We start from the raw sequence: 72,089 nt of genomic DNA, 5'->3' as shown, positions 1-72,089 counted from the left end.
CACAGTACCACCAAAGAGGGAGAAAGAGCCAAAATAAAGACATAATTCACAGAATTAAAACAGCCAGCCAAGAGTACAGATGGGAATTAACTCATATTGTTATTCATGAGAATCACGCTGTCTTCCATCCATCTGTTTATAACAGCCTGTGGTGGGGGGGTTAACCAGAGGAACGCTGATGCTCTTTACTGCAGGCATCTGCAGACATGTCTGCATCTCCTTCATGAATGAGACTTTAATGTACTTCCTCCCACCCAGATCACCGAGTGGTACAACGAGCAAAAGTACAAAACAGGACACAACCTCATGTCTTTAACCCTGGAAGAGTGGAGGTACACCCCCATCAGAAACAGGAGCTGCAGTTGGGTGAAGTCTGTTATTGTGTACTTGGTACTGCTCCACCTCCAGTCCCTAAATGCCCGTTTTTATGACTTGAGTTCAACCCACTAAAAGCTCTGTTCCCACTGCCCTCTGGACACCAGACCGTGTTGCTCGTGGGCAGTGTGCAGCTCCACGTTGCTGAGCTGAGCCCGATGGATACAAACCCATCCATCTGGTTCCATTTCCTGAGATCCTGAATGTGGTAGAAGCCCCGATTTGCTGATCCAGTCTCTGTGAATGTTTGAGAGAGTAGATCTGCCCATTCATAAAAGTCTGCAGTCACTGAGCTGAGACGCTGCTGATGCTACAATTAATCCAACTGAATAATGAACAAATGAAAGCTTCCATCACTTTTTGTGCATAGCTGCTCCCACTATAGCACATCTATATATGCTTTTTTATTCATTTTTAAACTGACAGATTTTCACCATGCAACATGATTTTAAACCAAACCATTAAAATGTGAGTGAAATGCAGACTTTCAGCTTTAATTGAAGGAGCTTTAGAAAAATGTGCATCACCCGATGAGGAATTAATTTATATATGAAGCTCCCGTTTCAGAGGCTCAAATCTAACTGGACAAACTAAGATAATTTTTTTAAATATAAGGTTGGTGTTTCCTCCATGAACCACGCCACAGTCTGAATCCACTGTAACTGTCGTGCTTTCAGACGGACTACAGGAAAAAAATCAAACCTACAAATGCTTTACAGTCACCTTTCAAATCTTTTGGGAGGTTTGAAAGGTGGGAGATTTTTGGGAGAAGTATCACTTCAATGTGCTGATACACATGAAAGGATGTGAAAGTATTGGCAAACACAGAGCAGGTAGAGAGGGGTGAGATGACTCCTACAACTTGTGAAGTCTATCAATAAAAAATATTTTCAGTCTTCACAAAAAAAAATTGATTGATGGAGATGATACCACAACATGACACAACTATGCCCAGTAGCTCACTGGAAGAGAGAGTGAAGGAGTGGAGAGGTGGAGAGATGAGAGGCGCAGAAACAGAGAGACTCTGTGAAGGCACGGTGAGGCTGCATGCTGTAGGACTGCAGCTGCATTGGTTTGGTGTGCACGCTATGTGGAGGTGGAGATGGTGGTGGTGGGGTTGATCTGGGGCCAATCAATAACGGCAGGCTCTCTTACGACCCCCGAGTTCCTCCTGGCTTGGCTGGCAGGCTGGAAATCAATGGGCTGGGCCAATAACTCAGGATGCTGTGTGGATTAGTGAACTGTCAACTAATCAGAGAGTTACTGAATCTGACACCGCAGCTATTAACCTATCGATATGACACTTGGCACTGACACACACTCACATGCATGGAGATATATATATGTATTGATGAACACGTATGTGAGCGCCTGAAGGCGGCTCACACGTGTCTGCATGCCTGCACATACGTGGAGCACACATGCATACGCAGTCCCTCACACATTTACAGTAAACAACATGGACGGCACGTGTGCGCTCATGCACCGATCCACCACTGGAAGCATGCAGCTGTTCTTACAGGTTAACTCGCTGCACAAATAAACATAAAAAAAACAAGAAAATCTGGAAAAATATGAGTTTAAGAGCAGCCATCAATAACCTCCAACTAGCTGATAGAAACACACTAACCTTTGCCTCTAGCACCCCTTATAAGCTTTACATCAACATGCAATAAATATTTTACAACACCAGTGTTGCTGTACCACATATAAATGCTTATCAATAACCTCCTGTAAATAACTCTTCCAGCAGGCGTCTGTAGGGAGATGTATAATGAGTAAATAAAGGACAGTATAATAACAGCACTTTCCCCTGAAATAAGAAGATCTGTTCTCCTGCACACTTTATAACTGCTGATAAATGTTTATTAAGGTGAGCCTGTTATGCCTTCATTATTTTCTACCACATATATACAGAGTCAGAGCTGTAGATGTTCACATTAAACACGACCAAAGCTTCAGATACTGAAGTTTAACTCCTGTTAGCTGAACGCTCAGGTTCTAAACACTCAGCTTCAGACTGTTTTTTTCTACTCTCGGCTCTGCCTGATGCCAACGAGAGCGCATATCCTTAATGTAACACCTGAGGAACACAACTGTGGGCACAGCAGCCCCACTACATCCTGTTCTACCCTCGTGTTTGCGAGGGGCAGCCAATCAGAAGGAAGTTAGCTTAAAGAGAAGGGAGCAACAACTCCTTGTTTCAGACGGAAGATGAACTGAGGTGTTTCACCAAAGCTGAGGCCTGTAGGCCCACTTTAAACATCTAAAGATGAGGCGGATCGATTTAATTGTGCTAAATGAACATTTACGTTACATTATATTTTTATTTGTGAACTTGGAAGATTTAAAACTCTTTATCCTGCCTGTCCAGCTTCCAGAAGGTGCCTTTTACATGTTTGCATGTTTAGACCGAGTCCTGTCTTTAACATGAAAGTCTAACAGCGCCAACAACCACTGAACAACACCTACAAAACACTGACAAACCACTGACCACACAGCATTAACTTCACAACAATATACATCCATTGGCCACTCTGTTCGGTACATCTTACTAATACCAAGTTGGACCTTCACGGCAGATTTAATGAGGTGCTGCAAACACTCCTCAGAGGTTTTGGTCCATGTTGACATGACATCATCACAGCTGCTGCAGGTTTGTCAGCTGCATCCAGGATGTGTTCCACCACATCCCAGAGGTGTCCTATTGGACTGAGATCTGGTGGCTGTGGAAGTCACCGTGATGTTCAAGAAACAGGTTTGAGGAGATCTGAGCTTTGAGACATGGTGTGTAAGCAGCCATCAGAAGATGGGCACACTGTGGTCACAAAGGGGTGGACGCGGTCAGCAACAACACTCAGGTAAGCTGTGGTGTTTGAGAGATACTCAGTGGGTACTGAGGGGCTCAAAGCATGCCAGGAAAATACCTCCTGCACCATCAGACCACCAGCAGCCTGAACTGTTGGTCCAGGCAGCACGGATCCATTCTGACTCTCCCATCCAAATGCTGTAACAGACATCGAGACTCAGCAGACCAGGCAACATTTTCCAATCTTCTGTTGTGAGTCTGTGTGAACTGTAGCCTCGGTTTCCTGTTCTGAGCAGACAGAAGTGGCACCCAGTGCGGTCTTCTGCTGCTGCAGCCCGTCTGCTTCAAGGTTCAATGTGCTATACAGAGATGCTCTTCTCTGCACCTCAGCTGTAACAAGATGATATTTGAGTTATTGCTGCCTTCCTATCAGCTCAAATCAGCCCGGTCTCCTTCTCCTCTGACATCTTTCACCCAGAGAACTGATGCTGATATTTTTTTTCTTTCTCAGCCTGTAAACCCTGCAGCTGGCTGTGTGGGAAGATCCCAGCAGAGCAGCAGGTTCTCAAACACTCAGACCAACAACCCTGCCACATTCACAGTCACTAAACCTCCTTTCTTCTCCATCCTGATGCTCAGTTTGAACTTCAGCAGGTCATCTCGACCCCGCCTACACGCCTAAATGCAGTGAGCTGTTGTCACGTGATTGGCTGATTAGGTATTTATGGAAACGAGCAGCTGATCAGGTGTACCTAACAAAGTGGACGCGATAAACTGTCCCCTTTACACTGATGGTATTTATACAAAAACATTTATGTTATCACATTGAAACCCTGTACATGTCAGCACGTCTTAAAGAGGAGAAGAACAAACTAAAAACTAAAATAAAACTTTTTTATTCATAAAAATAAAATTAAGCTGTTTCTCATAAACTACCTTTTAAAAAGCTTCATTCAGGATACACATATTATTACAGCCATGGTTAATTTAAAGGTAATTTCAACCAGCCATCATTTAGTTTTATGACATGTGTCGAGTGTGGGAGGGGGGGGGGGTGAGGCTTTGACCCTTGACCTCCGGGGAACAGATGCCTATGAATGCTGGTGAACCAGAAATTTCACACATACTGCGTCGTTACATGCTCTGCACCGCAAAGGCGTGACTCAGCTTTCTGCATACTAAACATTTTATTAAAATCCAGTTCCTAATAAAAAAAAAAAAAAAATGTTATTTTCATAAATGCCCCCATGAGCCTTTAAAAGAGCCTTTCTAACCAGCAGCAGCCCCCAGGTTTAAATCCTGAACTCTTGTGTCAGCATGTAAAGGTGAGCAGGCTCCATTATTCCCAGGAAAAACAGGGTAAGCTGGCTTTAGCTGCAACAACCTGCTTTTATCCACAATTTTTATCCAGATTCCTCCGTGCTTTTTGTAATATGTACACTCCGGCCTTTTCATATTCTCATGTTCCTCTCGTGTGGAAGTACAGGCTTATTCTGTGTCAAGGGTGCTGGTTCATTTTACATTATTCTCCTCTTTTCTTCCGCCCTTTTCTCTTTTTTTGGGGGGGGTTGAAAGCAAAAGGAGATTATTTTGGGGGGTAATTCCATTGAAACCGCTCTGAAATAACTTGACTTGGCATGTGCCTATACAAGGCTCCACAAAAGGCTCCGGGAATACTATTCAGTAATGGGCTAAAGCAAGAGAAGAATCAGGACAAAAGCCTGTGTGTGTGTGTGTGTGTGTGTGTGTGTGTGTGTGTGTGTGTGTGTGTGTGTGTGTGTGTGTGTGTGTGTTTGTGTGTTACAAGAGCAGCTGAAATGAGGGAGAACAAAATCACCTGAAAAAAATCAGACAGCTAGCAAGAGGAAAAAGTGCTGAGGAGAGAAGAAGAAGAGGCAATAATAATAATTTAACATCCTCTAAAATTATTTGGTGAGTAAATAAATTGGCATGTGCCTATACAAGGCATAATTACAGTTCAAACCTGTGCAGGTGAAGATGAGCACGCATCAGATTAATTGTGTTAGGGTTGTGGTGTAATTTAAGGGTTGTGGTTTCTGCCTAAAGTAAAAAAAAAAAAAAAAATCAGTTAAACCGTATATTGAGTAATTTTTCATGTTTAACCATGGCACATGTATTTCCCAGGAGAACCGGCTAAAAAACTAAACAACACAGACTCAATAACCATGCAAGTAATGAGGAGCAAAAGCAAGAAATGAACAAAAAAAACAACCAGAAAAAAGCAGCAGGATAAAAAAAAAAAAAAAAAAAAAAAAGGGTTGAAGGGCTCCAAAATCAGAGGACTGGTTGAGGGAGTGGGGGGGGGGGGGGGGGGGGGGGGGGGGGGGGGCTGGAGCCACGCTGCTGTCTAACGATAAGAGCTGCAGAAAGAAAGAGAGAGCAAGTCCGGGGCTAAAAGAAAGAGGAATGGAGGCAGGTTACAGCATTACAGCCACCAAGAGAAAGGCAAGGGCGGAGGTGGGTGAGGAGGGGGCACGCGGAGGGGTGAGGGTGGGCCTCCCACACACTCCGGATTAGGAAACATATGCAGTGGAGTAGCGAGGGATTAAAGGGTGAATGAGAGCTGGAAGAAGGGAAAGAATGCTTTTTGGGCAGGAGAGGAGGGGTGAAGGGGAGGGATGGAAACACAAGTGCTCGGCCAGGCGTATTTCCACCCTGCTTTTATCCTACATCCCCTCATCTAACACCACCCCCCCTCCTCCTCCTCCTCCCACCTACTCACCTTCATCTTTGAACCTCTGGGATGACGAGATTGGTGTGCAAAGACTTGGAGGGAGACATGGGAGGAGGCAGCTTACGGCACCCTCCTTTCGGTGGAGTTATTCGCTGCAAACACTACGAGCATTTTGGGAAAAATAGGTGTCACTAATTTATAAAAACCTTAAACTTTATTCCTTTCATTTACCTTAAAATATGATCACCGAGTCACCAGATTATTTACTCAAATTAAGGTCTGAATACTCCACTGAGAGATCCACCCTCCCGTCTACAGCTATGTTTTTAATTTCCCAGTTTGGGGAATTTCAGCTGCAGAGAGACGCAGGCCTGCTGCTGATAATGATGGACCCACGAACCGGGTTACTGAAAAAAACTCTTATCGTGAACAGTTTCATGTTTCATGCTGAACTACAGGAAGCGTGCAGACAGGCACCATCACAGCTGTGCTCGGGGGGGTGCAACACATGTTTAGATGCCGTCACAGCGTTGGGAACACGAGCTACTCGTGGCGCGTGTTCACACTTCCTCCTGTGCAGTGACACAGTGAGCAGGTGCACAGGAAAACTGCCCCAAAGGGTGTTGGATTACTTTGAGTCACCAGTTCCTGATTTCAGGAAGGAGACGTGAAGCTCCACCTCCCTGAAGAGCTCCAAACCAGGGGGACTCAAACCTGACCCATCCACAGGAACACCTCCACAGCACTAACGTGTTATTTTGGAGTGAATCTTCCTCCACTGATATTTTTTTAGATCATTTCCAATCTTTTATTTTGCAGGAAAATAGCACATTTTTAAATTTTAAGTATCAGACTGAAGCTAAAAACGAATAAATTATTAAAATGATTTTTACTATAGAGACATATTTAAACTGCTCATACATTTATTAGAAGAAGCATGTTGTAAAATGGACAGAGCTCATTTCTAGAAGAAAAATACATTTTAAATGACTGTTTTCAGAGATTAAAAAAATAGAAACGGCCTGTAAATTTGACTCAACTACATGCAACTTGCTGCAAGTGCAGCATCTCAAAGCCTGTGTGTATCTGTGTGTGTGTGTGTGTGTGTGTGTGTGTGTGTGTGTGTGTGTGTGTGTGTGTATGTGTGTGTGTGTGCGTGTGTGTGTGTGTGTGTGCGTTCATTTGCGGTTCCACAGGGGGTCACATGAGTCAAGGTCAGGTGACAATTTGCCAGAAAGCTGCAGTGAGATGAAGGGATGGAGGGACGGAGCTGCAGCTCTCCATCCTCTCCCTGCTCTCCTGAAACCGTTTCCTCTGCTCGTCCCTTCATCTGTTCTTATTTCATCTCCGTCTCGTCTCCGTTTCACGCCTCTCGGCTTTGAAGGAGGAAATCCAAGTTTAGGATGTGGGTGTGATTTCATACTCAGACACAAACCAACACCAAATCATATTTTTTCTTATCTTCGAATCATAAATATCTGAAAAAAATTGCTGACCTCTCTTCCTTGATTCATCCACTCCGCTCTAACTCAACCAAACACACACTTCAATTCTTATGTTCACAAATTGGCAATAATTCACGTTTCTCTCGTTATCGTCCACCCTCCCCACACCACACACACACACACACACACACACACACACACACACACACACACACACACACACACTCCTGATCCAGGGAGGTCAACCTTTGGTGGATGAGGTCAGGTGTCTGGGATGAAGTTGACCTTTGACCTGCAGGGTGCAATCGCCTGCTTCAACCCTAACCAGCTGGACAAAGAGCCAGCCATATAATTCTGTTATATGTGTGTGTGTGTGTGTGTGTGTGTGTGTGTGTGTGTGTGTGTGTGTGTGTGTGTGTGTGTGTGTTTTTCTCTGTGCTTTAATGTTTCTCATGTTTCTGAGAAATCGGACCTACCTCAGTTTCAGAGGGATCGGCGTCTCGCTGCTTGTTACCGTCGCCGAATAACAAAACAATATTGATCAGGCCAGGGTTACCCATTGACGACTCCTGTCTTTAGTGTTTTCCACAAACACTCATCGCTTCCCGTCCTCGTCCTCATTTGGGGTTAATATCTCATTAACGGCCATTATCTCCACGCCAGTCACCAAGGAAACAGGCGTCAGGACAGGAGCTGACAATTCCCGGTAGCCTGCATCCTGCGGATCACACAAGCAGTGACCAGATTATTGGAAATCAATGGGAGGGAGTTACTGTTTCCCTGACCTCCCATGCTTCAGCTGCAGTATTTACTGAGGAACACTGATCAAATGACGACTATTACGAGGTTCACACAGATGTCAATAAACATAGTGATGAGAGTCAATATGCAATGACTGTGATGATAGCTGAGGTTCATAAATCAGACAGCGCCCAGAACATTATGTGACATCAGGAGAAAGCAGCGTGTTAGATTTATTTTTACCTACGAGGATAACTGCTGATTTTATTGCAACATTTTAAAGAATCTCTGAGACAGTCATAGAAATACATGTATTTATTGATTCTATCAGTCAATATGAAATTCATTGTAAACTTCAGAGTTTCACAGAGATGACAGTGAAATCAGAGGGTGGAAGTGTGTGTGTGTGTGTGTGTGTGTGGGGGGGGTCCTATATGTGAGGGGCTTTTCTTTCTTATCAGTCGCTGCGCAGTCCTGATCCTTATTTTTCACGGAGAAATGAGGAAATATTATTTAGCAGCGTGCAGTTCCAGCTCAGCCACGCTTCACTTCACGGACACCAGATTCGGATAATTATGCAAATATTTCATCCGCATTTAGTCATCAACAGGCCAACATTAGCTACGGTTTACTTACAATACGAAATCCCTCATAAGGACCTCAGATAAATTATTATTATTTTTTTTAGCTTGCCTTCATAATAACTTTTCATTACCAGTTCTTTTATCAATTACAACTACAGGTTACCTGCAGAAACCTGCCATATGGTAGGTGATGCTGCAGCCTGGAGTCACTGTGCGGCAGAATCAACATATAAGTTTAAAAAAAATATATAAACACAATTTAGCTGTGGCTCAAAATTTCCTCGTGAAACCTTAACTTGTGAGTATTAGATATAATAATATTGGGACTGTTTCCGGCGATGTTACGGAAGCCTTTAGCCTGATTGTGCCCGCTGGTCTCCTCACACGGAGGGTTAGCTACAGAGAGACTCACACGTTAAGATTTCAGGGTGCGTTATTTTAATTTATCAGATAACGCTGAGAGGTGGAAGTTTTTAAATATTAATGCGCTGGAAAACTCACCTGTGCGTCACCTGTGAGCCAGGTGCGTCCTTTGGCCGCCACAGTGCCTACGGGCGGAAGGATACTTTCTACTAACTCCACGTCTTCCGGTTTGTTTCTGCGCTTCTTCGTCGTTTAAAGTATTTATTTTAAAGAGGGAAACAGTCACTATACCCCCCCCCAAACGGCACTCCTCCATATTTAAAACCGAGCCGGGTCCTCTGGTGCTGGCGGTGCCTGATGAGCTACAGTAATGGTGGAGTGACCAGCTGACCTTTGACCCGGGGGTCAGGGCGGCCGTGGCTCTGGGGGGCGTAGTGACAGAAGCTCCCTGCAAATTGATGAAAAAGCCAAAAGCTTTCATAATAAAACCACCGTCACATAATCACATCACGGCTCCGTCACTGACGGCTCACAGGTTTCCTCCGAGCGGGAGTTCAGTGAGTATCTGCCCGCAGAATATCTGCAGGCAGCTGTTTGGGATTCACGTACAGTGATTCCTCCCCTAAGAATAAAAGCTAGGCTAATAAATAATATTATTTTTCATTCATTTATTGCCACCGACCGAAGCCTTTACTTACTTTCCTGATCAGGAATCAGTCAATCAGATGTCAAGTTTAAATATTTATTTCTATGCTATTCTTTATAAAATAATAGTAAATGTTTATAAGTTGAGCTTAGAATTACAAAGAGCCAGGGGGACATGTGGCCCCCCCCAGATATAAAATTGTTATTATTCATCAATTTAAATGAAAGTGTCCCGGTTTGGATGGAAAATCGATCGATGACAAATGGACATTTAAAGGTCCACAAAAAGGATAAAAGCCAAAGAAAAATCCGTCTGTTTGTCTTTAACTCTGTTTACAAAGCGATGTCTGCATGTAGGCTTAATGCATATTATTTAAATAGGTCTTAAATTATGCAAAAATAATAATAAAACACCTGTGAAATAAAAAAGAGCCTTCCTGACTGTTTTGGGTTTTTTTAAATAAATAATTTATTCTAGATATAAATTTCGTTTTCTTATACTTATCCGTTTTTAACAAATATTTTTTTATTCTTTATATTTTTCTCTTTGATTTTGAACATTTTTTTCAATGAGAAATAATTCAGCTCGCTCGCGCTTTTCCGGTGAGCCGGACAGGCCATTTACATCCATGCATACAGCAAACACTCGCAGAATATAAGCACTTATGTGCAGAGTGAACAGATACTCCATGCAGTATTAATATTCGAGATTTATCAATACGGATTATGGCCTCTTTAGCTTTTTTATCTGAGCGGGGCTGATTTGCATATAAGCAAATAATTCGCAGTTTAGCGCAAAAAAAACCCCAAAACCCGGAACTTCTTTATTTTCGTTTAAATTAGACAAAGTAGCGCGCGCACAACCCGAAACAAAATTAATAATAATTTAAAATTTGCATTTTTAGGTACATTTTAATAATAAAAAAGGCCTTTTTAAGAAAATCAAACAGCTGAACATCATTTTCTGATTTATCATAAGACAGAGAAGCACGTGCGTGATAAATACACTAAAAGTGCAGTTTCTGATTTTCATTCATTCACACATTTATTCTTAAAAAGAGACTCCTGCAGATAATCAGCTGTCTCCACGGTGACGTCATGTTAAAAACTGTTATAATGTGATATTACTGATATCTACATTTTAATTTTATTTTATTTTTGGGGGGGTTGTTATATTTGCTTCTTATTCAAAATATCCCTTAACTGACGCATGTGTGGGTGAAATGCGGGTGAGTTAAAAAGAGCAATAAAAGGCCAGATTAAAAAGTCTCATCATGAAATATTTGAGGGAAGGGAAAAAATTCGGACGTTGCTGATTTAGACAATAATAATTATAATAATAACAATAACAATAATAATAATAATAATCACAATTTTGAGGCTCAGTTTAAAGAGAAGTTAGAAAAAGCAGGTGTCTGTAGAAGCGTGCGTGGCAATGAAACGATTACAGCCCGATGTGACAGATCGGGGTATCCGGTTGCAGGTGTATCAGCGGCACCGGTGCTGCCTGCAGCGCGCGTCCTCGTGCAGGGGTTTAAATGGACAGCAGATTTTTTGTAATTTTTTTGGTGTGTGTGTGTGTGTGTGTAGGGGGGGTTACCCTCCGTCTCCAAATCAGGATGAAAACCTCACTGACCTGTGTGTGTGGCGTGGACGTGCGCGTGCCTGTGTTTCACGCCCCTGACCGGCAGGATTTCCATTCATTTACCTGCAGCCTCAGAGTTCTCAGAGGGAAGCCGAACGCGTGTCAGTGAGTCTGCAGGATGAGCCAGAGAAGGAGGAGAAAATGGGCTTTTGATTGGTGTCAATTGCTGCCACGTGTTGGCACGTGTGCGTGGGTGTGTTTGAAAGAGACAGAGAAAGAAATGCGTGGATCATAAAACACGCTGATATGGGAGCTCATAGCCTATAGAAAATACTTCATAAAGCTCTTCCTCTGATTCCAGTGCAGAAAGAAAGAGCAGACAAAGAAAGGGGGGGGGCATCCCTTTCCTCTTCCCGTGACCCTTCACTCTGCCCGGTGGGGTGTTTGCTCTCAGAGCTCCCGCTCCCTCTTTTTAATTGATTTACCGTAATTAACTCAGTGTGTTCATCGATTTCCTGAACACCGCCCCGAGATCGCCAACCTCATTATTTCCACGTTAACCCCGAATAAATACTCAGCGGATTCAATAACAATTAGTCTCAGGCAGCACTAAATAATCCGGCTACCTTTGAGTGACCCGTTTACCTTTCAGGCCGGATGCTGAGACGAGCTGGAAGTTGGTAAAAAAAAAAAAAAAAAACCGGGAAATTTCAACTAAGGGTCATATCGACATCTCAGAGTTTGGTTTTGTACTTGAAGGAGCACCGATGAAAAGATTTAGAGAGACAAACAGCAGGAAATGCGTCCTGACATCACCTGAAGCCTCCAGGTGACCCACACATGCTTATACCGCAGTGTCCTTCTCCTCCACCATTTGACCAATTAACCAGATTTAATCCCGCTTCACAGCAGCTCAGCCAATTAAAAGGCACGCGGTACACATCAGTCACTTTGACTCTGGGCAGTGTGTGAAATGTCGAGCTGTAACATCCTTCTGTCAGGTTCAGTGGCTTTGTAAGAGAGGAGGAGGAGGAGGTCAAACTAGCCTGCAGGCAGCAGTTCAACCGGCACTCAGCATCGACTTCTGCCTCCCGCCACCTCCTTAATGTTTCATCCTATAAGCAGTAGATATATATTTTATGGATAATGTTCAAGGCTTCACCATCATGTCATCATGCAAGATGATTTTCTTTATATATTGCAAGTATTAAGTTGGACATCTGAGAGTGACTTAATATGAACATGCGCTGTTTCATGCATCTTTGCAGGATCTGCTCTTTTAACCTGCAGACATTAAAAACAAAGCAACCTCAACAATCATGTCTTAGATGACCTACAGATTTATACTTATATGTGTCTCATATAAAATTAAAAAAAACAGCAATTACTGGGATTTGCTCTTGTGGTTCAATCCAACACACATACATCATATTTGTAGTAATTAGCACGTGTTGCTTCACATCCAGTTCATTCATTACCAGCTCTGATTAGAAGCTGCTGCTTATTTCATACATTTGTTGCCCAGCGTAGTCCATAAAAAAAATTAATTTGATGAACAAAAATCATTTTAATTTATGAATAGCACAGTCTAAATCGGAGGCACATGCACAGAGGAGAGCGTAACTGAAGAGGAGATGATAGAGTAGAATAGAAGGGGCTGGGGAGGACAGGAAACAGAAAGAGAGCTGGGGAGGGCAAAGAGGGAGGTGGGTGATGGTGCCGGTCACGGGGGGTTTAAAGAAGGAGGCGTCTAAAGCTTGTGAATTAAACGCTGTGAGGCCCTGTGTCCTCGGCACGTGCGCCAGGCCTCGAGAATAAAAGGAGCTCCGGCCCATCTGGCTTTTCTGAGAGGGGAAGAAAGGGGACCGAGGGAGAGGCCGAGGAAGAGCAGGTGAGAGCGCGAGGCAGAGAAAAGGGTCCTGTGCTGCTCAATGGACACACAAGGTGTTAATAGTTGTAATTCACTAATGGTAGAAATGTAAAATGTAATGAAACGTGAGGTGAAAGGGTTGGTGTCGGTGCCAGAGGGCATCAAGGAGACCACAAATGTTTACGGAAAAATAAATATAGTCAGAAAAAAGTAGAAGATTTCTATTTGTGGAAACCATTCAGAAATCTTCTTAGCATGGTGTCAAATTACGTGTGTGTGTGTCAATAAAACATACTCACCTTTAATCCATACCTGTCCTTCAGAGGGTTTTTCTATAACTTCACAGTATCTCTCTCACACACACACATACACACACACACACACACACACACACCTCTCCTTCACTCAGCATCTTAGCTGTTTCCATGGCGACTGGAGTTGAGACTGCAACCAGAAAAGGGTGGGGTGGGGGTGGGGGGACGTGTGTTTTTGTGTGTGTGTGTGTGTGTGTGTGTGTGTGTGTGTGTGTGGACCGCTGCAGCAGCAGGTGATGAGGCTCAGCTCATGGCAGACGGTGCTTCAGCATCTGGGAAAGTGATTTCTCTCCCATCTAATAAAAGTTATATTAAGGTCATAGACAAAGAAAAAAGAAACAGTGGAAGCATCATTAAAGCTGGAAAAAAGAAATGACCTGGACAGGTGGGAGGAGCAAAGTCAGCAAAGGTGAAACAACAAGATACTTTTTTTTCCTGTACTGATATTCTATATTTGTTTATTTTTACTGTTTAATGTGAGAAATTAAAATGTGCCGTTCATGCTGAGCTACGACTCAAAGACATCATCAAAGAAATCATCTAAAGGCCTCTGACAAAGTTGTTGATTTTTGGGCGTCATAACTCACACTGACTCGAGTAGATGATCATAAACAGGCAAACAGCACGTAGAATATCTCAGGTCAGCCCCCCCCCCCCCCCCCCCCCCCCCCCAAAAAAAAAGAAAAACAAAAGTCAGTAAGAAGCAGCACCATGCTGAGATGCTGAGGAATCTCACTGCAGTGAGTCTCTACTGCTAATTAATGCAATCTCATCACTGACGTGTACAGCAAACCACTGCGTGGCAGGATGTTTCCTAATTTAAATTTAAATAATTTTAATGATTTTTTAATTAATAATATGTTCACTGTAACCATGTTGTGAGTCTGTGTGGGCCTTTATGTCTCTTGGGCCCTGTTCCCTCCTGTGCAGAGCATAGATGAAGCACCCCGAGTCACAGCGTGTCGATTTCTCTGTGGCAGAATTATTTTTGAGAGATCTTTGTTATCCTCAGTGGCTATTATGATTTTCTTAATTAATCCTAAGTGGCTTTAATGCCATCAAGGCACAGAGAGGCACTGAGAGGTGAAGTGAGAGGAGCGACGTGCAGCGCAGGGCCACAGCTGGAGCTGTACGTTGCAGCCTTGACCCCTCAGCCATCAGGGTTCACCCGACGCTGAAAAGGCCTTTATCCCAGCAGACGTTTAACCCGACAGCAAGAAAAGCAGAGATGTTACTAACAGCATTAAGAGCATCCTTTAGATTTCTAACAGTGCAATAAGGAATTCAAGCACCACTAATTTATTCTTAACAGCAGCACTTACTGTGTTACTTGTAATGTGGTTGTTATAATAGGCCCATGCTTAACACACAATAAACCTGGTCTGAGGTATGAAAGTAATGCAGCCTGAGCCGAGCAGCGTTTCCATTGCTAATGTGTAACGATGTGTGAATGCAGTGATAATTAACAAAAGTACAATGATGGGAAAAAAATCTGACTCCATGTAACCAGTTCATTTTTTTCTCTGTAACCAATCTCACACATTTATTTATATCACTTAAAACCACAGAAGTAAAAAATACTTACATATTTATTTATAACATTCATTTTCATCAACATTTAAAAATCAGCAGTGTATATTTAACATGGACGAACCTTCGCTGAAAAATGTGAAAATAAATAAACTAAAAATATTTTACAGACTTGATTTTGGAGGCTTGTCAGCATCTTTTGGGGGAGTGCTGGATTCATGGCCTGATCGACCCTGCTGAGGCATCGATAAGCACCCTAACCCGTAACCATAACCCTGTCAGAACATTTTTTTTCTTTAGTTTTAGAAATTTGTTCTTCTAAATCCTGGCAATCAGGAGTCACAAAATAATTCTAATAATCAATATAATCTGCATCAAAGCTTTCCCCTCTCATCATATGGGGTTAAGGTGAAATCCCTAAACTGCCCCTGTAACAAAATAATTGTAAAAATCTGGGATAAATAAAGTATTTATTTTCTGTAGAATATGATTCAGCCGCCGTCCTCAGTTTGAACAGATCAGAGATAATCCCAAAACAAGCATAAAGCTAACAATGTGAACGCTGTTTATCTCTTTCAGATCTTCCTCTTTCTCCTCCCACTGCTCACTTTGTGGGCAGGAACTTCTCGTCTTTATTGACGCCAACAAGGAAATAATACACCAGGAAACTGACCGAAACTGCAGCTTTGAGGCGTTTAAGCCAGCAGAGACTTCACAGAAAGAAAAACTCTGGTAAAACATCAGCAGCCGATGACACTGTGCAGGAGCACATGGGGGGGTGTGGAGGTTCTGATGAATGAGGGGGGAACTCTGAAGGTGGTCCAGCATTACAGCCTGAGGTGGGTAAACACGTTTCTGCATTTGGAGGGGGGGTGAGAGGTGTTTATAGCTGCTTGGTGACCTCACCTGCACCTTAATTATGGTTCTTAGTTTTTAAAAAGAACACATCACATTCTTATTAATGTCTGGCATTGTTTCAATAAGAAGAATCTGATTATGTTGACTGTATTTAAAACTCTGCTTTGATTTTTTAAAAAAATATTCTTGTAGGTCATTGCTCAGATGGCCGAAGGGCTTGGAGCGCCACCGTGTGCTCGGATGGCTGAACTGCAACATTCTTCTACTTCACTTCAAAGTTCCCAACACAACAAAATTCCCGAGATCACCTGACGACTTCATCAACCGGGTCCTGAGGGCCTTCTTCTTCATCATGCTCAGCTTGGGTGTGATAAAGTAAAGTCATTGTGTACTAACCTGAGAACTACACATGATAGAAAACAGAAAAATCTGTTGCAGAGCAGGCTGATAATCAGATCAATAACAGATCTTTGGTTCTCCTTGATGCCATTAATCTGAGCTGCCACTTTTTTAATGATCAGTCTGACATGTTACCAACTGGACATTTTGTAGCATATTTGAGAAAGTGAACAATAGATGAACAAATTGTTGCTGATTTTTTTGTCACTACACTCATCAGTTAATTCACTGATCTTTCAGTTTGCTTATTATAATCTACAGTGATGAATAACTTCCAACAATAAATCCTGACATCCCACAAAGTCAATCTTCATTCATGCAGTCAGACTTGAATTATCCTGTGTTATTTACCTGTGTGTACTCACCTGTGTGTTATTGTGTATCTGATTTCTTTCTGTCTTCTCTCCTCGACAGGATATTATGTGAACAGTATGAGATGAGTAGCCTGCTCAGCACCTATGACAATTTTCCAATTTGTAAGTATTCAATTAGCTTTGAGTTAAAATGTAGCCATGCTCTAAAAACAGATAAATAAAAGTGACATTTTCTCTGCACTCCTCTCGTCTCGCAGACCATCCTGACTATAGTTTTTCTTATAGTAACAAAATGTGGCTGACTTATCCATTTGAGTGGAGCAGATTCAAACTGCCGGTGATCCTCAGTGAGTGATGTTTAAACCTGGATTCATATTCATTCCTTGGCTCAGAGTTTTCTTAAACGTACAAACGGCAGCGGTAGCGCTGAAACGTGCCTGAAATCAGTCACACATGAAGTCGTCCAAGCTGCACGGGGACTGTTTGATAACCCTGCAGTGGTAGTGCGGCGTATAGGAGGGGAAGGGGCTGAGGGTCTGCAGTGCTCAGAGATTGGCTTTGCACGGACGCCTTGTGACTTTAAGATCCTATTTGGTCCACTGGCTTAAAATCTAAAAAAAGGAAATCTCGGTACTAAGGTGCTTTTGAGCAGATAAGTCAAGCTGGATGTGAATTAGTATTCTGAACCACAGCCCGGCAACATTATCACTTCTTTTAACACTCGAGCCTCCTCTGTTACATTTAACTCCACAAGCAGCCTGGACGCAGCCAACACTTGTATGATATTATCACATACAAGATTTCAGGAATGAATTTCACCTTTTTCTTTTTTCGATGAAAATGTGACAACTGCTGTGAAGAATTGTCTGGATATAGTTTGTTTTTCTGTGCCATGCTGCACATAACTGGCATGTGTATATAAAACAATCATCAAGTTTCAAAATGTCCTCAAATGGTATGGAAATTTTAGGAATATTTGGTTAATGCTTCTGAATAAATTCCAATGTTTTTTTTAATGCAGAGTTTTGGTCACAGCCTGACGGGGTCTGACCTTTGCTGGTGTGTTGATGTCAGATCGCAGTCTTTTACCTGCATTCTGTTTTTTTTTGTGTGCCTTGTAGTCGCTGTCGGCATCGTGGCTGCCGCCATTGTGGCTGCTGCCATCGTGAAAAAGAAAATGAAGAACACGGCTTTCACAACGGCGAGGAAGGAGGAAGTGAAAACAATCTCTGGGCTCATCCAGCAGGTGTAATTAAAACCTGAGTAACTCTTTGTGCTGTCATGAATCCAGGACAGTGTGTGTGTGTGTGTGTGTATGTGTGTGTGTGTGTGGGGTTATATGTGATAACCCTGCATGCTCTCACTTCTCTTCTAGTGAATGACAAAAATGTGTGCTCACACTGATAGCAGCGCGGCATTTGCACTGCATGTAAAAGGCTGAAGTTTAATAATACTTGATGTGTGCAAAAAAAAGCTTAAGCCAAGACTTTTAGCAACAGCGGTTAAAAACCATGTGCAAGTGCAAAGATAATAGTTATAAATAATTCTGCACACAGGTGATGAAATGACCTCTGCAGCAGCAGGGTGCTCATATTAATGTGAGCCAAAGAAACTGTAAAACTTATTTTAGTCCATCATTACTCTCACGTCAGGCCTCAGTTCTGTTTTATGAAGAAAGTCTGATTTTTTTTCCAAATATGAAATTAAGGAAAGCTGCTCACATGGTTCTTAGTGTACACTGAGCTCCATCAGCTTTATGTTCTCCAGGACGTACGTGTGTTGGCTGTCTGATTTATGCTGCTGCAGCTTTAAAAATGAGTGTTTGGGTTATTTTAATCTAGATTTATACTCCCGCTGTGAGAAAATCCTCTTTATGGAAGCTGATTTTGTAAAAATAAAGTATACCTGAACTGAGCTGATCTACTGCTTCATATATTGTTGCGACAAAACGCACACGGGCGGAGGAAGAAGACAGACACAGATGGAGGGGGGGGGGACAGCGACCACATACACCATTTATTATTAACACACCCAATATAGCTGGACTGGACACCTCCGTCTCCCCCTCCCTTCCTATTAACACAAACACACATACATACGACCAGAGAATGAGAGCCCTCCAGGACCCACCCCCTGACCCTGCGACCTAGGCGCCATGGCAACCCCCTGACCCATCCCTCTGTTGCTGTGGTAACAACCTTGGAGCATGTCTGACCATTGCCTCCTCTCCACCCCAAAACATCCAACACACACACACACACACACACACACACACACACACACACACACACACACACACACACACACACACACACACACACACTCTCCCTATAGCCCTACAGCCGCCCCCTCCTCCTGCTCCACGCCGAGCCGAGGCAAACCGATCGATATTCTATCACACAGAACAGTGGAGCGAGAGAGAGGAGGCCACGGGCCAGCCAGATTACTGGGAGGAGGGGGAGGGATGGGGGAGGATGGAGGGGTTAGTGGCTGACAAAAAGAGAGCCCTGTGTGTGTGTGTGTGTGTGTGTGTGTGTGTGTGTGTGTCAGAGTCAGAGGAAACGAAAAGGGTTTAGGGAAGGCAGGAGATGTGTGTATTGGGGACGTGTGCAAAAAGGGATTTTAGCGTGCGGGTGTAATCGGGTAGGAGATTGAGAGATGGTGTATGTGTGATTTGGAAGAAAGAGGCAGTGTGTGTATGTGTGTGTGTGTGTGTGTGTGTGTGTGTGTGTGTTGGGTTGAGAGAATAAGTGGGTAGAAGATTGAGAGAGGGTGTGTATGTGTGTGTGTATGCCAGAGGAAAGGTGTTTCAGTGTGGCTGTTATGCGGGATAAGAAAGGGATGTGTGAGTGTGAGTGTGTGTGTGTGAGTCATAATGAGTGGAGCTGCACTGCTATAAGGCATCTCCTCTCTTTTATATTCTAACTGATGTTTGTTAGTGTATTCCTAGTTGTGTGTCTGAATGAATAGAATACTTTCATTCAAGTGTCACACACCTGAGGGTGCTCGGCCCTCATGGGCTTCTGAGACTTTACTCACATACAGGAGGAGATACAAAGAAAGCAAACACAATGCACAACATCCATACCAGTGTTTCCAAATGTCTGCACAGCACTTTAATATGTAAGCATGAAAAGAATTAATCTGCCTGTCGTCAGGCAGGCATGTCAGACAGTTTCAGATGAAGCTTAAAGTTTTAATATGAAGATCTGAAAATGGGTGGTTATGGTGCTGCAACGTTCAGCATCACTGCCACACTGTTTAATTCAGTTTCATTTATACAGCACCAACAAACAGCGCTTTGTATTGTGGGTAAAGACCCTACAATAATACAGAGAAAACCCAACAGTCCAAACGACCCCCTATGAGCAGCACTTGGTGACAGTGGGAAGGAAAACTCCCTTTAACAGGAAGAAACCTCCAGCAGAACCAGGCTCAGGGAGGGGGGGTCATCTGCTGAGGGGGGAGAGACAGGACACAGTTTTCATGTTCTTGTGCTTCTGTGGATTTTTCTCCCACAGTGGGGAATCTAGATTGGCTGCAGGTGTGAATGTGAGCGTGTATGATCATCTATTTCTGTCTGGTTACCTGTTCCAAAGTGTTCCCACCTGAGTATACTACGAGCAAGGGTGGTTAGTATGCTCTGGAATATTACTTTGTACCTCAAGATGGGATAATGATTCATCATCTCACTGTGCTCACTCATTTCCAAGATGCCAAATCTTAAAGTTTTGGGTGTATCTCAGCACAGACGGTATAAATGGCATCAAGGTGGCCACCCACTGATTCTGGACTCCACATTCTTTCTACTGCTGACATGTTGATGTTTTGACAAGTTTGGTTAAACTATGAGGATGCATTGTACAGACACAGATATCAGCTAATTATTGAAAAATACTAGAAAAACAACATCACAGAATTTCACTCACCAAAACTGAAGCACAAGAGTCTTGGACGGTCTGGACACACAGCAGGCCAGATGTTGTTCATATAATATCCATGCTCCAAAAATGTCAGCACAAACATGGTGGAGACGTCCTGTTCAGTGAGTCACATCAGAGGATGTGAGTTTGGAGTCAGCCCCAAGTGGCCACTACAGGAACTGCAGTTTTTGGAGCTCTGGTTTCGGCGTGGCTGCAGAAGACCATATCACAATCCTTAAATTTAAAAACATGGATGGATGTCTTAAATAATGGATGGGTACGCATCATGTTGCAAAATTTCTACTCACGTTAGCACGCTAAGCAGCTAGCACCAGCTCATACCCTTGGGACAGTGAGTCACTGATCCACCAACCAGTGGTGTTTGATCAGAACTGCTGGAGTGGGACACAAGGCGTCCTTTAACCAACTGCTCTATGATACACCTGATTGGGTCACTCACCCCCACCTACACAGATGACTCTACAGGACCTCTTGGCATCATGTTTAAACACAATGATATGCATCATCTTGGAAACTAGTAATCTATTTTAAACTTAGAGCTGAGATTCACAGAGAAGATGGGAGGACACAAATACTGAGAGATGGGACTCTCACATTTCTGTATTTTGGACTTTCAGGAAGATATTTTGAGCAAAAGCTTGAGTATTATAATAATAATCACAGCGACAGTCCACTTCAAAGATGGATGGTAAATGTTTTTATCATGAGCTACACCTGCTAATTTGTTAAAGGGTTGCAGAGCTGGCTCTGAGGTGGTGCGGGGTCCATCAGAGGCATGTTCATGTCTGAACCCTGAACCGAGCTACTGAAACAATCTCAGCAGGACTTTTGTTTAGTATATTTATGGGCAGATGTATTAATGATCTTATTGCTGTACTGTCAACACTTTGATCAATGCTTTATTTTATGTAGGAAACATTATGTCAATATTATCCAGGCAGAGAAATTGCTATAAAGAGACAATTTATAGATTAAATACGGTGGTGATTAATCATTAAAACAGTATCATTTTAAGTAGTAAACAAGTGATCAGTGTAGCCAGTGAACAACAGGACTGTAACGTATCAGGTTGCATGAAAATCCAGAGAGGAAGGAACTAACAAAGGAGGTGACCTATATCCTTGGGTTACAAGAGGGTGTGTGTCAAGTGGGCAGGAGCGCTCATTTGCTCTGTGAGCCTTGTAATAGTATTCATGAAACACTCAGTCACTGTGTGTGTGTACGGACACAGACACACACACACATGCAGCAGTGTGGTCACAGGTACACGAGCAGCATAAACAGAGCCTGCACTCTAAATAAGCATTACTGCAATCAGCGGGTGTGTGTGTGTGTGTGTGTGTGTGTGTGTGTGTGTGCAATTAAGTGCGACTAAAAACCAATAAATTAGGTTATGTTGTTGTTGGTCATCACCCCCCCCCCCCCCCCCCCCCCACACACACACACACACACACACTGGTTTTGGTAGTGTTTGTGTGTCATTCTGTTTGTAAACGCGGCTGCTCAGGAAGTTTGAAATGAATTCTGATCAAACTGTGCAGGGGTGCAGAGTCATGTGACCAGTCCATTCAAATTTGGCTTCCATCCATCGAGAGCTTCGACCTCAGCGTAATGATTTATTGGTCCAAAATTATACCTTAGAAACGATGATCCTTACAGGTGTGGTGTGTATTGTCAACATACAGAAAGCATCGTATAAAGATTTAAAATATGATGTTGCATCTGACCTCTGACCTTTCCTTTGAGATCAACAGATTCACTTGAAGGTGAAATAATAATAATGCCACACAGATCTATTTAAAACTGTTTCTTACTGCCATTGTTTGTATTAACAGCATATAGATATATATGGAATAATATATGTGGATTCTAAATGTTATGTTACTCTGACCTCTGACCTCTTCATCAAGGTCAAATATGGTTAAACTTTCCTAAAATGTCTTTTATCTTTAAAACTCTGCTTAAGATTCTGCTGCCTTTGTTTGTATTGGCTACATTTAGGAAATGATGCTAATGTATGAGGATTCTAAATATTACATTCCCCTAGGTCACTTTTGACCTCTGACCTCACTTTTACAATCTGCCTTTCTTTCAAGTTGACCCAAAAATGTGTTTTTATTTTTAAAGAAAGTGTCAGGAGGAAGACACTGAGCTACATATTAGTTACTTACAAATCAATACATACTAACCATTACCCACTCCTTTATTAGTATATATTTATTGTTAAGGTAGTGACTCATGTACAGTATGTTGTATAACCTGTACAGCACTGAGGTCATTTTAATGTGCTATAGAAATAAACTTCAATGGCGCCTGGGTGGCTCAGTGGTGAAGCCGGCGACCACATACATAGACCGCATTGCGGTGCGGGTTCGAGTCCCGGCCCGTCGCCAATTTGCCTGCGTGTCTTCCCCTGTATCTTTCCCCCATTTCCTGTCTCTCTCCACTGCCCATAAAAGCCACTGTGGCCAAAAAAGAAACAGACTTGACTCCAACAAAATAATAAAGACATAATTCTTTTGTATCCTTGTTTTATAAATTAGCAGCATTAGGACATTAACAGATTGTTAATGTCTAACTTCTAAACAGACATTTTATAGTTGAAAGATAAAACAGGTGAAAAAAAAAACATCTCTTTGGGATTTAAAAGCAGTTTTCCTGTTCCTCACATTGGTCAGCCTCCATAAGTGAAGAGCTGAAAGACTTTCTGTGAAATACTGAGAAATTAGATTTTGTATCATAGGGTCTTTACCTTACAATACAAAGCGCCTTGAGGCAACTATTTGTTGTGATTTGGTGCTATATAAATAAAACTGAATTGAATTATATATATGAAGAGTTTTGTCTTGTGGTTCTGAGTTTTAGGTCTTTTTTGCTGTACCTTTGTGGAAGTAACAAACTGGTATTCCTTCAGCTGAGATATGTGGTAAAATGATCATAATAATATAAATATATTAAAATATAATATATACTTCATAATTACCCACTGCAAAATCTAAAATGTTCACCACTAGGTGGCAGTGGGTGTGCTGCTGTTCTTTTTAACTCACTGCAGCCTCTTGTGGTAGAAGTTGGTATTACATAAGAGTACGGCCCAGACTTCGATCAACTTAAGCTGCTATCTTCTTAATGCAGCACACATACACTTTGATATGAAGTCATAGTGAAGTCATTTTTCTGCTGATAGATTTGGTAAATTTTGGAGTTTTTTTTTTTTTAACTATTTTTAAACCTAATTCTAATTAATTGAACACTGCATTAATATTTTAAGAAGCAAAAATCTTAAGCTGGGTCTCTGGGTCAGACCTTTACCTGGTTAATATTTCACTCATTGGTATGACGCTGTATAAGAGGATATTAGGAAAATGATTTGTTTATGTAATAGTTACTATCAGCAGTGTAATGAACTTCTAGTTTCTAGTTATTATCAGGGCTGAAAGCTCTAATGCTATTTAAACACACAGTCAGCCACTGACATACAAGAAGAACAGTATCCCATTAAAATGGTGCCTCTGGGTGGAATATGGCAGCAAGTAAAGCTGATGTGTTGAAAGCTGGAGAAATGGGCAATAATTGGATATGAGCTACATTAATAATAATCTAAAATGTGATTGTTAGATGACTGGGTCGGTGCTTCTCCACAGTGGCAGGCATCGTGGGGCGTTTCCAGCAGAGCAACAGGTGAGCTGAACACAGGGTCACGGGCGCTGAGCCTCGCCGGCTGTCCTCTGTGGTCTGAGCCCACTGAAGAGTTAACGCTGGCTCTGATAGGACAGTGTCGGGACACAGAGCAGCTTCGTGTGTGGGTTTGCATGACTGCAGCCCAACCATGGTCCGCAGCTAAATGCACCAAAATCATCACTGTGTACTTTATACTCTGGTTTCTTGACCATTAAGCCTAAGAAGACTGCTATATTTTTATGCATAAAACCAGTGCTGCATTCTTCTCCATGTAAACTCCAAACACCTGCAAACTGCTGCTATGATTGTGCTCCTCTCGTCGGCTCCTGGAATAACCTCCACAGCATCCTAAAGCTGAAACCTCTCCCTCCCTGGGACAGAAGGGCAGCTGCTCTTCATTAGCTCAACTTTGCATTTTCTTACTTGTTGGCTCTGACTTGCTTTATTTTGTGTTGTGTATTCATGTTCCACTTGATTTCATAATTTGTAATGGCGTGACTCTGTGTCCAGGTCTACTTTGAAAAAGATATTTTAATTTTAAAGGACTTCCTCATTAAATAAACAAAATAAAATGGAAGCTGTACAACAGTGTGAGAGGTGCACGTGTGTTATTTACCGTGGCAAGAGGCAGCAGTGTGCACTGTACTGCTGATAGTACTGACAGTAACAACTGAGCACACAGCAGGTATAAATCATACATAAGTCCGTTCATACTAGACTGAAATATTTGGAATATTCTGCCTGCTCGAGTCCATCCAAGTTAGCAGATTATCGTCACGACAAACTACAATATTTTTAAAAGCATCTATTTACCAGCTTTATGTTATTTTAATGGATCAGAATGAAAATTAATCCTTGAACTTGTAAACAGCACTTTTAAGCATTTAAAGCCAGACCCACTGATTTCTGTGCTGGAGGTTCTTGTCCATCTCAGTGACATCAGTGTTAAACTAATATGGCAGCAAGTCCTTCTAGGAGGACGTCCCACCCCTGACGGCCATATTCAAATGCCTGTTAACAAAAATAACTTTCATTTCAGCGGCCACCAGGACATAAAAACTCTTTGGAAGCTTGTTTCAGCCACAAAAAAAAAATGCCATCCATGATTCAAAATTTCAAGTTAGCTCTGCCAATCAGGAAGCTTTGTGAAGGTACGTCATCTCCTTGTTACCTGGAAGCAGGAGGCTGAAGGCATCAGCTGACCAACATGAAAACACTGATTCCTTTTATGCAGCTCTTATTGGTTAGAGGGCACCAAAGGTCACAAACCTGAGGACACGTTCACCTTTGCTAAACACTGCTAGCATATAAAATTTTACATAAATGCTACCCTGCCAACCATTATATGCAAAAATTCAAGAAAGACATCAATACAAATTGTTCTTTTTGTAACTCCCATCCAGAAACAGTGGTTCATTTATTTTGGCATTGTTTGCAGACCTAAGAGTTTTGGGGAGACCTCAGCAGATTCTTCATTGATCATCTCCTCAAAGATTTTGTTTTACACTGGGAAAATGTTGTCTTTGGTTTTCATAAGTATGCTAAGAAAGAAATGCTATTCTTTAGTAAACGTAATTTTGTTTTTAGCTAAATTCTTTATTCATAAAAGTAAATTCAGTAATAAAACCCCTTGTTTTGTAGTATTCAGAAATGATATGGAGCATTGTTTTAAATTGTTTGCTGAATCAACAAATAAAAAGGCTGTCAAAACTTTAAATTTATGTTCTACTTACAATATAACTTTTCTTTAATGTAGATAACTCCTGGCTCATTTGTATGTTGTTATGGTTTTGTATACTGTTCATTGTATACTTGTATTTGTGAAACTTAATAAATTCCTTTAGAAAAAAAACCCACTGCTAGCTAACCGAGCCTGTCGCTACCTGAGTGTGAGCGTGCATGCGTTGGTGTCATGTGTTTCCAGGTAACAAGGAAACGACATCTTTCATGGAGCTTCCTGATTCAAGTTATGGATAGCAAAAATAATTTTTTTCAATGGTGGAAACGAGCTTCCATACAAATCTAATAAAAACAGCGTAAAAAGTTTGCTAATGTAACCAAAATAAGACTTTAAAAAGTATTTTTCCCACAAGTTTCACTTTACTGCAGTCTTCTTGTTTCTGATGCCCGTCAGGAACCTTCAAGATGAAGTGATCATTGCTCAGAAAACAACTTTAACAGCTACAGTTGCATCACGGAAACTTCTGAGCGAGGCCACATGAAACCACATTGATCGATCAGAACGACGCTGTCATCTGATAGCTTTAAGTCTATTTGAAGCCCTTCAGTCCTGCTTACTTCATCTCCTACAAACTGGATTCATGAGATTTCTCCCTGCAGCAGACAGACATGTGGTTTCCTTCAGCCAGAGAAACTCTAAAGGTAAGACACAGACTACGTGACATTCCTGCCAAAGGTACGTTGGTCACAGCATTTATTTCCATTTTCTGACAAGACTCCACACAAAAACAAAAAGTCGAGACCGAGCTGAAAAAGAGAGATCCTTCTGTTTTATTTCATTTCCTTTTTTGTGCTGCTGTTTGCAGCGTACGCTACAGGAGCCTTATTCCATAATTCCACTGATTTAAGAATGAAACTGGAGAGAAATCTCTTTTTCCGAGGACACAGAAAGATTGTAATTTTTTTTTCAACAGCGGTGAGATTGGGTGGGGTTGGGAGGCTGTAGGTGGGTCAGGGGTGGGAGAATAGGAGGAGGCAGGTGGGTGGAGGTTTACAGGGACGGAGGGTTCGCACGGTGTTCACAAACAGACAGACAGGGACAGATAGACAGGCGGGGGGGTGGGGTGGGTAAGGTTGGTGGTGGAGGGGAAGTGAGAGACGAGATGAACAGTGTGTGCTTTGTCATGTCTGAATGAAAACAAGCAGCTCTCAGACTCACTCTGAACTTAAAAAAAATAAACGTTACGAACTTTGTTGTTTTTTTAAAAAACACGTCTATTAGAAAACAACACAAACAGAAAACAACACTGGGAGGGGGGGGATGGGCGGAGTCAGAGGAAGGAAGTGAACTTGAGACGGCTGTTTTTATGGTGACACTGATCCTTTATTGATAGGAGAGGAGGAGGAGGAGGAGGAGGAGGGCAGTAGAAGATTGGCAGTGAGTAAATAGAAAGACAGAAACGAAGGCAAGGAGAGTCGCGGTGGGCGAATGGCAGGAAATGGCAGTGATTACTGAGCTGGATCTGGGCGGCTTTTCTCTGGCAGGAAATAAATAAATAAATAAAAAAAATCAAAACCAAGATAAAAATGATGCCACCCACTCGCTCAAATCGGCAGTTAGCAGTCTAGACCAGAGCTGCCGTTTTGTTGTGCTGCTCAGCAGGAGCGATCGCAGTGGAACAGTCAGGTTTCCAGCTTTATTCTCAAGATGTGTTCTTTATTGGGTTCCACACAGCGATGTAATTTGAGTACACGTATGAAGACCGGCTGTAACGAACAGTGTAGTAATAAGCATCGGCACAAACAGTGTTACTGGCAGACTCATGCTGTGTAGACTTTGGATAGAAAAAAGGGGACAGAGGGACAGAAAGGACGGGGAAGATTTACCAATGCACCCTCTTCCCCATCCTCTCCTCCTCTGTCATTGGTCCTCTTGTCATCTTGGCATTTTGTTTTTGTATTTCTTTAGGAAATGAAAAAGGGGGAACAAAGATGAGGAGTAAACATTTTCTTGTACATTTTGGGTATGGATGGAGGGAAGGAAGGAAAGAAGGAAGGAGGAAAGAGAAAGACAGTGGGAGAGAGAGAAGAAGGGATGAATTCAGGGAAAAATGGGCAAGAAGTAGATGACGCTTGATAATTTAGTAGTATGTCTCTTTTTCCACCCAGCCTGCATGGAGACAAAGAGGGAGACAAGAGCAAGCAATAGAGAAACGTTACCCATCAAAGGACAGATGCAACATATGTTACACATATATCAAGTTATTTTAATATTCACTGCTCACACTGTTCTCCTGTTTGTCCTACACAAATATATCATCTGTGGTATAATTACACAGTTTATAGCAGCTGAATTTGGAGATTAAACTCTTTACTGTCTGCTGAGATGGCAGCTACCTGCACTTTATCAGCACCAGACTGCAGGTGCATTCAGAAGTGCTTCATTCATATACAGTACGTGTGTGTGTGTGTGTGTGTGTGTGAGATCTCACCTCCGGGGTTTCGGCGAAGGATGAGTTTTCGGATCTCATCGTAAACAAAGATGAGGAAACTGTACGGGAACGCACAGAACCACCAACTGGGCCTGAGAGAGAACAGGTGGAGGTGAAGCACAAAGAACATTTAAATAACATTTAAATAAATTGTGGTGACAGAATGGAGGTAAAGGAGATGGGGGTAAATTTAAGTCCATTCGGGACAAAAAGAACCGTCTTTGTAATTCATTACCTGTAAAAGTGAAGTTTGACTGGACACCACAGTTACTGTGATGATATTTTGATGTTTCTCTTTATTAATGAGCGATACTTACTTGAGTGGGTACATCCGCAGTGCCACGTCCATACCAGGGCAGTAGGACAGGAAAGCAGCCAGAGCCGTTTCCTCAAACAGGCCAAAGATCAAAATCTTATTCCTGGAAGAAAATAAATGCAGAAGAAGACAGGATATTACAGCAGTCACATGTATGGATAAAAAAGAGGAAGTAGGAGGAGATGTGAAGGTTATTTGTAGAGAAGAGTCTTCATAAAACAACTACATCAGCTGTTCCCAGCAGCCTACATTTGATAAAACAGCTCCAAAGGTGCAGGCTCACAGTTACAGTAACAACATTATTACTGGTTTGTGTGCCGCGCCTATAAATACAGCACACACCATGATGGGAGAGGACACACAACAGGAAACTAAACAAGATGGAAGGAGGAACCCGTACATTTAATCTGGTTAGCTAGTGACACCTAGTGGTAGCTTTGGGAAACTGTAAAAAAACAAATCAAAACTTATTGATCAATCAGGATCAGAAAACTGATACTGATGTTCTTTAGAGAACAGACCTGCAGACCTGGGAAAGTATTCAGTACTATTAAGCAGAAGTACTAAAACAGCAGTACTGTACCTACATATATGTACTGTGCAGTCTGTATTTTGTATGTCTATTGAGCTACACAGTTTTACTTTAATGTAACCCAAAGCTGGTTCAGGGTGGATGTTTGTTATCACTGTGCTTCATTAGCCTGTAAGAAGAAGCTCCAGTTATATAAGTCACATTCAAAGATAAAACACACAATGATACCAGGTCGACTCTCCATCACGATCCAACATGGAAGAAAGTACTTCAGGTCTGAGATGAACCTTCGTCAGATCCCAACAGATGATTTTAAAAGGAATTCTTTATGTTATGGTCACTTTAAGCTCCTGCACTTACTTCATGCCCTGCTGGAACACAGAGTTACGTCTGGTCTTGCAGATGATCACATCTGCCCACTGCACCACCACAATGCTGACAAAGAAGGCCGTGTGACAGGTGAACTCTACAATCTTACGCTGTTCGTAGGTCTGCACAGAGACACACAATATCAGCTGTCTGTTTTCTTTATAAATAACCTGATACACCGATATTACATCAATGCTGTAGTCATTCAAAGATGATGGCAAAAAAAGAAAAATTTATAGCATTCAAATAAATCTAACAGGTCACTCAAAAATAGCCCCACAGCTGCCCCACCACACAGGTGAACCACCTGAAACCACAGAAACACCGATACTGCAGCGTCCACTCATACCCATTGCTGTCCGTAGCTGTCCTCCAGGTCGTTGTTGGAGCGATCGTCCCAGTTGAGCCGAATGCCGACGAGCAGCGAGGGCAGAAAACCATTTTCAGCCATGATGACAAAATAGGCAAAGAAGCCTCCGAGAGCCTGGATCATCCCTGCAGAGACACAGAGGCCATCGCTGTTTCACTGACAAAGTAAAATCCTGCAGAGTCAAAACAATCCTCAAAGGCAGAAGGACAAGAACAGTTATGTTTATAGTAAATAAGCACTAATGGGTACGGGCTGATATGAAAATACTTTAAAACCTACGGTCTAAACTCCAGGTGTGGATTTGTTGTTAATATCTTTGTGTTGACGGTTTCTAAGACACCTCCAGCTTCCTGCTGTAAGGTGCAACAACCTTCATGCAGCACCATGAGCACTGTTTCCAGTGCACGAACTGTAAAGAGTAAATGTACCCACCAATCTGTCCGTAGGCAATACTGATGAGTCTCTCATTGACCAGTTTGTCTCTCAGGGGGTTCCTGGGCTGGCGCTTCATGATGTCGCTCTCTGCTGCTTCATAAGCCAGAGAGATAGCCGGCACCTGGAAGAGGAGAGGCAGACATTTTTACTTTAGTAAGGATCGGTAACTTCACTTACACACATGCTTCGGGGGATTTATTTATGTGTTTTTATATCATCATGCTATCAACACAATTTTCTTTAGCCTTTTTTTATTTGGTGTTTGGCATCAATACATTGTGCTTCTACACAGTGGTCCCACACTGCCACCTAGTGTCCTTTTATTGCACATGTACCATTTAAAGTGACCTTGAACTCGACCTCTAGTAAAGCAGTGAACAAGTGTGAGCAGTTTGGTGGGTTCAGCATCAACTGTTTGCATCTATGGTGTCAATCTGAACTTTCTAGGTGAGATCGTTCTCGAGTGTCGGCCAGCATTCAAGTTTCTGTGGAACAGACCGCGCCCCCCCCCCCCCCCCCCCCCCCCCCCCCCCTCCACCCCTGCCCCCACCTCCGCCATCCCGCGTCCACCCCCGCTAGCAAGGCTATCACAATAGCTCGCCCTTTTCTTCCAAACAGCCGAGCTAAAAATGACCATGCTGGTTACCTGTTCATACTGGTTACCTGTTCTTGGGGCTGTTATGATAATTAATGGCATTATTGTATATTATTGCATGTTTTTACTGTGCATGAATGAAATTTTAGAGTGTTTGGAGTGATGAATGCACTGAGACAGTTAATCCTCTGCATGTTAATAGCCTGAACAGTTTGCCCGAGCGTCGTCCTCACCATGTCAGTTCCCAGGTCGATGCAGAGGATAGTGATGGTGCCCAGAGGCAGGGGGATGTTGACCAAAATGAAAAACAGGAAGGGGGTGATTTCGGGGATGTTGCTGGTCAGAGTATAAGCAATAGACTTCTTAAGGTTGTCAAAAATCAGACGGCCTGGAAAGAAGAAGGTGGAGCATAAATACAAGAAACAAAATAAGGAAACATGAAATGTGTTTCGCTCGCAGCGGCTGTTGAACTCATTTTAATGAAAATCTTTGGCATGATGACCAACAAGGGTCATTGCTTTAAGCTCAGTATTTGGTCTCTGCACCAACTGTGACATCACCACAGCCCCCCCAACCATTTACACTGGTCCAGACTGCAGTCTGCTCCTGCATGGTGTCTGCCAATCAGAACAACCCATCAGCACTGATGTGGAATTAGAAGAAGCTGAAACAGGAAGCTGAGTTTTCTCCAGCTTTTCAGGCTGTTGCAGTACCTGCCTCTCACCTGCACTGATTTAATGTTGAAATGGTGGTGAAGATAAGACTGCACATACACTCATGTCTCCAACCTGAACAGGTGCCAAAGACTGAGCGGTGCACAACAGGCCAAAATGAAGGCTGAGTGTGCCATTGTGATGTCACTTTTGGTGCGCTGCTGTCATGAGGATGGCAACTGGGAACACTCTGCCGCCTTTTGTTTATCCCTCACCTTCTTCCACTCCAGTGACGATGGAGGCAAAGTTGTCATCTAGCAGGATCATGTCTGCAGCTTGTTTGGATACGTCGGAGCCGGAGATTCCCATGGCAACACCGATGTCAGCCTTCTTCAGGGCGGGAGAGTCGTTCACACCGTCACCCGTCACAGCCACGATGGCACCCTGTCAGAGGGGGAGGAGTCACTTTACAGCCCCAAAAAGAGGTACAAATGTTCACCTGCAGATCTGTGGCAGTGCAGTAAAGGTACCTGTCTCTGGCAGCCTTCAACAATGATGAGCTTCTGCTGCGGGGAAGTTCTGGCAAAAACAATCTCTGTGTGGTTCCTCAAAATGTCGTCCATCTGCTCCTGTGTGAGGTCTTTCAGATCTGTACCGTGGATCACGCAGGCCTTGGCATCCCTGCAGGATGCAGACAGAAAGATTTTTTTTTTTAAACAAAACTTGGTGTTCTTCAGCTGCAGCAGTTCTGTATCATGGCTCAGTTAAAGCAGCCACAGGAGTAAATGTTACCTGGGGTTAACCTGGCTGACAGGGATGTTCAGGCGTGCAGCGATGTCTTCCACCGTCTCATTCCCCTCAGAGATGATGCCCACACCCTTAGCGATGGCCTTGGCTGTGATCGGGTGGTCACCAGTCACCATAATAACCTACAGGAAGAAAAGTAGCCAAAAGAAACATAGAGAGGACAGCAGGCAGGAGAAGAATACGAGAAACGAGATTAGTTAACAGAGTTAACTAATCCCTCACACCCTGGACACTCCTTGTTTCAGCTACTGCCATCAGGCAGACGTTTCAGGACAATGAAGGCCAGAACAAACAGACTGAGGAACAGCTTTTATGCCAGGGCTATCATTGAACTGAACTCTGTGTGGTTTGGACAGTGATGTGGGGTGGTAGTGCTGACTGTGTGCGTGCGTTGGTGTGTGTATTGGGGCTAGATTCGTCTTAATTTACTATTGTGCACTGTATTTTAGTAATCATTTTTATCACTCATATTTTTATTATTTTATTATTTATTGTCTGAGGCACCTAGAAAGGAATGCATTTTAAATTTCGTTGTGCAACTTCTGTGTACAATGACAATAAAGATTCTGATTCTGAGTTTCAGAAGCATATTTGAAAAGAATTAAAAACCAGTAACAGAAAAACTAAGTGTAATATTATGTTTGATGAAATTCCTGCAGACATGTGCGTGACAAAGCGGAAACATCATCGTGCATTTTGAGCCCTTTAAATGTCAGAACAGGAAGGCGCCCACCTTGATGCCAGCTGAGCGGCATTTGCCCACAGCATCAGGCACGGCAGCGCGGGGAGGGTCGATCATGGACATGAGGCCGACGAAGCAAAGGTTGTCAGTCTGGAAGTTGACATCATCTGTGTCGAAGGCAAAACCTTTTGGGTACTTGTCCTCTGGCAGAAACAGATGGCAGAACCCTGGAGGAGGAGGAGGGACGGTTAATTAATTTAATTGAATGTTTTATTATTTAGTAGAATCTGAGAATAGAACACAAGAAACAGAATAAGTCTAAAGTGTATTTCTATTCCCTCATTTTTTCATGACATTTTAAATAATCACCATTCCCTGTCATCCTTACCCAGCACTCTCTCTCCCAGCCCCCCCAGCTCTAGATAGGCATTCTGGAAAGCCTCCTTCATCTCATCATCCATCGGCTGCTCCTTGCCCTGGATCAGGATGGTGGAGCAGCGGTCGAGGATCCTCTCTGGGGCTCCCTTCATCACCAGCAGGTAATGATTGTCAGCTTCTTCCTCTGTTTCATGAATGGAGAGCTGATGGGAGTGCATTAAACCATCGTTTAGTTTACAGCGCTGCGCAGGTTTGAGCCAGTTTGTTACATTTTACCTGGTTTCAGCCAAAATTAATTACTTGCTCGTCATTTGTTTCTGCTGTGTAAAAAGGCCTCACCTGGTACTTGTTGGTGGAGTTGAACGGGATCTCGGCGACTTTCTTATTCTTGTCCCTCATGGCCTTGACGGAGCCACAGGACAGTTCGATGCACTTCAGCAGGGCCGACTCTGAGGCGTCACCGGCTACCTCGCGCTTCAGAATGGGCAAAGATTCCTGACCGGCCTTGAACACAGCACGGTTGCACAGGGCAGCGATGCGAGCCAGAGACACCCATGTAGTTGAACTCTTGTCGAAGGAGGAGCCTAAAGAGGCAAAAAGGAGAATTACTGTTTCTGCCTCAGGTCAGTGAGCCTCACTGATGCAGAACTACCAGGATTCAGATTCTTATGTTTTTCTTCAGTTTTTTGTGTCCATCCATTATTTAGCATGGAAATATGCCATGCACAGGCCACAGCTACCAGCAGGAACTTTACTAAAACACGATTAATCAACACTCAGACCCATGTTATGCATTTGAGACCACCGCAGGTGCACATTTGTAATTAGCATCATGAAGCACATGCTGATGTCTGAGAGGACAACATGTAAACAGGCCTGAGAACAACCATCATGTAGAAGACTGAGAGGCTAGGATCCAGAAACAAAGCAGCCGTCTCCACATGGGCAGAGCCCGCAGTGTTCAGGTCTGAAGGAGACATCAGTTTAGAAGCGCATGCTTGTTGTTCTCTTCAGTAAATCCAGGGGGCACTTTGTTTTTGTCCCACAGCATCAGACTCAAACTCTCCTGTGAAATACTCTGACCACTGAGGAAGAACAGCAAAAGATATGGATGGTGTTCCTTTGGGAATGAGGTACACAGTCACTGTTCCCCCGACATCATGGCTCCTTTTAACCACACCCATTTCCCAACGTGAGATCCGAGTTCAGGGTCAGCGTTTGGACAGTTACTAAGACTCAGATGCATTACAAGCATGGCAGGAGCAGTGGATCTGCAGGAGGTGACTGTTTCACCATATTTCAATCAGGTTCCTTTTAACAGGCTACAGTTTTTGATCACATCTTACAAACACATAATTTTTCTATGCAGAGTCTAAGATCAGCAGATTTAACACATACTACATAAAAACAGGACAAAGTCTCACCAGACTGATCCTCAGTCGTGTCAGCTTCGTGAATCTGATTGTCGAACCACATGTGGGCCACGGTCATCCTGTTCTGGGTCAGCGTGCCCGTCTTGTCGGAGCAGATGGTGGAGGTGGAGCCCAGAGTTTCCACAGCCTCCAAGTTCTTTACCAGGCAGTTCTTACGGGCCATTCGCTTGGCAGTCAGTGTCAGACACACCTGCAGGAGGGTGATGACACCAGACACAAAAGCAAAGGAAGAGTGGGAGTGGCAGAGGAGAGAACAGGTGGGACAGAGGTAAGAGAATAACACAAAAGGAGAGAAAATGGATCAAATCGATGGGAGAGAGAGAGAGAATTAGTCTGATATGGTAAACTACAAGAACAGATGAGCATCTCCAGACACTGAACTCATTCCTGCCAACAACCTGAAACACACGACCCCAACTAGGAACTAAAAACCACCCAGATGCCTGGAAACGTTCATCCTGCTCACTAACACAGTGCTTTACATACACAATGCAGTACGACCAAAAAAATCCTCTCAGATTATAAAAACTCAGCCCAACAAGCGATGCAGAGAGAATACGAAGCATGAAGGAGTGATGCGGTGAAGCAGAGCAGCGGTGCATTATGTTACCATGCCAAGTACGGCAAGAACAATGGGCCAAACTAGCCAAGGTCAAGCAGAGGAGACCTAAATTCATTTGCCTAATGTCATTACATCAGCTAGTCGTCATTGCAGACAGCACCGCAACTGGCCTGGAAAAGAGAGAGACACACAAACACATATGGGACTGCCCTGGGAGAAAGAGAGAGAGATGAAAAGACACAAACACAGACACACAACACCATCAGCACCACAAAAACAAACCGAGACAACATTAAAGCAGAAAATACAACAATCTACACACACACAAACACATCACAACATCACAGAGAGCACACAAGCACAGAGAGAGGGACAACAACCGCACACAACACGACAACATCAGCCAAAAATCACTGATGACAGAAGAAAAAATACACGACGACTCCAGAAAAACACAAACAAACAGTGAAATGAACATTTGAGCCTTTTTCACAAAGAAGCACACCTAAGCGTCTCACACACAGACACCCCATGTTTCACACCCTCTCTGCCAACTCACAGTGACGGTGGCCAACAGTCCCTCGGGCACGTTGGCCACAATGATACCGATGAGGAAGATGACGGCCTCCAGCCAGGAGTAACCGAGGATGAGAGAGAGAACGAAGAAGGTCACGCCGAGGAAAACGGCCACGCCTGTGATGATGTGGATGAAGTGCTCGATCTCCTTGGCGATGGGTGTCTGAGGACAGAAAAGAAGGCGTTTAATTAACTGAAGAGATTTAATGTCTGTTACACTGTAAAGCTCTGAGAAGGTGACAGAGGAAAGATAACACGCTGTTTCACAGACGGTGAATTAATGATTAGCTTTGTGTGGGTATATTTACCTTGCCGGTCTCCAGCCCTGACGTGAGGGTGGCGATGCGCCCCATCACCGTACGATCACCGGTGCACACAACAATACCACGTGCAGTTCCTGGAAAATCAAAGGAACAGGGTATAAAAAAATGACTGAATCAGAATCAGAATCAGAATCAGAAGGTTTTTATTGCCATATGGGTGAACAGGTTCCCAGCATTAGGAAATTGCTGCGGTACTTCGTGCTTACAGGAAAAAAACAAACAAATAAGTATAAAAACTATAAGACAATATACAAGTATACAAATTGCAAATATACAGAGATATTAGACCTTACAAAATATACAGTGCAGAGACTAATTAAAAGATAAGAGAATGTAAACTATATTCCACTAATATGTACATCAGTGCAATCAGACAGGTGCATAGACATAGGGTCATCAGCGTTTGTGGAGGGTGGTGGTAACAGTCTTAGGGTAATTGTTCATGAGTCCAACAGCAGAGGGGAAGAAACTGTTCTTATGGCGGGAGGTTCTGGTCCGTATGGACCGTAGCCTCCTGCCTGAGGGGAGAGGGTCAAAAAGTCTGTGCCCAGGGTGAGAGTGGTCGGCTGTGATCCGACCTGCACGCCCCAGTGTCCTGGAGGTGTTCAGGTCCTGGAGAGATGGGAGGTTACAGCCAATCACCTTCTCAGCAGAGTGCACAACGCGCTGTAGTCTCTGTTTGTCCCTAGTGGTGGCTCCAGCGTACCACACAGTGATGGAGGAGGTAAGGATGGACTCAATGATGGCAGTATAGTATGTTAATATAGATTAATTGTTATTATATTAGAGAAAAAATGGACAGAGTGATGATGCTCAGAGGCATAATGCAGGATATAGAGTGTCCACAAGAGGGCACAACATCTCACTATTTCCTGTTCTTGCTCTGTGAGAATCATGATGTGATTTGCAGGGATGCACCAGAAAGGCACTGCTACAAGGTTACAGAGGATCACAGCCCCAGTTCACAGCCTCCCTTTGGTGACTGCAGAAGTCACTGGCTCTATATTTACCACACTGTGACTGTGGGAACTAGAGAGTGACGTAATGATATCCTGGGCTATATTTTCTTAATCAAAAGAAAGAAAAGCAGACTGTATCTATCAGAGCTCTACTCTGGAATCTGGAACGGTCTGCCCACAGTTCATGCAGGTGCTGAACATCAATAAAGGCACCACATATCTCACCCTGCAGATTAAATATTTGTTTTTCCATCTTTTTATTCAAAGAGAAAAGCAGCAAACCAAAGAGGAGGAAAGGTTCAGACTGGAACCTCCTCTAAAAGAAACAGCTGTTCATGTTTTTACATACAGCATCATATTTGCTGCTGGCTCACCCTTAACTATACACAGTCACAGGGCTGGGGCTCGTTAATATCCATTTAACAAATTAATCAGGGACTGGGCCACGATCTTGCACCACACTTAATAAATCTGTAAAGATGTTCTGACATTGGTTTGTATGAAAAATGAATGTAAAAGCCTCGAGAGGATCCACTGGATTACGAGAGCTTACTGAACTGCTTAATTAACTCTGACCCTCTGAGGTCTGCTCGTTAAGACGTCAATGAGCCGACGCGGTGTGTAAAATCCAGATAAGAGCCGGTGAGCAGGAACATACAAGGAACATGGAACTGGATAAAATTAAAAGCAGAAGCTGATAAAATGCACATCATCATTATTTTAATTTCCTTCCAGGTGCCCGAATACAAGCTTAGCCAGGCCAGCTGTGAGGTGCTGTATGTAACACGTGTTTCATGGTTTCATAACAGGAATCATCATTCAGTGTCTCAGACTGAACCTTTAGGAGCACCAAAGAAAACGGTGTCATCATTGAGGACTGTATAAACACAGGAAGTTTCCCGTACAGGGATTATGTCTCATCCTGGACTAAATACTTTTTCCTATTTTGGTCTTCATTGACTTTTTCCTTTTAGTCTAGGACCATGCTTAATCCATGACTGGGAAACCGGCTGAGGAAGTTTCCCGCTGTGCTGTAAGGTTTACTGTCAACACCAAAAACCTCACAGTCAATGTTCTGTACATTATGTGAAGGACATGACGAAGGATGTGGGAATAATGATCACTTGGCTGCAGGAAAATGTGATGATGATAATGATGAACTTACCCTCAACACAGTTGGTAGAGAAGAAGGCAATGTTTCGGGTTTCCAGGGGGTTGTCATGGGTACAGTCAGGTGACCTGGTCTGGGGCTCGGATTCACCGGTCAGGGATGAGTTGTCCACCTGGATGGAACAAAATACAACAAACACGATTAGTTTGTGAGATCTGTCGGGTCAGAGAAAACAGGAAGACAAGGGAGAGAAACCTGCTGAGATCCAGAGACACATCTTTACTGGGAATCCTCACAGGAAGTGATTCACTTGTCACACATGGGTTTGTGATATAGCTACGTTCTTCAAAGGCAGCATTATGTAAAGTGTAGCTCTCTCCTGTGGTCTGTGTGGTTTCAGGAGTGTATCTGTGACCGCAGCTCACCTTGCAGCCATGCGAGGAGATGATGCGCAGGTCAGCGGGGATCCTGTCTCCTCCTTTCACTTCCACCAGGTCTCCTGCAACGACCTGCTCAGCATTGATCTGCATCTTCTCTCCCTCGCGGATCACCAGGGCTTGCTGGAACACAGCGTGAGAAATATACCAAGAGAGAGAATGAAGTAAAGATCATCTCATGCAGTACACACCAACAGAACCTGGGAGCCCACACAAAACAGTTTTCAGCATCCTTTGGTCTTTGAATTAAAAAGGTTCGGACATATTTGTGAGCAGTCACCACAAAAACATCCTGATGATGATGATGAAGTGTCAGGTACCTGAGGGACCATGTTCTTAAAGGATTCCATGATCTTGGAGCTCTTAGCTTCCTGGAAATAGGAGAAGCAGCCAGTGATGATGACAACAGCTGACAGCACGATGCCCAGGTACAACTACAGAGAAAAACAGAGAGGAAGAAAGGAGTGAGACCGACTCCACCCTTATCTAAATCTGTATCAGTTGAGGTGGAAGGAGGAGAAAATGATGAACCAGCAGAGATACAAAGTAACTTCTTGTCAGTAAGAGCTACAGACTGAAGTTATTTCAGGAAATCACGGCTTCTGTAAAGTCTGAATTCTAGAAATAACACAAATCATCTTTAAGGCTTTATTTGTGTCCTGCATCCTGCAGCTGACAGACGACGTGGTTTCATTTGGACTCAATGAACTGAACACAGTCCATCTGCTTGTGCTCTGTTAGTGGCTTTATGGCTGCGCTGGTCTGTTGTATGTTTTAATGGATTACCATTAGAAGCTCTGAAACTGAATCTCGTCTTTCATATCGCCTTACAGCATCTGACATCACAGTGAATTTACAGTTTGTTCACACAGTCCTGGCCACTCATGACTCAAAGCTGCTGATGCTTCACCCTGAGACCGCCCCGCGGCCCGAACAAAGCACTCTGTCCTTTCATGCTGTGCGTGTCAGAGTTGTTTAGCCTCAGTCCTTTGTCCCACTCAGAGCTACGACCTGGCATGAAACAGTGCTGACCCGTGAACGCTCTGCTCTTACCCTGCAATTAATGCCAGGAGGCATATGCTCCCTGTGGCGAGGCCAGAGTTGTTACTGATGGGACGCTATCTGTCAGTCCAGAGATGGGTCAGTGGGCATGATTTCTACAAACAGCTGACGCATCTTTTATCACAGGGATGAGATGCGACCTCATCCCTAAGGAGTAGTGACTCAGCTAATTGCTGTGTAAAGTGATATGCCAGGAGACAGGGAGCGCGCTACAAGCAGCTTCGCTTCCCTTTTTTATGTCCAGGTTCTCACAGGTGTTTGTGTTTTAAGCAACAAGCCCTGCCTGCTTAAAATGGTTGAGGATTAATAATTTATCCAATCATCTATCTGTCCATCCTGACAAAGCGCTCACATTATCCCCGGCAGGCTCGTCCTCTGTGGCAGCCTGGATGGCATAGGCCAGGAAGCAGAGAATGGCACCGATCCACAGCAGGATGGAGAAGCCACCGAACAGCTGACGACAGAACTTGACCCATTCTGGGGTGGTAGGGGGTGGAGTCAAGGCGTTGGGGCCGTCCCTGGCCAGGTACTCTGCAGCCCTGGCATTGGTCAAACCCTGGAAACGAGAGATGGAATGGTAAGGAAACAGGACGCAATGATGGGATGTGAACAGAGAATTTGAATAGAGCAGGAAAAGTGGGAATGATGAGGAAAGAAAGGCAGTGTTATCTACTTATGGATAACTGACCCTTTGGAATCTAACAGCATTCCAGAAGAGGTGACACGGACGTTGACACGAGGAAAAATATCAAAACGTGTCATTTGGACTGGAAAGGGAATACTCACTTGGACAATATCCGTGTTGTACTTCCGGCAAACTTCCTCAACAGACATTTTGTGCTCAGTCTACAAAGAACAAAAATGGATTAATTATTAAATCAATTAAAATCTCAGTAACAATGTTTTCCATTAAAACTCCATTAAATGCACTTCGAGGAGGAAATCCGAGCGAGCAGCAGTTACACTCAGTTTGTAGGTTTCTGGTTGAACAGCAACAATTTTTTGCATTTTACACTTTGACAAATGTTTCTGAAGTAATTGTGTTTAAGAGTGATGATATTTTGTAAATGATTTTGTTATCTGCACATGTTTGATATGGCAGGGATTTCCTGTGGGTTTGGACTCCTGCGTCATACAGAAGACTTTCCCTCCACAGGAGGATTAAATTGCTCCGGCATATTATGTCAAACTGCACTGTAACATTACTGTACACCAGCTGCTCCTGAACACCGCATCTCTGCCGGCTCCTTTATAACGGGGGGGATTAGATTACAGTTGGATCACAGCGCTCTGAATGCTGGACTGAGGCCAGGATGCCTAACAAACCTCTCAGTGCTCAGCTGGGACTTCTGTTTACTCCGTCTATGATGGAGACTACTCAGACTTCATGTGCGGTCATTCTGCATTTTCATTATGGTTTATACATCAGCACCGGGAGCACACCTGCAGGAGACAGCGGCAGGCTAAGATGAAGTGTGGTTCTGAACAGAGTACGTACTATGGGAACCTCCTTCTTCAGGTCATCCAGATCCTTGCCTCCCTTCTTCTTGGGCGACTCCTTCTCATCCTTGTCCTGCGTGGTAGCCACGCGGTAGCTGTCCGACCGTCCATACTGTAACAGACAGATAGGATATATATTTAATTTAGCCATGCAACAGGAGAGCCATATTTAATTACAACAAACAGCAAATCAATACCCTGCTATACTCAGCACCTGAGGGAGAAGAACACTGAAGCAAAGACAGCTAAAAACGACTTGACTGCCTCACTCGTAGCTGTTAGGAAACCTAAAACACATTAATTATGAAATAATGCCGTAAAGGCTCAAGACTGATCTCTGATTGGACCGTCAGATTGTTGACAGTCTTCTTCCATAATAAGTCCCAGTCAAAACATTCAGATTGAGCTCTAAACTTAGACATAATCCCCTGGAGTGAGACGGGGAAGTCAAGACTTCCTGATTAGATCTGCATCATTAGAGAACAGGCCAGAGTCAAGAGCCCCACTTAAACTGCAACTTACACCCGTCTCTAATTAGGCTTCTGCTGCTCACAGCATCACTGTGGCTGAAGGGGAGTCGAGGGACATGTAGGAGCCACAGGACAGAAAACAAAATGCATTTATATATGAAGCAATTTTCTAATGTGCACATTAAAACATTTAGATTCACTCATATCCTGCTTTAGTGTGTGTGTGTGTGTGGATTCGATGCAGTTTTATTTTCTCTGTTTCATTTTCTAATTCATGTTCTTGTAACCTTATAGAAATATCATATTTCTATAAACAGTCTGTGGGTTTTCATGTTAAATCTAATTACTATTACATGTTTAATAAAACAGTCACCTGAAATAAAACAAATAACCTGTAAACAAAGATAGAAAAGCAGAGGTGCAGAGAAGCTGATGTCCATAAATCATATTTCCCAAATCAATGAACTATTTTATCATTTTTCCCAGTCTGTCAGTATTTATACACATGAGTCACGTAGTTAAATGGACAGGTGTAAAACTGATGAATGAGATGGTTGGTTTTACGTTTCCTGGACTAAAACATCTTCATACTCATGCGATGGTATAAACTGGGGCTGAGCTTACAGTACAAACTAAGACACTTCAGCTCTGTGAGTTACAAACACTGGACTGTGAAATGAAAGAGGTTATAATATGACCTCCTCCTTAAATATAAATATATCCACTTAACTTTGATGTGATATTGATTGACGCTAATGATTAATATCATTAAGAACCAATGTGAGGCGCACACTGACACAACCTATGACATACTGATTTGGTTTATGAAGCTGGGTCAATAAAATGATGTATCCACAAAAATACCAAAAAAAGAAATCTCTTTCCCTAATTTCGAGTATTTCAACAGTATATTCAGAGCGATGGAGTTTATTAAGTCAGGTCACATGTCCTGAGAGGGTTCGGATGCTGAAAAATGACATCACACAGATGTTTACTACCATCCAACTGTAACAATGTACTCAGTGAAAAAGCACCTACTGGGACTCAGATTGTGTTTAATAAGATGGGAGACTGACTTATTTTGGGAAAGCTCTTATGTGGATTAGTCTGGGCTCAGAGGGTTCACACTGATTTGATGGTTGCTTTATGCTGTTTACCATCTGTTTCTCCCTGACTGGAGTCAAAGCTGACGGGGTGACGGGTTGTTGACAGCCAACGACTTTTTTCTCTGCACATCTGCCTGTGAGCAGTTTAACTTCAGAGTCTGTGCACATGCCAAATGGTTTCATGTCAAGATTACATCAGCACCTTCTGCTGTACAGAAAACTTAACACAGTCGCCTAAATGCTGCTTTACACTACAAAGAGGTGCACTAAGATGTGTGCTATCATATAACTTATAGGTCTTATCCAGGCTTTTCATTCATAACTGTTCTGGTCTTGCAATGCTAACAGTGATGACAACTCCTGCCCAACTTTACAAACACCACTGATCCAGCTGCAGCTGGTCTGCTCCTGATCCATGTGCTGCTCTGGACCAAAACTTATGACTCTCAGTAAAAACTGTATGCTTGGCTGCCCCGTTGTTGTTGACTGACTACCTCATACGCATGAATTTGCGTGGTTTATAAATCCAATTTGTCAGTGATTGCAGGTTATCATTAGGGGGCGCCACAGCAGATCATCTTCCTCCATCTCACCCTATCCCAGCATCCTCCTCTGTCACTCCAACCCTCTGCATGTCCTCCTTCTCTACATCCATGAACCTCCTCTGAGGTCTTCCTCTTTTCCTCCTGGTGGCTCCAACATCCGTTATTTAATATTTCCACTATGTTTTGTTTCCAAACTGCTCAACCTGAGCTGTCGCTCCGATATACTTATTTCTAATCCTGGCCACTCTCAGTGAAAACCTGAGCATCTTCAGCTTTGCCTCCTGTCTTCTGTCAGTGCCACCAAACCAATCATAGCAGGTCTCACCACCATCTGGTGAACCTTAACATTCAGGTTATGATACTGGCAGATTTCAAATGTACATATATCTGCAGCACGTGCTTATTTACCATCCTTTGTGGTTTCTGCACACAGGTTTACGTGTGTGTGTGTGTGTGTGTGTTTGTGTGTGTGTGTGCTTTTGCCATCTGTCAGGAGGTGAAGTGTTCCCTGGACACTCATCCAGCAGGCCGTCAGATTACGGCTGTTTACTACACTGACAGATTAACCCAGTGAACAACAATAATCCCTCTCAATCACTCTCTCCCTTTCTCTTTACTATCTTCCTGCTCTCATTCATCCTGACTCACTGAAACATTTCAAACAGTTCAGCAGTTCATAAAAACTGCATGTTTAGAATCATCAGGTATATTTATTGATATATATTTCATTCTTCTAACTTCTTTTGTATCTTCACTGTTCATTGTAATAAATAAGTTATTGATGAAACATCAATAGGCCAGAACCTGCCAATATAAGTCTGATTCTTTATTGATGATCTTTGTAATTAATGGAAAAAAATTGGGCTATGTGGTTTTCAGGATAATAGATTCAGGTGTGCAAAAGCTCCACTGCCATGGCTGTGACATCACTGTGACATCACTGCTAAAACTAACTGACAGACTTGGAGGAATGCAGCTCCAGTGGACTGAAGTATGACACATGACGAAGCTCGTAAAGGTCTGTGATTTGAACCTTCACATAAACTGAACCGAACGAAGCAGATGATGGTTATTCACGACAATACAGGAAGAAAAGCAGATTAAAAAAACTCCACAGTAAACTTAAAGAGGACGTTTCTGTGAATCATAGTGACCTAGGGCAGCCACTAATCTTCCTTTCCACACTTCCTGTCTCAGAGGAGTGCTGCTCTGACACGGCCTGAATCAGACCTGCTCACTGGCAGCAGAGACACGATTTTAACCTTTACATTTATTTTACCGACAACAGGTCGGAAATATTTTTTTGTCTTGTCAGAGCAAATTGTCATTGTTTGTCATGCTCATGTTTTTTCATAACAAGTGCCCTAGTTAAAGATACACGCTCATTTTAACTGTTTACTTTTCTGGAAAAAACTCTATTTAAGTGTCAAAAGAAGAAAATTAACACCTAATTTTACAGACATTTAAAGGTATTCCTGAACCACAGAATAGGTGCCTATAGTTCCAGATATGGCTCCATCCCTTTGAGAAAGTACTGAATGCTATATCATAGCTTCAAACCTGTTAGACTGATTTACTTCACTGTTCATGTGTTGAGATGGAAACTGGAGGTACGTAGCTGACACAGTCATGCAGCAGGAAACAAGCTTATTTGATGCTTTACTGTGACATTCAGGTACCTACGATGTAACCTATGAACAACTGGAAACCCTGGAAAAGTTCATAGGCTGACTAAGGAGGAGTTATCATACAGTAATTAAATCTGGCATGCCTTAAATTCAACCTTTACTGATGCCAACTGCATGTTTTCTCTCCAGATAAACACACACTGGATACAGAATTGAGGACTTGGAAAAGTAGTACTAGAGACGTTTTTGTGATTCATCAGCTGTGCAAGAGTGGGTGGCTGAATTCCAGAGGGGTGGGGAGAGCCTTGAAGATGACCCAAGGTCCAGACATCCTGCCACAGCCACCACCCAAGAAAACACTGACCGTGTTCACCACATGGTGATGGATGACAGACATTTAACTGTTAATCAGATAGCTAATGCTGTAGGCATCTCTGAGTTGAGAACATTCTGCATAACGAACTTGGCATGTCGAAGGTTTCCACTCAGTGGTTGTCACAACTTTTGACCCCTGATCAAAAGCGCTCCAGGCTGGTCACGTCACAGGTGAACTTGGGACTTTTTGAAGAAAATCCAGCTGGTTTTCTTGAACCTTTCCTCACCCAAGACCAATGCTGGGGTCACCAGTTTGAGCTGGAGACCAAATGGCAGTCCATGCGGTGGAAACAGCCGTCTTCTCCCCAACCACAGAAGGCCAAGGTGGTATCATCTCCCACCTCTGGGATGCAAAGGGCATCATGCTCATTGACTACCTTCAAAAAATCCAAACTATCAGTGGAGAATACTGTGCTAACTTACTGAGGCAGCTGTGAAAGACAATCAAATTAAAACGGCCTGGAAAACTGACGAAGGGGGTCCTGTTTCACCAGGACGATGCTCCTGCACACAAGTCTGTGGATCCAGTGGCTGCTGTGCAGGACTGTGGCTTTGAGCTTGATGATCACCCTCCATATTCTCCTGATTTGGCACCGTCTGACTATTTTCTGTTCCCCAACATGAAAAAAACACTTGGCTGGGAATCAGTATCGGACCGATGATGAGGCCATCTCTGCTGTTGAGGACATTCTTCAGGGTCAGGATGAAAGGATCTACACCACAGGAATCCAAGCGCTGCAACACTGATGGATGAAATGTGTGGACCGCAGGGGAGACTGTGTCGAAAAATAAAACCCATTAGGTCAAGTTTGACCATTGCATTGTGTTCAGCCTGTGAACTTATCAGCCCACCCTCGTATGTCATGCTGCTACACTGGACTTCTAAATGTGTGTTAAAAACAATACCAGACATGAACTTCTGAACTCACGAGTCTGTGTCATATTAGGATGACGTACAGCTGGTACAAAACCAAACTGCCAGCCTGAATTTGATAAGCAGAAGAAAACTGATGGATGGAAGTACATTTATGTCAGCATCACTCATCAAAGTGATCCAGTTAAAATCCAGTTCATATTCCTCTGACTCTCCCTTCCTCTGCTCAAATACACACTGCCTGGTCTCTGTCTCGTTACAGGCTGGAAAACCTGAGGAGGTCTGAGCAGCAGATGTGGTGAGCTGAGGTACAGGACAGATTGTACATGCTCAACATTTGTAGTCTGCTCTGTCTGTTGGTGTATGGCCCCCGGCTCATGGCACCGCAGCACGGAGAAGCACTGGATAAGCCATTTTTAATCTGCTGAAATCACTGCTTGCTCAAATCTCAGACCTCAGAGAGGGACATTTATGGGGGCATCCTAGTTTAAATAATGGGAGATTTAAAAACCATTGCAAAAAGGGTCCTGAGCCACATATTTGATACCACTGCTCTATGTTCAAAGACTTGATAAAATCTGTCCAGTATTTAGCCATGTTCCATATATTTAGCCTATTTTCAGCTAAATCTGATGATGCTCCAGTGCCCAGAATGTCACAGTTTGAGCTCTGATTTTTGAATGGAGGATGCTGCTGCCGCTGCTCCTGCACCTTCACTGCAGCAGCTCTGACTGGGCCTCAGTGGCTCAGCACAACCACATACACAAAGAAGGGGGATTATCACACACATCAGTGGACTGACCGACCTACAAAACACAGATGAACTGCCTGTCTCACACACACACACACACACACACACACACACACACACACACACACACACACACACACACACACACACACACACACACACACACACACACACACACATTGAATAAGGGTCCTCCATCGTCCGACCCTCCCTTCACCCTCCCACTTTGTTTACATCTCCTCCCCCCGGTTGTCCGTCTGTTTCTGTGCTCTCTTCGACTCTCAGCTGCTCATCTGAGCTAAGGTTTAATCAAGAGAAGCCCGTCTGAACCACAACCACGATACAGCCTGTGTGATGATAATGTTTTAGAATATGTCTTTACAGTGACTAACACTAACTTAACCCACTGTGACTGGATGTGCCCAGTGGAGCCTTGGTTAGCAGACGGAGTGAGTGCATTCTGCAGCATTCCCCACCATTAGGCAGCGAGCTACCCCCTGCAGCGCAGCACTTCTGAGAGTATGACAGAAAATGGAGCTGCTGAAAGGATCAGACTGATGGCATCAACTTTCAGTGGGTGATGTGAGGTTTCCTAGCAACACCCAATCCGCTGGATCCGTGCAAATAACTGCAGTGAGGAGGAGGAGGAGGGTGCAACTGAAATGTTTCAATAATGTATTTAATGTGAAGGTGTGTGTTGTAATAATACTGCTGTGTATGCACGGCTAATTATCCTTGAGAGGTCATACAGGTAGGAGGTGATGTCAACGTGACCTCACTGCATTCCAGCAGGTGTACGTTACACTGACCAGAGAGCAGAATCGGTGACATTGGAAAGCCCTGATCAGTGATTTGCTGTAGTGTGGATCAATACACACACACACACACACACACACACACACACACACACACACACACACACACACACACACACACACAGAGATGGAAACTAGTTAGAGACGCTCCAGGTCTGTATTAATGAAATGTTGACAGACTGGAACAATTACACAACATGACCCTGAGAACAGGCTATGTTGTGTCTACAATTACAAATATAAAACCAGACTGTGTTATAACTGTTTGGTAGTTATATCAGTGTGTAAGCGCGCGACTACAACTTTGGAAATCACATAAAGGGGGAGCATGTCTGTAAATACAAAAAGAACATTTACACAATAAAACATATGAATATAAAGTATATAAAATATTTTCCCTGCTTATTTTTAAAAATCAATACTTGGTTACTGTCGGGTTAAAGTGGGTTAAACTGTGCAGGAACCTTTTCTGTGTTTGGTGATATTTGTTGAGCTGAAAAGTTGAATTTGAAATTAGCTGCTACTTAAAAAAAGTGTTGCTCTGTTTGTGCTCACTCCTCTCCTGTAGGTGCTTCAGAAATGCAACTTTACATACACACAGTGAAGGCATCCCAGGGCGAGGAGGAAAGAGGATGTGTTGAAGGTGTGAGTGGCCTGTGGGATATTATTGTTTTCTGATTACTGAGCAAATATCTCCACAGAAGCTGAGCCAGGGTGCAGCACACGAAAAAATAATTCAGTAGAAATGTGCATTGAGTGCCTGTCAGATTTGATTACTCATTAATTAAAGGTGCTGCTGCCGTTCTGCATCGTTCGGGCCGACTTTAACCCCGGTTATTGTGTCCCCTGTAATTAGAACCAGGTCATAATGCCACTGTTTAAAGTCCTTTATATTTAAAATGCTATGCAGCCACTGAAGTCACAGATTTTTTTTTTTTTTTTACTCTTGGTGAAGGTCAGAGGACATTAGGACAGACAACAAGGAGCCTAATTTGGTCTTTATAAACAAATTAAATTCCTGATCACATTTAAAAACTCTCCTGCAGTGAAGTTTAGTGCAGGCGTGGACATCATAAAGACTCTGGTTTACTCTGCATTAGCTTGATCTTAAATTTAATAGTTCATCTCTATCTTACACCTGTCCAAGCTGTGTCCTGCCTCCCCTCCTATGACAGCTGTTATAGGCTCCAGCCCCTTCGTGACCCTGAATTGGAAGAAGGTGGGAGAAAATGGATGGATGGAACTACAGCACCATCCTATCCCAGCTGTCACAGGGCAAAAGGTGGTGTACACCCCGGACAGGTCAGCAGCACAGAGAGACAAACACCAATTCATGCTCACATTCACACTTATGGCCAGTTTAGAAAGCCAATTAACCCAACGAGAGGTCTTTGCCAGGTGGTTAATTTAAAACCAGGACTTTATTGTTGTGAGGCAACAACACTGCACCACCGTGTCGCTGCACATCTTACATCATCATTTATGATGCATCAGTTCAATTCAGTTTTATTTATATAGTGCTAAATCACAACAATCACCCCAAGGCACATGAGACTGTAAAGACCCTACAATAATACAGTGGGAAGGAAAAACTCCCTTTAACAGGAAGAACCCTCCAGCAGAACCAGGCTCGGGGGGGGGGGGGGGGGGGGGGGGGGGGGGGGGGGGGGGGGGGGGGGGGGGGTCATCTGCTGAGGGGGGAGAGAGACAGAGATTAATAATAACTAATGATTAAATGCAGAGTGGAGTATAAAGAGAGTAAAAAGAGGTGAATGAAAAGAAACAGTGCATTATGGGAACCCCCCCCAGCAGCCTAGGCTTGTAGCAGCATAACTAAGGGAGGGTTCAGGGTCACCTGATCCAGCCCTAACTATAAGCTTGATCAAAAAGGAAAGTTTTAAGCCTAATCTTAAAAATAGAGAGGGTGTCTGTCTCCTGAATCCAAGCTGGGAGCTGGTTCCACAGAAGAGGGGCCTGAAAGCTGAAGGCTCTGCCTCCCATTCTACTCTTAAGTATCCGAGGAACCACAAGTAAGCCAGCAGTCTGAGAGAGAAGTGCTCTGTTGGGGTGATATGGTACTATGAGGTCTTGATTGCACAAATGCAAAAAAGCGGTCCTATATATTTGTTTAATATGTGCACTGAAGGACATATCCTGGTCAAAAATGACTCCAAGATTTCTCACAGTGTTTCTAGAGGCCAAAGTAATGCCATCCAGAGTAAGTATCTGGTTTGACACCATGTTTCTAAGATTTGTGGGGCCAAGTACAAGAACTTCAGTTTGATCTGAATTTAGAAGCAGAGATGAGTCCACTGTCAGAGGCTGTGAGAAGATCATTTGTAACCTTCACTAATGCTGTTTCTGTACTGTGATGAATTCTGAAACCTGACTGAAACTCTTGAAATAAACCGTTCCTCTGCAGATGATCAGTTAGCTGTTTTACAACTACTCTTTCAAGAGTCTTTGAGAGAAAAGGAAGGTTGGAGATTGGCCTATAATTAGCTAAGACAGCTGGGTCAGTGATGGCTTTTTAAGTAGAGGGTTAATTACAGCCACCTTGAAGGCCTGTGGTACATAGACCATTAATAGAGACAGATTGATCGTATTTAAAAAGTGTCCTTTACGGGTGCCGGGGTGGCTCAGTGGACGAGCAGGTGACCATGTCTGCTGTGTAGTGGTGCAGGCCTGGGTTTGCGTCCCGACCTGTGACCATCTCTCTCTCCACTGTAAACTATCCAATAAAGGCCAAAAAACAATCAGACCATGTGAAAGTTTACTGCTATCATATAAACTTTGATTTTGCATTAAAGACTTGATGTGGTGAAAGTTGATTCTTCAACACTACAACCATGATGTCATTCCCAAAAATTTGCCCAGCCTAAACCAGCTAATTTAAAATAAGCTGAAAATGTAATGAACATAAACAGCTGCTATGAAAAAGCTATGATCATGCACATAATTGCCGTCTCTGTGATGTTGGTGGAAAGCCAAATTCTCCTGGGTGGGTGCCAACATTTCATACTGTATGCTGGAAAATCTCTGAAATATCGATGCTTTATTCTGAATAAGCAACTTGAATTGAGTATTTAACCTCTCCAGCAGCATGACTATCAGGATTTTTATAGGTTACAAAACGAGACAACCACTTCATGCTTTCTTCTGCTATTTTTCAACACACGAGCCTCTCAACCAAAAATGACTGATTTTAAATTTACAGGGACATCACTCATTTAGTGAGCTTCAGATTTTCATCATCAGTATGAAACGAAGTCACTGCAGTAACGAAGCCTCACAGCTTCATCACGTATGGACTACACGTCAGTGAGAGCCTCACACACACACACACACCATCCATTCTCCACTGCGATTGGCTCTTCTCCTGAAGCTTCCGCACCAAGTGCATTATGGGATGTGAGCAGATGCCTTCATCCTCGACCATTTTTCTTCTCTTTCTGTATCTCAGCATTCATCTCTCCCTCATTCTGCTCGAGCTCCATCATTGTTCTCTCCTCTGTGCCGTCGCTGCAGGAGCCGTCTCCCACCAGCTCTGTTTTTTTTTTACATATCTGCCTTCCTCCATCTTTTTCAGTGTTCACCCTTCTCAAGGTGACTCACCACACAGTTTCTCTCCCTCTCTCCGCCTCCATCAGCCAGTGTCAGTCACAGTATTTTGCTCTTAGGAGGACCTCCCTGTGAAGCCTGTGGCTGCTGACCTCCATCTTTTCACACCACCAATCCAATCACTGCCTTCTGCAGCATCCGTCCCTATCGATTGATTGGCCCGGATCAAATGACCCTATAGTTGCCTTGTCAACTGAGCCTCCCTTTGGTCTTCCCCACCCCCACCACAGTGCATTTCACTCAAATCCGCTTTATCTATCCGTCCAGCCTTCCCATTGCAAATCCCGGCTTGAACATGGGAATTTCCACTCCTCCCACATGCACAGATACACCCTCCTCCTCCTCTTTCTCCTCCTCTTTCACGTAGTGGTCAGAGCTGTGTGCAGTTTCCCCCTCTGGCAATTTAGTGGAAAGCTTTACAACCACTGCCATTTCCACAACTCGGCCTCCACTCACATCCCAACACCCTCCCAGAGCCGGATGTGGAACAGAAGAGAAGCTACTACACTGTACGGGGAGTTATGGACAGTTTTCTGCTGAGGCCAGATTGGTCACATTTTATAGTCAACACACAAAACAACGCAATCCTAACATGCAAATACTCAGAGTTTTCCCTGGTATAAATGAGCCTTTGGTGTGTGAGTGTGCACTGACATACAATCCATTCATGTGTATTTAAGTGTGTGTTACCTTCCTGAACAGAAGTCAGTGCATTTCCTCTTATCTCTTATTGCGTAATTACATAAAACTGTAGTTTGATGGTGTTTTTATTACAATACCTGACCTCTGTGAGAGTAACTGTGGGAGATCAGAAAATGTTACAATAAAAATACAGACCGTAATACTGCATTGGCGAACAATAATAGTAATTAGCCAATTATAATCACAGTAATAATACAGGATTGACACAGTGGATTTTTTCCAGTAGGAATGAATCTATATGTGAGGTTTTATGAGGCTCCTGGTGTGAAACAAGAAGGTGGAGGTGGAGGCTTGTGAAGCCCATATTTCCTTTGAGTCCTAAGCAGTTGATATTTTTAAGAGTGGGATGTGAGAGATGGGGGTGGGGTGGGGGCTGACCACTGCTGAGGAACCATTTTGACGCATTTGTCCCTGTGCCCGTTTGGTACCCAGACCTAAGATGCCTCCACATCCACCGAGCCCGTATCCTCAGTGACAGCAGCACGACGCACCGTCGCATTATGTAATGCTTGAATGAAAATGCAGCAAATGGCGGGTGGGGAAATTTTAGGGGGTAAATCGTAGCCTTTGTGGTTCAGGGTGCGGGACACCACCCACTCCGTGCACCTGGATTTTCGGCTTCACACGTCAAATTATAAAATGATTGCATGACATCGCTCCCCTTTTTATTTTTTAGGAATAACTGAGAAAATGCACAGCTGCGACTGCTCAGAGTAGCTGCAGTCAGATTTGGAGGAATGAGCTGATATTCCGCAGTCCGGACTGCGGTTTTACCGGCAGAAGGTTACACATATTCCCGCGTTTCACATGCGCATTATTCACTAAAGCATTCATTCCGGAGCGGACTCATCCGTGCCATTACGTTGTCTGACTAATCGTGTATTTAGGAGCTGTGAATTTCCTCAATCGTCTGCAGCAGGTCCGGCGCCAGATGCGCGCTCCGTGTAATCCCGTTTTTTGGAGCAGGTGCATGAAGCAGCACATTTTTCTGTCGCTTCATCACCGCTGCTCGCTAAAGAAGGCGTGCTGCTTATTTCTGCTTTAAAGAACAGACGCTGCGGCGCACCGGGCCTTCCTGGACCTGCTCCTCGTTACAGTACCGAGAGCGTTACAGCACCCTTACGGAAGAACGCTCCTACGACAGCTTAAAAATTAGGATTAATCTCAGTGCGTCTGATGAGAGGGATCAGCGAGCTAAACGCCCCTTTTGTCTGCTGAATGATTAACCACGAACCGTCACAGCACTTTTCATCCACCGGGGACATGAATCAGATTTCGCAGGTGCGAGAAACTATCTTTAACCGGGATGTTCAGCCGGTGAGATTGAAGGATTCGTTATATGTTGGGAGCTGCATTTACGCTACCGGCCAGCGTTACCGTACTGCGTTACCACCCTGCACCGGCGCTGTCTCACCGGCAGGAATCTGGATGCGGCGGACTGACTCACAAATCTGGCGCATGTTCCGCAGGAAAAAGACACCATGTGTAGGCAATAGAATCACCTCGGTTACCCGTTAATGACGAGGGCGCGTGCGATAAATGGGGTCTGTAAGGCGGCACATAAAGAGCCGAGTGACGGGAAATAACGCAGTGCTACCAAATAACGTTAACCACGGGCTTCGGCGAGTCACGCACATCCCACCGTGTTCAATGTCATTCTAACACCCATGTATGGTTAACCCTTTCATCGACCGACTAACCGTTATCATTACTAACACATAACCGACATTTACCACATACCAACTGAGAAGACGCAAGAAATTCATCTCTTACCCCCATTTCGGCGCTGTCAGTCGGGTCTCCTCAGATGAGCTGCTGTTTTAGGCTGGCTTTATAAGGCGAGGAGACAAAGCAAAGGAAGCGAGGAGACAGGGCAGAGGAGAGAATAAAATGCCCCCTTCAGTTGATAATGGTAGCTAATTAATTAACAAAATCAATTAACTGGCTCTCATAATATCCTAAAATATCATTCTTTAAGAGGAACGGGACTAAGGCAAAAGCAACGGCTCATAAAACACTGACGCGGATCTTCAGCCCGTTCACACGAACATCAAAAACGTGTTTTGGGGGTAAATTGTTAAACGCAGCTGCCGCTGATCCTTCGCCAGCCGTCTCCCTGCGAGGCTCTACTGATGCCGGGGAAAGAAGAGCCGGGAAGCAGGCTTCTTCTTCGGATGCCGTCTCCCTCCGCGCCTGTGCGCAGGCTGCCGTGGCACCCAGGGTTCCCCGCTAATCACTCCGCGAATGAAATAAGCGCCAAACAGGTCCTAGATAAACTAGGTTTCTCACTGACAGACTGACGGGGATAAGGCAACAACAACAAATTCTCTGAAATTATGATTCCTCCAGCTGCCATTCCATCACATTTCCCGTTAGAGCAAATGAAGACATAACTGTGATATAATAATTAGCTTTTATTGTCTTAGTTTGCAGTAATCTGGTTAAATTATGAACATCCACCTTTTTTACCTGTACTTTATTATTCCAAATGTCCTACAGAGTTTATATACACACCTGATTTATTTGTTATCAGTGGATTAAATGGACATCAGCCCCATAGATGGGCCAGCTGGGGCCGTCTCCACCTGATAGTCTGTTGTTATCATCATAATTAAATACTTGAAGGTTGGGACCCAGCAGACTTTACTTCATTTAGTTGGTAACTGGGCCAAGAAAAATACATATGAGGGAAACATAACTGAAACATAACTGAAGCTTGTGTGGATGCAAACTAGGAATATTTAGACTGCTGTGAAAAAGTATTTGTCCCCTTCCTGATTTCTTTTTCTTTTTTGCATATTTGTCACATTAATGTTTCAGAATTTTAATAGACAAAGATAAGCCAAGAAAAAAAAGAGGAAGCACTTTTTAAATGATGATTTCATTAAAAGGAAAAAAAAGCTATCTGGTCCCATGTGAGAGGAGAAAACCACTGCTGACCAACAAGAACACAAAGGCTCGTCTCACATCTGCCAACAAACATCTGGATGATCCCCGAGAATATTCTGTGGACTGACAAGACAAAGGTCAAACATTATGGAAGGTTTGAGTCCTGTTATACCTGCATGAACTAAAACAGCATTTCATTAAAAGAGCGTCAGACCAACAGCCACTCATGGTGGTGGTAGTGTGATGGTCTGGGGCTGCTTTGCTGCTTCAGGATGACCTGCTGTCATTGATGAAACCATGAATTCTGCTCGCTACCAGAAAGGATCAGAAACACACCAACAAGTCCTCCTCTGAATGGTTAACAAACAAACAAAATCAAGGTGTTGGAGCGGCCGAGTCAAAGTGTTCATGCTTGAAAACCTTCCAGTGTGGCTGAATTAAAACTATTCTGTGGACCAAAATTCCTCCACAGTGAAAGTCTGTCAGGTATCACAAACACTTGATTTCAGTTCAAGGGCAGCACAACCAGTTATTAGGTTTAGGCTTGGATAATAAATGACACCAGTGACAACAACTGCATTTGTATTTACTCAGGTTATTTTTGTCAAATATTCTAATTTGTTTGATGAACATGTAAATGTGACAAAAAAAAATGAGGAAGGGAGTAAATACTTTTTCACAGCATTTTTTTATTTCTACAGTACTTTTCACAGGCAGCAGTCACAAAGTGAAGTGTTTATACCCCACTCTGCATTTAATCATTAGTTATTATTAATCTCTGTCTCTCTCCCCCTCACAGCAGATGACCCCCCCCTCCCTGAGCCTGGTTCTGCTGGAGGTTTCTTCCTGTTAAAAGGGAGTTTTTCCTTCCCACTGTCACAAGTGCTGCTCATAGGGGGTCGTTTGGACTGTTGGGTTTTCTCTGTTTTATTGTAGGGTCTTTACCCACAATATAAAGCACCTTGAAGCGACTGTTCCCAGAGGTTGTAAAAGAAAGTTTGTTTTAGTCTACAAGTGTCATTTTGTAAACTGAAATATTACATAATGTATTTGGAGATCATGTTAATCAGACGTAGAGAGACAAACCTTATTTTTTAGTATTTTTTGCTTGTTGGCAGCAGCTGCTCAGACCGCAGCTTTTCTGCTGTTGTGAAAAAGACTCGTGGACAAAGTGAACATCTGCATCATCAGAGTCACCAGGGGAAACGCCAGACACAAACAGATGTGAACAGCAGTGCAGCGCACAAAACAGCATTTTAGTGTAAGTCCAACAAGAACAAGATGACAATTAAGAACAGAGAAGCAAGAAAAATGACTAAAGAGGTAAATAAAATCAGAGAGAGCAAAGAGAAGGCAGGAATATGCCGACAAACGGTGATGAGGTCTAAAGTTAGCTTGCACAGTGTCAAACTGGGGATTAGAAACAGTACGTGGAAACAATGTGAAATCCATGGTGAGGCAGAGTACATGCTTTATTTCTGTATGCACCACCTGCTGTGGAAGATTATTAAATTATATTGCTGTTTTTAGAACCTTCAAATGGAGCACGAGGCTATGAATGCTGTGCAGTTGCTATATGTACAAGCATGCACGGACCCAGCCCAGCTGAGGTGATGCAATCACAATCACTAAGCAATCGAATGAAAGGATGGTGATATATGTTGCATAACAGATGCATGAAAGTGATTATGTATCTGTATGCATATGTGTGTAAACGTCACTGCATGGGCATGTATGTGCTGCTATGTAGATCCATGTCTGCAGGCTCTGTGCATTGCTGTGGCCAGATGGGATCGATACTCTCCCCTTTCATAAATCAAGTGCAGCCTGGTTTGGACCCTGCGCTGTCATCCATCAGCTGTGCACCAAAAACAGAGTTTTCTACAAAGTTCTTAAAGTTCTCCACACTATGAAATGGGAGTAGATGAAGTTCTCAGTGGAAGGCCTTCCTAACACTTTATGTGGCCCCCAGACAATAAGAAACAAATACACAACTGTACATTTCAATCAGCCACAGTTCAGATCACACTATGAGTGAATACTGTTGGCACTACAGTGATACTTTGGATGGTGAGTGAATACTTTTGGCAGTACGGTCTATTTTAGCTGCACAAAACAAGCTCAGGGAAGCATTTCTCTTTAACTCCTCTCATAATGATACATATAATATTAGTGTTATCTTGGAATAGGCTTATTGGTGTGGCTCTCCACTACAGTTCTAGTTTCTCATGCGGCCCCTTGGATAAAACTAACTCTGCTCTCATACTGATGATTATTTGATCCATCCTGAAACATTTACAGCCATCATGGCAGAAATCCTTCTGACTTCTTCCTCTGGCACAACCACCAGGCTGACATTTGTAGTTTGGGGTGGAATATTTTGGACCTCAGCCACACAGACTTTAGCATTTTGCTTTTCTTCACAATGAACCTCTGATTTAGTTTGTATTTTAATTACAATCTAGTCTAAATTACGCACCTCCCTCCATTAATTTTTTTTTTATAAAAAATGCTCACAATTTAAGGGTAAAACCTGACTCTGTGATCAGTGTGTCTGTCTTCTAATTACAGGCCTGGTATATCAGCTGAAGGGAACCAACATTTAAAAAAATAAACATTATTATCACAGGCTGTATCATTTAGACTCTTTATAAGCACGACAGATCAGCCAATCAGAAAACAGCTTAACTGTGTGGCAGCATCAGTGGTATTGGAGATTTTATGGAGTTTGTTGATTGTTCACTATCAAAGGAATCCTTTTGGTGCACGATGACCTCACTGTCTGATGTTTGGGACCTTCTGTTCTTCCTCGGCCCTCAGCCTGGCTGTTCTCTTATCTGAAGGAACGTATGAAGAGCTCCCTGTAGAAGGATACAATTCAGAACTGGATGATCAGTTGTGCTCCTCTCTCGTCTTCTTGATATGAAACATTTCCATAATAGATTTAATCAATATTTTACATTCATCTTCTTCTGCTGGTACTATTCAGGGTCAGGGGGGGCCTTGAGCCTATCTCAGCTGCCACAGGGTGAAAGGTGGGGTACCCTCTGGACAGGTCACCCACATCTATGGGCAGAATCACCAGTTAACCCCACTGAGTGCATGCCTTTGGGAGGAAGCTGGAGACCCCCCCCTGAGAGAACTCATGCAGGCACGAGGAGAACATGCAAACATGCACCCGATGGTGGATTTGAACCCAGGACCTTCCTGCTGTGAGGCAGTAGTGCTAACCGCTGCACCAGCCTTTATACTTTATGCTTTCCATCTCCTGAAAAATGTTTTCTGCCTGGTCTCATCAATGTTTGGTTTCTTCAACCATAAGGCTTTCTTATTGAAAACTCATGAATTTTTCCTCTTCATAACACAAAACATTGATTCTTTTTACCGACCATCACCCCCCCCCGCATTCTTCCTCTGTCAGTTTATTCTGTGCAGCTCCCAGGTGCACAGCAGAGTAGCAGCACGCAGCTGAAAATAACAGAAAAGAAAAGAGTGAGTGAAATGCTCAGCGCATCTTTTCATAAAGGTTAGACAACAAAGAGTGTATTTTAGGGTCTGAGAGAAACGCTGAGGTACCAGAGAGAGAGGACCGAAGAAAAACCACCTCAGAGACCTGGTAACCATAGCAACAGCTCTCAGGTACAGCGGCTCCCTAATCATCGATACAAAACAAAACCGAGGGAAATGGATGAGATGAATGAACGGAGGAGAAAAAGCAGATCCAGTGGGCAAAAGAGTGCATCATTAAAAAAACCTGTAATTAGTTTTTTTGTAGAGTCTACAAAAATGATTTAATTACCTGAAACAGAACAAGTGGAGTAAAAGTAGATTTAATGATAAAAAAATGCTTCATCACTGAGGACCAAACAGAGGTTTTACTCTGAACCACAAAGGGCTCACACACCCACACACACACACACACAGACACACACACACACACACGCACACACACGCACACACGCACCTGCAGATACAATTAAAGGATCTCTATCCTAGAGGACAAATTTTATTATTAATTTATGGTGTTTGTTAAAGAAATGAAAATGTTGTCATTTGTATAATTTTGTGGATACCAACATACGAGTGGGAGACACAGCTTAGCCATATCTGCTGTAACACAAAGAACCAAAATCAGACTGAGGAGACTGAGAAATTGAGTGGTGACAGTTTGACAGCCTGTCACAGGATTAACACAGAGAGACAGACAACCACACACACACACACACACACACACACACACACACACACACACACACACACACACACACACACACACACACACACACACACACACACACACACACACACACACACCTGTGGACTGTGGGAGGACACTGGAGTACTGAGACAGAACCCATGCAGACACGATGAGAACATGCAAACTCCACACAGAAAGTGGCCACTATTACAGTATTACAGCAGTGGTACTGTTATAGTATTACAGCAGTGGTACTGTAACAGGTACTGTAACAGGATACTGCCATTGCAACAAGTCAGTTTGTGAAATTTCTTCCATCCAAGATATTTCACAATCAGCTGTAAGCATTATTATTACCAAATATATGTGTTTAGGAACTACAGCAACTCAGCCAGGAAGTGACCTCATGAAGTTGCTGAGTGCTGAGGTGCACAGTCCAAAAAAGTCCTCAAGCTCTCCTGATCCAATAAGCAGATATCTTCTGGCATTAACATCAGCACAAAAACTGCCAGGAGCTTCATGATATGGTTTTCATGCCTGAGCAGCTCCTGCAGGTGTACTGTGTCTCAGTACTTTTACCCACACAGTGTATCTCAAAAACCTCTGAATGGATGAAACTAAGTACATTTATTCTGATAACATTATTAACACTAAGAACTTTTATTGCACAAAATCACCAACTCAAAATCTTAATTTGTTCATAGTTTTGGCTCATGACCAAATATGAGGTTCATACTTTTGGTTTAGCACAGATTAGCAAATGTTAGCATAGCAAAGGTAACTCAGATGAGAACCTTTAGATTGTTAGCATGCTAATGTTAGCTTCATACTCAAAGAATGTATCCAAATACAGCCACACAGAAGCTACAGTGTTGGTAATGTGTTTGTTAACTTTTGTCATTTTAATTCTTTGGGACATTAATGATATACTTTAAAAACACACAATTCTGATGGAGTGCTAAAAAGAAATAATTTTTTATTTATTCCATCAAACTCTGTCACCAAACTAAACCCACCTTAAACTTTACTGGAACTATTGCTGATTGTACCAAATTTTATGCTACTTCATGATAAATATGTACAGATACCAATATTATTATACACAATAGGATTGTGAATGTGAAAATGTTATCTTTACAAATGTACACCTGTGTTTGTATCCTCTGGGAACCATGAATATTTAGAGGATACTAATTGCTGAGGTAATGCAGCCAAAATGGTGGACTGAACAAAGCTGCTATTAAGATAATCTGTTATATAATAACAGTATTTACTATATAAACTATATTATATTTAGTTTTTTATATTCACCTTTGAGCTTTCATATCTGCAGGCTTCTGAGGAGAACCAAAGTCCTTGGAGCAGCTACATGAACAGCTGCAGGGGTTAAGTGCCTTGCTCAGGGGACCTCTGTGCTGTTCATTCATTTAGTGGAGGTTGTTACTCTCTCATTTTACTTGCCAAGTTGTTCCCAGCTTCCCTGAGGATTCAGGTCAGCAGGTTTAACCTTTAGCTCACAGACTCTGTAAATGCCACAGTGAGAAGGTCCTGCTTATAGGCCTGAAGACCTGGTGCTGGATTACCATCACTGAGCTTAATAAGAAAATCGTTACCAAAGGAAAAACAAACATCTTTATCAAGCAGTGCAGCCAAATTACAGAACCAAATATAAAAAATCATAAACAATATTCACATGTTATAATTATGAAAGTAAATGATTACACCTGTAAAAGAAAATGGCAGAGAAAAGGCCTTATAGTCAGGATCTGCTTCATGATTAATAAAACTTCACAATTTAAACGGGCTATTAAACAAATAATTTACATACAGTGCAGAAAACTATTATCACCATCACAATATCAGTATGCTTTTGTCAACTAACAGTGTGTGTGTGTGTGTGTGTGTGTGTGTGTGTGTGTTTATATCTGCAGGGCATGTCTGTGCTTGGAGAGGCAGTGATGATGTTCATCAGAGCAAGAATGGCATTCTGCCCATTTACAGGTACTGATTACACACACACACACACACACACACACACACACACACACACACACACACACACACACACACACACACACGTAATTTACTTTTAATGCCATGTACTGAAATTATGCAAATAAACATAACACAAACCACAAGTACAGTGAAGCAATTCAGAAAGTCATATAAACAGCTACACAACAGGACACATCCTGTGTCAGAGACACAGAGGACTGAGTAATTCAGGCGGGACCACATCAAACAGGATCTGAAGCATACACCAAGTATTCACTCAGCCTTCCAGGACACTGAATTCATGTGTTCCAATCAGCTCCATGGCCACAGTCGTGAAATTTACTCACCACAAAATATTCCACAGTCAGCGGTTAGTGGGATTATAACAAAGTGGAAGCGATTGGGAATGACAGCAACTCAGCCATGAAGGGTTAGGTCACATAAAATCACAGAGTGGGGTCAATGGACGCTAAGGGTCATAGTGCACAGAGGTCACCAACTTCCTGCAGAGTCAATCACTACAGACCTCCAACCTTCATGTGGCCTTCAGATCAGCTCAAGAACAATGTGTAGAGAGCTTCATGTTTGGGGATGGCCCCTTCCCGTTCCAACATGACTGCACACCAGTGCACAAAGCAGCTCCATAAAGACATGGATGAGCCAGTTTGGTGTGGAAGAACTTGACTGGCTTGCACAGAGTCCTGACCTCAACCTGATAGAACACCTTTGGGATGAATTAGAGCGGAGACTGTGAGCCAGGCCTTCTCTCCAACATCAGTGTCTGACCTCACAGATGTGCTTCTGGAAGAATGGTCAGAAATTCCCATAAACACTCCTAAACCTGTGGAAAGACTTCCCAGAAGAGCTGAAGCTGTTATAGCTGCAAAGGGTGGACCCACATCATATTAAACCCTCTGGATTAAGAATGGATGTTACTCAGGTTCATGAGTGAAGGCAGATGAGTGAATACTTTTGGCAGTGTGGTTGTATATTAGAGAACAGGTTTAGTAGCTTGCAAACACTGTATTGAAATGCCATAAAAGTTAATGGTGTTTGTCCTTGCAGTATATAATAGCAAATATCCTTTCCAGCTCAAGGTTCAGCACTCTGGACAGTTCTCGTTATACATCTGCCTTAAGGAAGGTTTAACAACTCTGTAATCTAAATGAACATCTCAGTTCATTGTGGAGGTTGTTTGAGCATGAAGACACTGTCAATAAGTATGATAATTTATGAGCACATATCCCAGAGACATTTACAACAACTATGACTGCGCGTTCTAATTAAGTGGCCTCTTTCTTTCCTCTTCAATTCCGTTCTGCCTTTCTTCTTTTCCTCTGCTGCACCTAATCTGCCTCCAGCTGTTTGATCTCTCTTCACTTTCTTCTCACGGCTTCCAACCTCCCTCTCCCTTTCTTTGCCTTCGCCTGTCATCCTGTTGTTTCAGAACAATGGAGGTAGAAGTTGATTGACTTTATTTGAACAATGAGAGATATAAATACCCCGTCTCTGCCTTTCTGTCTCCATCTCTTCCCATCGTGGGACTCTTCACAGTGATATAGCAGTTTCATTTATCTCTTTGGAGGTCACGCTATCAGCAGAGTCACCAGCCCATTTCTTCTCTGATAGCAGTGACACACACTGTGTGATAGAGACGAGCCATCAAGGACAATATTCTTATTAGAGTTAGACAACTTTTTAAAGCCGAGAAAGTATGTGTAATATTCATTAGTTATCAGAAAGAAGTCTTACAAGTATATATCTTACTTAGGCATAATTCCTTCATAATGGCATCTCTTCAGGTGCCTGGTTAGTTGATTTTTGTAATCTCCCTTATTTCTCCATTAAACTGGACTGCTGATTGAATAATTCACTAACATGCGGATGCTCTTGTTTGTGTTTTTGTATGTGTGGACGTGCATATCCATGTGTGAGGGCCACTGGCTGAGCATCCTTCTCCCCCACCTACGCTCAGTGCACTTTCTGCTCCAGTCAGTTTTCTGATCTCATTATAGGAACACTGGGAAAGATGGTTGCTCTCCTCTGACCTCCTGTGCCAACCTGCAGATTGGCACAGGAGGTCAGAATATTTGTTGTTGTTTTAACAGTGTATGGTGAATGAACTGCTTTTACTAACATGCCCATCTGTGTAATGTTGATGCTTGAAACCTGCTGTCATGGACACCTGTAGCCAATGACTTTCATCTAAGATTCAAATCCTGACCATGTTTGTGCTGCTGGAGGCTTTTGGAGCATTTTAAATGAAATAAATTTAAATGAAATCTAATAATTAATATAAAGTGTTTTGAGGTAAAACTGGTTCAAGAAGTCTGATCTTCAGTTTAGTAAATGTGCACCTGTATAGTTCATGGATAGGCTGCTAACCTTTGAAGGAATTTGATAAAATATATGAAGTGCATTTATGTTTGACGCTGGTTTTAATGAAACACACTGATGACAGTAGACAATGCTTCACTTATGGATGTTGCTGCAGAGAAGCTATAAATCCTAAAACACGGCTGCACCACACACTTACTTCTTTTACCTGAAAGCACAGAAGTTTCAAGGGTGGCACCCAAGATTAGAGTAACCAGTGCTGAGGCTGTGTCACCATTCATTTACACTGCAGCTTCAAACTAACTGAGTCACAAGACTTTCTTCTAGAAAGACTCTGAATTAAACTCATAGATGCACCTCACAACCAAGCTGGATAGGCAGCATTAGCACTAACTGAGAGCTGTCTGGCTCTACCTTCTCATCCAAGCCTGTCAGGTTCCGTTTATAAAAAGGTGGCCAGGTCCAAGACGCTACACTTAAAGCTCCAAAAATGCCTGTGTTCATTTTTATATCCATAATTCAAGCTTACACAGACACTTTGCTTGAATAATCAGCTGCTGTGCCACTACTGCTGTGTGACTCATTGCTGACTGTTTGCAGTCGATTCTTTGGTAAGAATGAAGAAAAGAGGCTTTTTGTGGTTCTCCAATAGATTTTGTAATGTTCTTGTCCCTGTTTGGTCTGCAGAAGGAGACCATCAGTCTGCATAAAGCTGTGCTGAAGTGACGCCTGTGACCTGTTAGAGCTGTGACTTGTTTCAGCCTGTTTTAGTGTTCCTTCCTTATCACAGATACTTTCATCATGTGAGACATAAACAAACATCTATCCATTTGTTATATATGGTATAATTTCAGATTCACCTTTTTCAGCTGTTCTGCATTCAAACATGAAATTTACCATCCTGCACACGTTATAGACCGCAGTCTTACTGGTTTCAGACAGTGAGTGGCTGCAGAATTATAAGTTAATGTGTTGTAACTATAAATACACAGTTATTGATCAAAACAAGTGATCAATAACTTGTGAAGGGCAGGAAATCACTCTGACCTTAATTGTTTGGAGGCACGACATCAACATCAGACTCATATCCTGTTTTAAGTCTTCATAATAAATATTTCAGGAGGTGGAAAAAGAGCATTTTGGGAGAATCCGTGAATGTGAGGCAGGAGCTGTCAAACACAGACCCCCCCCACCCCGCCCCGCCCCGTAGCCGGTGCTTTGCTGTGGTGAAGATAGCTGCTCTCAGGGTAAACAGCCCCACCATGCTGCTGTCTCTTTAAGGCCCCGCTCTGCTGCAAAAACCAATCACAAGCCAGAAAATGTGTTCAGACTGTCCTTGCCAACGACCTTGATAAGAAGCAGAGCGAAGGAGTGGAAGATGTGAGAGAGCAGAGGTGACTGAGTGAATAATAAAGAGAGACAAAGGTTTATAAAAATGAGGACGAGTCTCGCTGTTTTTCTTTCATTTGCTCTCATATCTGCTCTAATTCCTCTTTCTCCATCACACACACGTACACACGACACTCCCTTCAATCCTCTCTCTGACAGCCCTGCAAAGTGTTGCATAATTCCCAGCATGGGGGAGGGAAGGAGGGCAGGATGGATGGAGGTGAGGAAGGGTGAGAGAGGCAGAAGGGAGAATGACTCACGATGCAACATGCATCACAACGCCACCCTGAGCGGGACTCCTGAGTTTATCACAGCCGGGCAGGAATTTTCCACTTAAACTCGTGCTGCCTTTTTACTTTAGGATGACTTTTTCTTTTTTTTAAAAATTTTTTTTGCAGTTTTTCAGTGCGGCAACAATTAACATTGACTAATTAAGCTGCGTTCTCAGTTCAGAAAGCTTGAATTTCAATGTGCTGCACGGCTGCTTAGCTAGAAATCTGATAAGGAGTGAAAGATCATTTCCCAATAGAGCCAGAACACGGATCATGAATAAGAGATGATGTCTGATGTCATGTGGTGTGAAAACAAATCATTTCTCACTTTAGAGATATTACACAAAAGGTTACTTATTGTGCGTGTCCCTGCTTTTATTCCACAAAGAGTAAATATTTAATATGCAGCTACAGTTTCTCACAAGAAAGGTTCTGAGTGCCCACTGGGTACAAGGATGTGAAAAATATATTATTCAACAACAACAACTACTTGTTATTGTTAATAAGAACAGAAGTCAGTGACAAACAGATAAAAAAGAACTAAAGGGGAAAAAAAATGCAAATTGAAGTGATGTAAACAAACTGGATGAACAATAACAGGATTATTATCTCGAACCTTTGAAGTGTCATGTTTTAGGAAGGACCAGAAGATATTTTAACATCAGGCACTTTGTGTTTTGTTACACGCTGCATTCAAAGTTAAGATATGATATAAAGTTGCCTGTGACAGCATTAAAGTTCACACAAGCTGTGCCTGAACTGTAACCCTTCATAAACAAACTGCAGCGAGGATCCAAAGAAGCAGAGCTTAGTTCAGCCTCCAGTAAATCACACACACACCTTAATGTCTGTAAGTTTAGCAAATTTTACCACAAGGAAAAAAAAATGTTCTCCCTCCTAATTTTACTAATAACAGATTGATGGAAATCTGTCCAGCTTCTCAGCTTTATAATTAGCCCACATCAGTCATCCATGATGCTGTTCTTTCATTAGGCCTCCAAACAAATCTCTGTCTCCATGGAAATCACACACATACACACACATGGATGTTTAGAGGTGTCAGGATGACCTTGCAGAGGAAATCACTGGTCATTCATCATGTTATGGCTCCAGTGGTGCGTGGAGCAGGAGGTTTGATGAGATCTTGAGATAAATTCAGTCAATTTACGTCTGCAAGGTCACATTAAACTAGTTACAGTTACTTATTACACGAGGGGTTTACTTTCTGTAAAGTGTTGCCATTTATGTTTCAAATACTTTATCAGTAAGATTTTACATTTGCCGCCCTAAAAGTCCTGCTGTTCAAGATATCTAAGAAAAGCTGCTGATCATAGAAGGAGTGGGCTGCAATCATGAACAGATAACAAGGAATTCAGCTAAAACAAAGGCTTTCAGGGAGGTCAGTGGATTTACAGGGCTGCGTGTTTGTGTATAAATGTGGCATGAGTGATGTTTCTCTGTGGGAACATTAAAATGTACATTTAGTCCTGTAGTCACTGCTTATTACATCTGTGGATGCTACCATGGTAATGGGAGCTGATGAGAACATGCTGTATTATTGGATCTCACTGAGGATACTGATGCTTTTACTGACAAACAATCAGGTGCAGGGTTAGGGAGTTAGCACAGGGGCAGGGGAGGGTAACAATGAAGCATTTTGGAATTGATTTCTTTGGAACATTGATCAGCAAATCCAAAATCACTACTGAAAATGGCTTTCTTACTATCTTTCAGTGGGCATCGTGAATAAATCATCTCCTCAACGGTTGTATCCACCTGTCAGTCTGCAGCACTCCTTCTAGCTGTGCAGGCTGATAAACACAAACGGCTTGCACTGGCTGGCCTTTCCTTCAAAGTAATGAGGGGAAGCAGCCCGGGGACCAGCTCTGTAATGTCTCCACATTTTTCTTGTGTGACATGTTTGGGGAAAAAAGCAGCCAGTGCAACAACATCTCAGATTACTGATGGCATGTGAGCCCTTTGTCACAGCCGACAGTATGACTCAGCTTAAGAGAAAAGTGCAAAGAGGCAACCAGTCCTGAAATTTCCTCACTGCTAAATATTCCACAGTCAGCTGTTAGTGGGATTATAACAAAGTGGTAGGGCACGTAAAATCACAAGAGTGGGATCAGAGGATGCTGAGGGTCATAGTGCACAGAGGTCACCAACTTTCTGCAGAGTCAATCACTACAGACCTCCAGCCTTCATGTGACCTTCAGATCAGCTCAACAACAGTGTGTAGAGAGCTTCATGAATAGGTTTCCATGGCAGCTGCATCCAAGCCTTACATCACCAAGCTCAATGCAAAGTGTTGATGCAGTGGTGTAAAGCACGCCGCCACTGGACTCTAGAGCAGTGGAGACGTGTTCTCTGGAGGGATGAATCACACTTCTCCATCTGCCAATCTGAGGGAGGAGTCTGGGTTTGGTGGTTGCCAGGGGAACGGCACCTGTCTGACTGTGTAAAGTTTGGTGGGGGGGGGGTTATGGTGTGGGGGTGTTTTTTAGGAGTTGGGCTCGGCCCCTTAGTTCCAGTGAAAGGAACTCTTAATGCTTCAGCAGACCAAGACATTTGGGACAATGTGATGCTCCAACTCTGTGGGAACAGTTTGGGGATGGCCCCTTCCTGTTCCAACATGACTGCACACCAGTGCACAAAGCAGCTCCATAAAGACATGGATGAGCCAGTTTGGTGTGGAAGAACTTGACTGGCCTGCACAGAGTCCTGACCTCAACCTGATAGAACACCTTTGGGATGAATTAGAGCGGAGACTGTGAGCCAGGCCTTCTCTCCAACATCAGTGTCTGACCTCTCAGATGTGCTTCTGGAAGAATGATCAGAAATTTCCATAAACACTCCTAAACCTGTGGAAAGACTTCCCAGAAGAGTTGAAGGTGTTATAGCCGCAAAGTGTGGACCCACATCATATTAAAGCCTCTGTATTAAGAATGGATGTTACTCAGGTTCATGTGTGTGAAGGTAGACGAGTGAATACTGTTGGCAATGTGGTGTATCTGCTGTGCTGCATCAAACTGTACAGGTGTTGCTCCATGGAGCCCATTTTTAGAATCTTCATGAAGGTGACAAACGACAGAAGAGAGACAAACTGTCTGATGCTCTTTTCTTTGAAACTATTTCGACTTTAAAGTAAATTTTCCAAATAAAATCTTGGCACAAAGCTTCATGAATCAGCCTGGAAATGACCCAGCTGTGAAACAATAGAGTCACGACGAGCATCTCTGAGCACAGTGAAAACAACCTTCAGCCCCACCATAAAGGACCAGATTAGAACACATTTCAGCTCATTTATTTCAAACGTGTGAGCTGTAACTCTTCCTGGTATTTTGTGGTGTCTACATACTGACTGTCTCCGTTACCCTTTTTGTTCCAGTCTAGAACCAGAACCAAAAAGGAACTGCTGTCAGTGCCTCAAAACTGGAACTACTGAAGTCACCCAGGCGAGGCTTCATCCTAGCTTTAACAAAAACACGATGTATCACTTCAGCACTTTTGTCAAAGCTTGGACAGAGCCGAGCAAACTGCAGCATAGGCTGTATATAGAAGATGGCCACCACCTGGAGGTTTGGAAAATCCTGCTTTTTTTTTTGATGGACTTGTCAATAAATTCAAGCATTTACTGAGCTCACAGATCTGCACAACCAGACTTCTTTTTGAAACCAGGCAAAGCTCCCCCCTGCTGGCCATTAGAAAGAATGCAGGTACAAGGCACTCCTGCACTGGCATCACTTTTAAGAGCCACAAGCTGAATCTATCTTTTATAGACAGGGTATTGATCAGATTGAAAACTAATTAGGAATTGTAAAGGTGTGCAGAAAATTGCTGGCGCAGTCCTGAGCAATCTCATGAACTTAGATAAGGTGAGGTCAGTGAAAAAGGCCAGACTCAGACCACCCACTGCATCAGGAATTTAGGCTGCTTCCTTCAGGATGCAGATATCAGGTGCAAAGATGTAGCAATTAGGTTTTTAAATGAGCTGTTGTGATTTTATGTATGCTGTCACAGTACTGTATAACCTTTTGTTTCTTTCTGTACTACTGGCTGTAGAAAAAAAATGCCCTTAGGGGAGAATAAAGATCTTTGAAGAAAAAAAAAAAACTTCATGCTTGAAAGGAAATCACACGTAGGCCCACTCTAAAGCACGCCCTGCTTGATCATCCATGTGTTTCTCTAATGAGGACCATAATTTAAGGCTTGATTTTAGCCCTGAGGTCATGAACTGATGAAGAAAGTTTTGATTGAGGTCCCTAAATGTTACTCTCTCCTGCTGACTGCAGGTTTGGGACACTTCCCAGAGGCTTTGCATGCTTGCATCTCCATACTGAGTACACAGGTTAAAGAAAGTTGTCTATTTTCTCTTTTTAATAGGGAAGATGTGTAATTCTCATTTTGGCACAGTGCTTTGTCCACTCGTGGCCTCTGTCTCTGCCTGTCTTCATCTTTCAATACATCTCTGTCTGCGTCCTCCATCCTGTTTTTCTACACATCCATTAGCCACTCTCTTCTGCTGTCTCCTTACATCTTTTCCTCCACCTACTACCCTGTCATCCTGTCATCTTGCGGATCCCGTCCATCCATTACACAGACAGCTGTGGCTGCACTCTTATGGGCGCTCCATTTTAACACCAGCTCCCAAACAGCACTGTCTAAAATGGTTCCCTGCGCAGGGCTCGTGGGATGTGGAAGCCGCAGGGTGATTTAACTTGCTGCGACAGGAACGTTAATGGGAAAAATCTATGATTTAGTGTTTTAGGGTTTGTGTTTTAGAGGCTCTGCTGCTGTGGGAGTTACAGTTGGAAGATTACAGCATGACTGGATGTTACTGTACATGCAAATACTTACAGACTTTGTATAAATGTGTTTTTGGAGGACGGCTGTTATCTGAGGTGATTTATCTGCACTGATTGGATTAAATTTTGCAGCTAGATCTTCTGGCTCAACACAGTCCTCATACATCCTTGTCATCCCATCTCACCCTCCTCCTCCTCCTCCTCCTCACCGCATCTATGAATGAATCTGCCCTGAGAGTGAACGAGCGAGTGAAACGTAGATAGGAAAGAGAGCGAGGGAGAGAAGGGGAAATGGCGAGTTTAATTTTAGACACGAGATGTAATTCCCCCACTTTTGCATGGCTTCTATAAATAAACTTTGCCCCCTCCCACTCACCCACGCAATCATTGTTTGATGGACTAGAAGGGAGGGTGGGGGTGTTGCTTAGCAACTGTATCCTGACTTGGCAGTCATGTGATGGGGAGATGATTGGCAGCGTATGCGGTAGTAGCAGGACACACACATAGTGACACTCTCACACAGAGAAGCTGTTAAACATGCAGAAACATAAAAGTAAAGGAATCGAACACTCGGTTCTGCTCTCTCACACAGACAGGCTCAGATTACAGGGCGCATTCATCACAGCAGCACTTTAAAGGTACAGAACGTGTTGATAAGTCGGTCAGATTGAGCAGAGTGACTCACAAGGAGCGTCTGCGACAGCCTGATGCTCTCAGAGTCTGGCTCAACTGCAGTGTTATGTAACAGGGAGACTCACCCTGAGGAGGGATAATGGCTGTGGAGCTCCTTTAATGGACCACTGAGAGAACTGGATGTACTGTACACCAGCCCATTAACAGGACAACATCATAGTGAAATTAAATGTGATGACGGGGGAAAAAATGGAATATTAATCATCCTAATGAATCACCGACAACAAGACTCGTGGAGTCACAGTGATGTAAAACACATCTTTACCCACTGACTGATGAATTTATTTCTTTATGAGAGCATATTTGTAACCAACACCTTTGTGCTAAGATAATAAAATAATAAAAACAATAAAAATGTGGCAGTTAATGCAGCTTTCCAGCTTGAATTAGATTTTATAGGTTTCAGCTTAAAAATTATTAATGAAAAGGTGAAATTTAAAAAATATCCAGCCTCAGCCTGAAGGACCTGACTGTACCATAGGCTGTATATAAATCATGAATGAGGCCACTGTGATGTCAGCCTCTGGTATTTAATGTGGCCATGAGAGTAACTGCAGCTGTGGTGCTCCCACGCTGACTTCATTTTTCAGAGGTTGTCACCTGCTGCATACTAACGGTGCTTCAGTGGGCTACGTCACTGCTGCTGTCTCTACTCCTGCATTACTGCACTGAGGCAACATCACTTAATTAGATGTGTAGTGATCTCCATTTGTAATCGTTTGTAATCCTCGGAGGATGCAAACCCTCTGACCCCTCTGACTTTTATTCTCTATTTAAATGTACTGCCTTAGAGAAAATTCAGGGGATTTTCTGACTTTTCCACTACCCTTAAGGTCCAGTGAGGTGATATTTATCATATGTGATATGAATAATAATTGCACAAATTAAAAATTTCTGGTGTGATTTGAATTTTTAAAACAAAATGTGGCTGTATGTGCATGTGCTCCGACTACAATTAGTGATAGCTCCAGTTACAAGTCACAGTTATTTTGGCAATTAGTCCTGGCATGCTGACTAAGTGCTGATTCACTGTTTACATTTAAAAATCCATTTAACAGGACACTTCCAGCGAAGTCTGGAGGGGGTTTAATGAACTACAAGCTGCAGTTCTGGGCCTCTAAAGCACAATTGTGACTTATCAATGAGCCGCTGTGGTTTCAGATTCATGCAGAGTTGTCACAGTGTGGGTTATGGTTC

General features: G+C 43.1%; 1 protein-coding gene across 2 annotated transcripts; it reads right to left on the bottom strand.

Annotated features, from left to right (window-relative positions):
• Positions 1–26,640: 26,640 nt before the first annotated feature.
• Positions 26,641–54,461, bottom strand: atp1a3a (ATPase Na+/K+ transporting subunit alpha 3a). 2 transcript variants are annotated; one of them, XM_030740794.1, is made up of 23 exons: positions 54,085–54,461; positions 41,423–41,536; positions 40,711–40,770; positions 40,277–40,480; positions 39,183–39,296; positions 38,851–38,985; positions 38,480–38,597; positions 36,341–36,429; positions 36,016–36,195; positions 34,886–35,084; positions 33,801–34,045; positions 33,472–33,664; positions 33,135–33,310; positions 32,387–32,523; positions 32,125–32,275; positions 31,870–32,038; positions 31,175–31,329; positions 30,344–30,467; positions 29,891–30,036; positions 29,533–29,663; positions 28,642–28,743; positions 28,325–28,416; positions 26,641–28,002 (listed from the first exon to the last, which is right to left on the bottom strand). In XM_030740794.1, exons 1-23 carry the CDS (start codon positions 54,088–54,090, stop codon positions 27,974–27,976), a joined length of 3,069 nt encoding a protein of 1,022 aa, XP_030596654.1. In that variant the 5' UTR covers positions 54,091–54,461; the 3' UTR covers positions 26,641–27,973. The 2 variants fall into 2 exon arrangements, with proteins under 2 accessions (XP_030596654.1, XP_030596655.1); XM_030740795.1 differs by lacking the exons at positions 39,183–39,296; positions 40,277–40,480; positions 40,711–40,770; positions 41,423–41,536; positions 54,085–54,461 and having other exon boundaries at positions 36,016–36,189; positions 36,397–36,429.
• Between the last annotated feature and the right edge of the window lie 17,628 nt (positions 54,462–72,089).

This window comes from Archocentrus centrarchus, chromosome 11 (assembly GCF_007364275.1).
Source record: "Archocentrus centrarchus isolate MPI-CPG fArcCen1 chromosome 11, fArcCen1, whole genome shotgun sequence".
Lineage (NCBI taxonomy): Eukaryota > Metazoa > Chordata > Actinopteri > Cichliformes > Cichlidae > Archocentrus > Archocentrus centrarchus.
This window is presented reverse-complemented; position numbering and strand designations above follow the sequence as displayed.

What these genes read in the sequence shown, in the direction of transcription:
- atp1a3a (XM_030740794.1), bottom strand. An exon ending in CAGGGCTGGAGACCGGCAAG is followed by an intron (nt 36,196 to 36,340) that starts GTAAATATACCC and finishes TTCTGTCCTCAG; the next exon opens with ACACCCATCGCCAAGGAGAT. An exon ending in TCGACCTGGGAACTGACATG is followed by an intron (nt 30,468 to 31,174) that starts GTGAGGACGACG and finishes CTCCTCTTCCAG; the next exon opens with GTGCCGGCTATCTCTCTGGC.